Source organism: Cibotium barometz, chromosome 13, assembly GCF_041138505.1.
Source record: "Cibotium barometz isolate CiBa-2024 chromosome 13, ASM4113850v1, whole genome shotgun sequence".
NCBI classification, from domain to species: Eukaryota; Viridiplantae; Streptophyta; class Polypodiopsida; order Cyatheales; family Cibotiaceae; genus Cibotium; species Cibotium barometz.
Genome location: NC_141058.1, coordinates 18513988 through 18586076, shown reverse-complemented (window position 1 = coordinate 18586076; position 72089 = coordinate 18513988). Strand labels below are relative to the sequence as shown.

At 40.5% G+C, this 72089-nt stretch overlaps 1 protein-coding gene across 1 annotated transcript; it reads left to right on the top strand.

Moving 5' to 3' along the window:
• Nucleotides 1-30945: 30945 nt before the first annotated feature.
• Nucleotides 30946-46179, top strand: LOC147632448 (seipin-3-like). The gene is made up of 2 exons (XM_086807275.1): nt 30946-32681; nt 45007-46179. The coding sequence occupies exons 1-2, from the start codon at nt 31035-31037 to the stop codon at nt 45649-45651; spliced, it is 2292 nt and encodes a 763-aa protein (XP_086663401.1). The 5' UTR covers nt 30946-31034; the 3' UTR covers nt 45652-46179.
• The last annotated feature ends 25910 nt before the right edge of the window (nt 46180-72089 follow it).

Here is a 72089-nt window from a genome sequence, read left to right as displayed (position 1 = left end):
TTAACAGTGGTATCAGAGCAATCTCTAGTTAATTGTTGTTATTTTTTCTTTCTTATTGTAATTTTTGGCATTTTTGAAGTAAATTTTAATATTCACTAAATAAAAAATATTATTTTATTGATTTGTGTTGATGATTTGCACGTGGATCATCAATATGGCAATTGGAAGGTGTGTTACTACTATTCAATGGATGAATCAACGTTGCGGGGGAAAATTTTCTGAGTTTAATGCTATTTTTTGTGGTTTAAAATAAGCATTAATGAAACTTTTTACAAAAATACCACATATTTTACTATGATATTTTTGGTAGAATGAATTCCCTAAATTTCTAGAATTTTTAAGAATTTTTTCCTAATTTTTTAAAAAAGTTTGAGCATTTTTATGGTTAAAATATATTTTTTATACATTTTTGTGGGTTTTTCCGCAGGTATGCGATCAAATTTCTGCCCATTTTTGCTGAAATGCAGCAGGGGGCAGCATGTTGATGCATTGAATGCTCTCTTGTGTGCGTGGGACCCTCTTCGTCTCTCAATTTTGAATTTTTCTTCTATTTTCCTCTCGCGTGTATAAACACCTCTTAAAAAAGCACTTTTTTTTATTAATGTTAATCATAATTAGTATTTAATTATGATTCAAAAGATTAATCAAATATTAATCTCTCTATTAACAGAGAAGGAGGGAGTGAGAAGGAGGGAGTGACAAGAGTGGAAGAGAGGAGAGAGGAGAGGGCTCCTCCCTCTCCATGGTGGGTGAAAATCGCCACCCCCCAAATCGTTTTTTTTAAGGTTTTTTTTTAAACCTTAGATAAAAGGTTTTTTTTACTTTTAGCTTCAAAATATATTTTTTTAAAAAAGAGTTTATTTCAAAAAAATCTTCTCAATGCTTTTCTAAAAAAAAGGGAAAAAAGAAAAAACACAAAGCAACGTAAATTTACAAATATTAAAGCTCACCTTTCGTCGGCCAATCTTGATGCTTGCTTCTTGGACATCTTGAAATCCCAGAATGAGAAAATGCTCCCGAACATCTCCTAAGCTCCATTCATTGCTTGCATTCACCACCTCAATTGAACCATCAGGAAGAGTCAGACGAGTCTTCAAGTATCGAAAGGTCACACTTGAAGGCACCACTTTACACGAGTAGATGTCACCTTTGTGAAACCCCTCCACAATATTCCATCCAATACCCAAGACATTGTCAATTTATTCAATTTGCAATTTCTTGTTGTTGCAAATGAACATTATTGGGGTGGGTTGTACAGAAAGCCTAGAGAACATAAATACAAATAGATGGATTGGGTTAAACCATCCAAGCCCCACAGACTTAGAGGCCTTAGAGAATTTTAAGGAGGCATGTATGTCAGAATACATCTTGTTTTTGAAAGCATTAACACTCCACCTATCTAGAGCTAGCCACTCTACACTATGTAAAGAGTCCCACACTCCACCTATCTAGAACTAGCCACTCTACACTATGTAAAGAGTCCCACACTCCACCTATCTAGAACTAGCCACTCTACACTATGTAAAGAGTCCACATGGATCTCCTCAAGGCTACCATATTATGTAGGCCGAGAAGGGACTTTGTAAGAGTGTGTGTAAAAGAATATATTTTTGTTGAAGAGGGGTAAACACACCAGTGAGGCTTCTCAAAGGTTATTCTTCAATATAGCTTGATGAGAAAATGTCTACAACCCACATACCATAATTAGTAAAACAAAACAAGCCATTTCCAAATAAAATTACAGCCACATACTTACAGTTGCAAGGGAGCATATTCCTCTCCATGGAAGGAGGAAGATACGTGTCTATAGCCATGTAGACATGTATTATTGCCTTGATTTCTCCATTCTTATCCTTCTTGAAATGAAGAACCCTTCCCTTCCATGGTGTTCCAAAACACCATGGTTAAGAACTCGATGTGGACCTGTGGCACTTGGTTGCATATAAACCCAATCTTTTGCCCTAAATGGATGTCCGATCCACTCACCTTTATCATCTGTAGTGTCGTAGAGAAGGTACTCAAAGATGGAATCACTTGGTCTCTTACTAGAGGTAGGCATAATGAGATGTATGGGTGAAGAAGAGTGAGGAAAAGAGAGGGCACAATAGCTTAAGACATGATTAAAGAAATAGAAGATTATGAAGAAATAGAAGATTAAAGTTTGGTATGGGTGAGCAAGAGAGAGCAAGATGAGATTAGGGAGGGTACAGTAGCGTTAGAGATGATTATGCAATAATAGAATATTAAAGAAGATTGTAGAAGAAGAGGATTAGAGATGAGATTAAGAGCTTAGAGAGCTGAAATGAGCTTGAAAAATGGGTTTTCCACCATAGAATATGATTAGGTAGCCTTTTTTAAGGTAAAAACACCTTTTTGGAGGGAAAACCAAAATTTTAAATTTTTAGGTTGCACTTTTTATTTAAAAATGTTGGCCCATGTCATCTCAAAAAGTAGATAACTTTGGTGTGAACTCTAGAGAGAGGTGGAAGATAGGGGGACAAAGCTAAGAAATGTAAAAACTACCTATATTTTATAACTAATAGAATGTGCACTCAGCTTCCCTTCCCATTGGTGGATATCTTGATTAGCACTAATTTTTTATTAGTAAAGGGCCCATTTTATAGTCCATTTTCTCCCTAATCGTGCATAACTATCCATGCAGAGTATCACCCCATCGTCTGTTGCCACCATGACAACTATAGGTAGTATCCTTATCTAGTTTATCATCTGCAATGCTTGGTCTCATGGCTGAGCACAATAGCTCTGTAGAAAAAGCAACAACAAAGGCAACTCAAAGCCAGTTGTGTGGAGGCTAGTTTTAAACTTGGATGGAAGAGCCCCTCCATTTTTGGGCGCAACGGGAAAACTAGGGGTTGCATATTAAAATAGGACTTAGGTCCGCTGTAGAGAAAATTAAAGCTGCATATTTGGGCAAGGGCCTCCTTTGGAGAAGGGGGGGAGTTCTACACTCAAAACGAAGCTTTCTATGTTGACAATTATTGGGGATTTTATAGTGAGCGCAACCTCAAAGGTCTAAAACATTCCGAACCAAAGAGGATGTTGAAACAGTAGTAGCAGCCATGTGGCGAGCTATTAATGTAATGAAAGAAGAAGTTGAGATTCGTGCTCAACAAAGGCTAGCAGTTCAACCCTCCCAAGCTGACGCCATAGCTCTCGCATCACCAACACAAACTCAACCACAGGTCAATCACCAATCTCATTAGACTAGACTGTTGGCAAGAAATCTCATTGTTTATTGGTGTCTGTAGGTAATGAGATTGGTCTGTTGGCAAGAAATTTTATTGTTTATTGGTGTCTTCTAAAAAAAGCACTTGCCACAGGTTGCCAATCACCTCATGACCATAGTACAAAGTGAGTAGCAATGATTGGCATGCCTTATGCCTACTCAAGAAACTACACCAGCCAACTCTACCCTCTCCCCAGTGGATCCAACACCCCAACTAGTTGAACCAAGCCAAATCTCATTAGACTTTACAAATCAAGAGTCACATAACACCTAGTCTAACACAACCCTCAAAATTAGCACTTAAAAAACAAATGAATGTCATAGTGCCAAACTTTATAATGAATCTAGAACCTCAAGAGGCCAACAATGACCAAACAGAGCCATTAGTGGCACTTACTCAAGCAATTCCAATACAACTTACCTCCGAGGCTACAAAGAACTCGACAAATGTTGCTCCATCTTCTAGAGGATATCTGAGCACATGGACGAATGGAGTACTCAAAAGTGTACATTGGGAATACAACATTGAGACCCAACTACTCAAGGACTTGTCCACGCACCAAATCTATGAAGTCCTTTGGGAAGAAATTGTGCAAGCTATATCTGGTACCATGAAAAGAGCTGAGCATCTTTGAGAGGTTACCAATTGCATTGCTAAGGTAGTTTAGAATGAGCGACTGCCCTACCTACAAATGTGCCCAGACCCCCATAAGCTCAAGAAAATAAGGTAGGAACTGGAGTGCCAGAACTAGTGGGAATGTCACTTCAAAATCCATCATATGCTACTCCTATCATGCCACCACCAGGCTTTCATAAAAAACAAGCTCCAAATATGAAACATAGGGCGATAACAACAACAAGATTCTCACTACCAATGTGGCTATGGTAGCCAAGGAGAGTGATTTTCCTAACTCAAGCTCACAAGCTATGAATGATATGCCTAGCTTAACTAAGAACTCCACCATGGACCCACAAAAAGAGGAGACAGATTGCTAGTGCTACATGCTCAAATGCTAGTTCTATTGGCTCTTTGGACTCTTTAGTGGACATAACAACAACTTCCCCTAAAGATAGCCCAAAATCTCCTCAATCACCTACTTCAAAATCTAGGGTTATTCAAAAAGGGACAATTGGTACAATAGAATGAGAAGACATCTCAAAGACCCTTAAGCACATGGAGGGAAGGAATTCTAAAGGGAAAAGATTGGGAGTATAACATAGCAACAAACATGCTTATGGATCTTGTCACCAAGAAATGCTATCCTTTGGATTAGCAAAGCACTTATACAAGTAGCTATTGAGGACCTTGGAATCGAGCCAAGTCTTCATTTGATGATGATGGAGCTGAATCACTCCTTGGAAGAAATGAGAAAAGAGAAAAACATTGCAAATCATTCCAAGAAATATTAAGAGCTACTAAAGATAGATGCACCTATAGTTTCCCAAGCCTCTAAGCAAGAGGACAAGCCATTAGCCAATTCTCAAATTTTATCTAGCATAACATCCCTAGGATTTTTGATAAAGCCATCAACTACTCCACAAAAGCAAGAAAAGGTTCAACAACCATCACAACCATCTAACACAAGCATGAAGAGAATACCATATGAAATCCTAGCTAATGACCCATATGTTCCTCTAGCTAGTCAAACCATGGTCATGACTACATCTTTGGAAAACTACCGCAATGTTGCCACATCTTGGCACTCTAAGCACATGGGTGAGATTATTCCCAAAGCTACTACTTCATGTGTAGAAGCACGTATGGTTTCAGCTACAACAGCTCTAGAACTAAAAAGAAAATGCATTGAACTGGCTAGTCCGTATGGAAAGTGCTATTTAGTGCTTTGATTGATGGGGAAACCATGCACAACTTGATCTCTTTTGTTACTTGGTGCCAACTAGGAAAACCCAAGCTTGTACTAAGTGAAGCTAGAGTGAGGGATGGCAAGAAGAAAAATAAAAAAGTGCTTGGTTTTTTAAAAATTGTCACCAATCAGCACCTGATTGGTGACTTCCTAGTCTTGCCTAAAGGTAACTTCAAAGGGCCAATCACCCTTGGTTACAATTGGTTAACAAATGCAAAAGGTAAAAGTGACTCTGCAAAAGAAATTTAACATATGGTAGAACATCCGAACCACAAAACTCTGGTGTTTATGCAACCTCCAGTGAAGTTGCTAGCTCTCAAGGATGATGATCACAACAAGGAGGAAGCTTTGCCTTCAAATGGATTTGAAGCTAGTTGCTCAAAAACCCTCTACACCATTTTCAATGGAAGATACTTCAACCTCAACTAGCTTCAAATGGATTTGAAGCTAGTTGCTCAAAACCCTCTACACCATTTTCAATGGAAGATACTTCAACCTCAACTTCTCCATCGACTACTCAAAAAAAGAAGAATCAAAGAGCTTATAAACAAAAACCATAATGTGTTGTAGAGTCCACATATGAATATTCTAGGGAGCAGACTTCCCAAGAAGCTCCAACAGTTTGTCTAACCATTACATCCTCTCCACCAAAACCAAAGCTTACAAAAGAAGTAGGAGAAACAACAATAGCAAATGGAGGGCTACAAACTACTCCTTGATGAATCCAAAAGGAGCTTCTACATGCACAAGACTTTTATATAGGAAATTCTTGGATTTAGGTCCCTAAGCAAAAGCAAACTACCATCTTCCCCCAGCCCAGGTACATCAAGGTTTTTTCATCAATAACAATGACCAATGTGCCCCAATGTGTCTAAATCACACTTGGGAGAGGAAACCTATCCAAACAGAGATTGTGACAACTCCACCACTAGTAGAAATATCTTCACTGAGAGTAGACAAGGGCAAGGCACTTATGGATGTGTCTACAACAAACCCACCTCTCCAAACTTGGCTACCTAAAAATATTTTGTTGAGGGTACAACATAGCTCAAGAAGGGGAGTCGAACCATGCTTCAACATAAAAAATCCATAGACCTCCTTTCTAAGAGGCTTCTTCACCCATTAAAGCATCAACTGATGCTACTGAACTCCAACTCTTCAGTGCAACACTCCCTTAAGAGGAACTAAACATGCCAGTACATCATGAAGAGTACCTAAGCCAAATTCACTCTTATAAAAGCACATTTTCACATCTTCAATTGGATGTAAGAACTTCTCAAGCACTAACACATGTACCAATTCTCAACATAGCATTTGGAAAGGATGGTTACATCAAGCTTACACCAAAGTGAGTAAAGGAAAAACTTGAGGTGGTGACCCAAGGAGATAGTCACATCTTCCTTCAAACCCTATACAGCACCTTTCTCCCTTACATTTCACCATGTTCACATTGAGAGGGAGCTTGTTGGAAAATTTAATACCGTAAAAATTGGTATTGACCCAACATGTATAGCATTAATACTTTGTATATAGCTTTAAAAAATTTTATTTCTTTCATAATCACAAAAATAAAAATAAAAATCAGTAAGAGAAGAGAGAACTAATCAAAATGACAAACAAGTAGGTATATGCTTCATAATCTTGGTTAATCAACATGTGGAGAGATTTCCTTAAGGATGTTGTTTTCAGGTATGGTGCAACAACAAAGTCTTCTACAACAACAAAAACCTGCACAAAAGTCTTCATTCTTGACAAGTAGCTGCAAAGTCCTTCACCAAGATCAAAAGCAAAAGAATAAGCAATGACTTCACAAGCTTCAAATTAAATAGGTGTATTCAAAATTGGCTCTTTATACATCTCTCTTTTGCAATTCTATACTTCAATTGTTCCCTTACAGAGTATAATTGCATTGCACTTGACTGGTTTGTCTTTAGCTTCCAAGATGAATATTAATGCTAGCATCTTTTCTTTTAAATCGTCTTAATCTTATGATTCTATATCTAAAGATAAAGTATGCTAAAGGATTATGCCAAGTACTCCATTTTACATTTATTAAACCATCTTTAGCTATATTCTAGTCCTCTAGGTAATGTGTGAGTGAAAATATGGTTGTTACATTATAAAAAAACACAAAAACAAAAAACAAACATGACTAAGAAGATAGCCATTGCCATGTGGAATCTTGGTAGGTCTTTGGAAAACTAGCAATAGTACCATAAGATCAATGCCTTGATTTCTCATAGGGTGGAACCTTGTGTCTTTGCTTCACTAACAAACCATCGTCTCGTTGAAGGCTCTTAGCAGTTCTTAATATCCTTGGCGGGAGTCAAGGATGCCATTGCTTTGGTCTCTATGGGGCGGTAGCTATCATTGTTCATTTCACAAAAGAAGCAAAAGAGAGAGAGAGAGAGAGAGAGAGAGAGAGAGAGAGAAAATAAAACACTTTTGTTATGTAAGTGATTGTCTAATCACGTGCACTTTTACTTCCAAAGCTAACATATAGCTTTAGATGGTTTGTATGTGCATTATTGTGTTTGAGAGTGTGGTCATAACCATAGGCATATTTTTTAAACTCAGTTCATGAATCACAGACTTGTACATATTTCTAAGTTAGATCCACATTAATCTTGATCTTCATAGCATCTTTGGGAAGCTTAACTAGTCTTATCCTTGATTTCATAATTTCTTGTTCAACTATTTCCTTGTCAACGTCTGCTTGTTACCTCAAAGCACATCTTACTTGTTATTATTGTTTCCATGCAGATCATCCAAAGACTTGCGTCTGCTTGTTACCTCAAAGGACATCTTACTTGTTATTACTGTTTCCATGCAGATCATCCAAAGACTTGCGTCTGCTTGTTACCTCAAAGGACATCTTACTTGTTATTATTACTGTTTCCATGCAGATCATCCCAAGACTTGCGTTGCTTTCCTCCTGTGACCTCAAATCTTCTTCAACCACATCTTCCGATGATGGAATCTGCTTCAGGAAGGGGGGGCATGTTAAGACTCTGTCAAAGACTTCTATAACACCACGGTCGGCCACCACATATTTTGACTAGCCTAGGCACTAGAGAATTCATATTTTGACTAGCCTAGGCACTAGAGAATTCATATTTCTCTTGTAATGGATTGTTTTACATGTGCGATTTCCACTTGTATATGAAAGGTGTACCATGGGATAATAAGGTTAGAGTTACTAGCTAGGACAAGGTGTTTGCACTAGGACCTCATTTTTAACATTGGTCGGCCAAGTGTGAATACTATGAGCCAAGTATAAAGGTCAAATTGTAACTCTAAATCCTCATTCTTGTATGCACTCTTGTATGCTCTCAAGTGAATATAGTGCTCTATTCTTCTCTCAAACCTTGCCTATCTCTTGCCTTCAATGCTTGGGCGAGTGTGAGTGTGTGGGGGGGGGGAGGGAGTGAGAGAGAGCAGTGGCTACACGTGAGGTGTGGTGGTGGCAGCTTTGTTAAGCCACTTCGGCATGTTCCATTGACGTGAGGAGTCCCTGATTCAAGAAAACACATAGAGGTTAGTAACAGTTGCCTCACTAATGCATTGCATGTTTCCCATGGCATATTGGGTTTGGGTTGGAGTCTAGGCTCCCCAAGGCATGAGATAAGAGTCCCATTGAGTGGCTGAAAGGCCCAACACACAGTCACCCAGGTTTGACATGCCTAGTTCATAAAAGAAAGTGTGCAGACTCCGAAAGGCATTGTACATTAAAACAGCCCCTCGGGTATATGCTTTCTTTGTAAGTATTGGTCTTTTTAAATGCCCATTAGATGTAAATTTATATATTTTCTTTGAGTAGGGTAGGTACATAAGCATTGTCCTATATGTGGACAACCTTATTATTATAATGGGAATCCATGAGAAGATCCGATAGTAGCAGATATAGGAGATGTTGAGTTCAGAGTTTGATGTGATAGATCTTAGGCTTATACATTTCTATTTGGGGATAGAGGTCTGGTAAGAGTCAGATGGAATCTTAATTTCTTTACAAAATTATGTAAGAGAAATTGGCATGGTTGAGTGCAAGTCAGTGGTTACACCGATGGAGGTTGATGCAAAGCTTTCTCTTAGATATGCTTCTCCACTAGTGGATATGGAGTACATGAAGTTGGTGGTGGGGAGTTTAAACTTCCTATGCAATACACACAGCTTGACATTGGCTTTGTAGTTAGTGTCCTTACCATTCTCTCAAATTAGCCTAGAGAGAACCATTAGAAGGCAAGGATATCGGTGTTGAAATACATCAAAGGTACAATTAGATATGGCATGACTTACAAATTGGGTGATTCCTTGATTGGATTTTGTAACAAATTGGTCAAGAGATTATGATGCAAGAAATCAATTTTTGGTTAGTGTTTTCTTATTAGGTATAGAATTACATCTTGGATCACCAAGAATCAGCCTCCTACGGTGGCACTTTCTTCTACAGAGACTGCCTACAGAGACTGAGTACAGGGCCGCATGCTTTGCTTCATGTGAAGCAATTTGGTTGAGGAGGATCTTATGAGTGACAGTGTTGCTATGCAACAATCAGAGTTGCAATGCTATCTCACGAACTTGGTATTTTATGCTCACACAAAGCACATTGAGGTTATCATTGTGTGCATGAGCTTATCATGGATGGATGGAGAGCTAGAACTAGTCTACTGCTCAATGATAGAGAATTAAGTGTATCTTCACAAAGGTTCTTGGGAGAGATTTAGTGAAGTGCCATCGTCATCAACTCAGCATTGGACTGAGAAGAGGTAGTTCACCTATGGGGGTGGACACATTAAGAGGGGTGCTGGAAAAGGTTCTTGGGAAAGATTTAGTGAAGTGCTATCTTCATCGACTCGGCATTGGACTGAGAAGAGGTAGTTCACCTATGGGGGTGGACACATTAAGAGGGTGTTGGAAAAGCATTTACTCAATGCTCCACCCTCGTGATGTTTCTATGGGTGATGGATAGTGTAAGAATGTATGTTCATGTGTTAATTTCTAAAGCTTAGTTTATGTTGAATTTGTAGCAATAGCTTAAGTTAAATGGTTGAATAATTATTATTTTTAAGATATTATCTTCTATAATTCCTAGATGGGGATCCTTGTGTCACTGGTATTCAGAGCATGAGCTAGGTCAATTTGTGGAAGAAATTGAAAAGGATGATTGAAGAAATTGAAAGCTAAAGGCGAAGGTTGAAGAGTAGAGATTTTTGTGACCATAACCAAAGGGAAAAGGAAGGTGGAAAACCATCTTGTAAATTCAAAACCACCCAAAATTTTAAAAACGCTTTTTTAATTACTTAACCCTCTTCTTAATCAAAAGATATGTTTGTGATTAGCAAAGCTTGAGGGCTTTAAAACCGCTTCAATCTTATCACAATAAGCTATTTCTTCTCCTCAACAATTCAAGGGCTATAGGCGACTTCCATCATTCCTTCAAAATGTTCAGCTAAGGATGTTTTGATTAAATATGATTAAGCTTAGAAAGTGCCTACTTTTACCCAAGGAGGTTTTGATTAAATATGATTAAGCTCCATAATCTCAAAAGCCCAAAAAAGCTTAAAAAGGGCTCAAATCAATAATTTTTGGTGATCAAATGAGTTGTTGTAAATTTCTAGTGGGTACTCAAAGCTTTAGCCAACAATTTCATAATTTTCAAAAAAAAATATGATTTTTAAGTAATTTTTCGGGGATCGAAACTCAAATTTTTGCTTATTTTGAGCATTAAAAGGCCTTAAAATAGCCCAAAAATATTTTAAAAACCAAATAAATCTATTTTTTGAAAAACTTCCTTCAGCTTTGGGAACCAAAATTAAAGTTTTCAAGCAGTGAGCAAAGTGCAAATATTAATTTTGACCATATTTGACCTACGGCTCAAGCTCGTATACCCGCACAAACTCCATCGAAATTATTATGTGAAGCAAGACCCGAGTTTGACCTTTGACAAAAAGTTTTAGTTTAGCTTCAACATGAATTCAAGCCATCTTGGGATTATTGAGTTAAATCAATTTGTGTGCTTTATTTAATTAACTGTAAATTATTTATTTCACTTTCTTTATTCATTTATCTTTGTTTGCACAAAATGGCCAACTTACTTGCACAATCCACAATGCAAGAACAACTTGTTGCACTTAAAGAGAAAATAGCAAATGAGCATGGTCATAGGCATGAATTAGAGCAATGTATTATGCATTTTAAGCATGAATGTGATTTTTTTAATTCTAATAACGTTTTTGGTTCGAGCATTAAGAGCGGAATATGATAGGATCTATGTAAGGCAGACAAGTCACCAATACCTTGTTTTCTTGTGTGTGTGTGTGTGTGTGTGTGTGTGTGTGAGAGAGAGAGAGAGAGAGAGAGAGAGAGAGAGAGAGAGAGAGAAAGAGACAGAGATCATGTTACCGTATGATATCACCAAATACAACCTATGAGACCTATTTGATGAGGCTAAATATGGCCTCTATGTGTGTGTATATGTGCATGTGCGTGTGCATGTGCATGAGAGAGAGAGAGAGAGAGAGTCAACATTTGGCCACCCAATTGGTCCACCCTTTCTTTCTCACTATATATATACATTGGACTAGCATCATCCATAGCAGTTATATAGGGGATTGATGCCAGTCATGTGATACTGCGGATTTGGCTTTTTGTTTTGGGACTTGTGCTTGTGTGTACATGCCCATAAATCCTTAGAGGATTGGTGTTCCATTGGGTCTACTACCACGTGTACTTGCCTAGAATACGTCTATTTCGATATGGTCTCATGAATGGGGATTGTCCATACCAATGTTGCATTGCATAGCATCCTTATGTGCTTGACTACAAATTGAATTTTCATGCTATTTTCATGCTTGCTTGACCAATGTGTAGTTCTAAGGGGGGGGAGGGAGGGGAGGGAGGGAGGGGGGGTTGGCGAGCATTTTTGAGCAAGCACCTTTTGGAATTAGGCGAGCGGATTCCAAAAAAGATACCCCCTCCATGAAGAAAGAGAGGGGCGAAGCAAGTTGGAGAGAGCAATAGTGAGCCAGAGGGAGAGGGTGATAGTGAGCCAGAGGGAGTGAACATAGAAAAACATGTCAACATCACATCCTCTACATTGAGGTTATTGGTTCAAACTAAAAATAAAACCAAGTTCATTCATGTACAACTTCTAAATACAGAAATGTGAAATCCCCCTCCATGAAGAGAGAGAGGGGTGAAATCCCCCTCCATGAAATCCCCCTCCATGAAGAGAGAGAGGGGTGAAGCAAGTTGGAGAGAGCAACATGACATAATTATTTGAGAGGGAGAGGGTGATAATGAGCCAAAGGGAGTGAACACAGAAAAACATGACAACATCACATCCTCTACATTGAGATTATTTGCTCAAACTAAAAATAAAACCAAGTTCATTCATGTACACCTTCCAAATACAAAAATGTGAAAACCGTCATCTTTACTACTCTGGGCCTTGCTTGTTCTCTGGGGTGTAGGCACAAAGTAAGCGAATGGTTTTCGTACCCTTCCGCACTTCCTCTAGCAAGACACGCTCAGACGATTCATCAATAAAACCATGGACTCGCCATATCTCAATTAAGCCTAGCACTTTGTCCTTAACTTGAGAAATAGCATCATCATTTCCAAGAAGTGAAAAGGATGTGAGACCTTTCCATGCTTGTGCACCACCTATGGTCTTCTACTTGACCTCCACATTGGTGGCCTCCCTCTAGATACGTGTGCAACAACAACTTCAATGCTATCTTTTTTAATGTTAATAATAAAGGCATCTTTCTTGGAATTTCTATAGTACAATAATAAAGGCATCTTTTGAACTTGTTTGGAAAAGAGCGAGTATGTATTGGAGCACCTTCACCCTCTCTCTTCTCTCCTCTTATAAGATTTCAAACCCATGAATGCTCCTAATGTGAATACCATTCATCAATACATGACAGCATTCTACAATATCGGACCTACTTGAAAATGTACAACCCATAGCGAGAGGGGGAAGAGGGAGGGAGGGGGGGAGATAGACATTGCACAATTGAACCCTCTACAATGGGGTTGCTTCCATGAAGGTTACATAGGTACCAAAATACTAGAGGTCAATTGATTATCCATGCATTCAATTATCTAAATTAGGATACGTTCTCATTCTAAAGCTCACGGTCAGATTGGATAGGTTGGTGGATAAACATATTCTCACTCTGGCTTGAGCCTAGCACATGTAAATAAATGAAGTACAAGTGCTTGCATGCAATATACGGCTTCTTCTTGGATTCTCTATCTACAAAATTTGGACATGTACCACACGATTTGTCTTTCACATGCACATCATATTTTCCCACGTGTGCATCATCCTCGTGCGATTCGATCTTGAAAACTTCATACTTGTGCGCCACTCTCTACACTTCTTCTACCACCATAGCTGTCATTTTCAAAGCGGCCTTTATTTATTGGCCACTTCCTCTGATATTGACATGCGGTACTTGACTCTTATGCCATTTTGTATACCTGAGCCATATGGTGGATCTTTTGAAGTTACAGTTGTAAAGAACCTTGAGTAGTGGACCCATATGGTGGATCTTTTGAAGTTACAGTTGTAAAGAACCTTGAAGCCCCCATTGCTACGCAATGGGGTGGGCATAACACCTTCTGCATTCTTGCTCTCCACTTGGTATCCACCTTCCCATAATGAATATACCTTCTGCATTCTTGCTCTCCACTTGGTATCCACCTTCCATAATGAATATACCTCCTCATCTGTGAGGTTAATTCCTATAGCAACTTGCCATATCTTGGGTGGTGGATTGGGCTTTGGGTCTATGTTAGTGTCCACAATATAGAAATGAAGCACATGGTCAACGTAGAACCATATCCATTATCTAATGAGACCATTAGGGTGCTTGCGATAGCCTTCAAAGGAAGATGCAGACACACCCTTAGCAGATCCAACTATGTGTTACCCACACCTCTTATCCCCGTGGTGAGGTGTTCTGTTACATGTGAACTTGCTGCCAATGCATGTCCTTCAGATTGCCCACATTTCTTCATTCACCTTGCGCCCTCAATGACATTTTCCTATGTGACTTTCGTTGTTCTTTCTAGAGTACTGCTTGTATCATGTTCCTTGAAATTGATCTTCCATGGCCTCCCAACATACTTGCGGTCTCTTACATACGTGTTGTACTCTGGTTGATATTTGTGGCCTCATCACATCAATATCAATGACCACAGCAACGGTCTCTTGTAACGTGCACTTTCTTTGTCCTAGGTGAGAGGGGTAGGCACCTTATACATGGGTGTGCCTTCAGTTTCCTAATTAACTATTCTCGGACTACTTGGGTTAGGGTTGTAGAGCACCGTTCTTTTAGTTTCTCCAAAAGCTCAAACCTCTCCCTATGTGCTTGCCTTGAGAGTAAGAGACTGACTTTGTGTAAGATGGCTATTGGTTATGGCTTTGAGTTCAATGAAGCATCAACTATTGCCGAGTAATTGGATGAAAGAGAGTCCTCAAGTATATAGAACTCCTCCCCCTCATGAGATTAGAGGTTGAGGGATATGCAACTCTTGGGACCCAATCTTTACTATGGCGGCTTGCAATCCATAAAATGAGTGGGGAGCTACTTGTTCAAGTAAAAACTTTACACTCACCAAAACTCATCCGTTGTTGAAACTTAGATTCTTCTTAGAAGATGGGAATGTGATTTTATAGCTCATGGTAAAGAGGAACCAAAAAAAGTACACAAGAACAAGAAAGAATGGCACAATAGGTAGGGGTACACAAGTATTGAATGGTGATTAACACCCTTAAATAAGTTGGCTATTTTTAATTCATCCATTTTAAATTAATTATTATTTTTTAAATAATTTTTAAAAAATATCCTATAATATAAATATTATATATATATATATATATATTCAAAAATCAGCATCCCTACATTCTCTCCCCTCTTCTCTCTCCATCACTCCTCTATCTTTCTCCCCTCTTCTCTCTCCCTCATCTCTCTCCTCGTTCTCTCCTCTCTCTCCCTCATCATGGTTTACAAGATGAACATCAAAAAAACATAATCATCATTAAGCTATAAAAAACTCGACAAATACATTAAAGAAGCTAGCATTATGAAGTAGTGCCAACATTATTACTACATCGAAGAAGTTGGCATTATATGAAGTAGCACCAGAATTATTACTATGTTCAAACTTAGGAAATACAATCATTAGGCTCTACGATGCACAACCATTGATTAGGCCGAAAATTAGTTGCTAATTGTCATCGTTGATAACTATGTATGTTCTCCAGTAAGCAATTGCACTTAATATTCTGAGCTCGAACATATCTATCGTTGCAAGGTCGTTCTCCTTTGCTTTGATTATTTGCTTTAATTCCCATAATAAGCTCCGTGAAATCTCTTTAGCTTGGTATAAGTCTGGATTGTTTGAGTCCTTGTACATCTCATCAAGCGCCATGTATCCTTGCAAAATGATACACTCCATGGTTAGCTCCTCTAATGATGGTGTGGCCATGATGCATAGAAGGAAAAAAGGAGGACATGTTGATAAAAGAGAGGTGGGCATCTACACGCTAATGGAGAATAGGGGGCGAGTTGGTGGAAGCGAGGTGGGGTGCGAGGCTTTAATTGAGGAGCGATGGGGCATGAAGCCTTGACAGAGGATAGCGAGCCATGATAGAGGATAGGGAGGGGAGGGGGCACTTGGGCGGAGGGCTTTTATGGGTCCTCCACAAGCCATGCAGCATGGCATATATGCCACCGACCACGCGTGGCACAATGCCACATTGTGCCACGCCGCGTGCCACACACGCCACACGTGACTAGCCACGTCATGTAATGCCTGCACTCAGGCATTACATGTAATGCTCTAGTGCAGGCATTACACATGGAAACCACGTGGACACTACAGATCTGTGTCTCAGCAAGGACGACGTTGTGGTTCCTCGATGGAATGTTTTTAGGGAGGTACTTGTGTAGTTGACTTTTGTGCTTGCTGCAAAGTTCTTATAGGCCGATGGCACTATGGTGTGCACTCTACATTGGGGGTTGTTGTGCAGGAGGCAAGAACTTGGAGCTTCACATTGCGAAGGACTTTATTCTTGTGCTTCCCCGCGATATCTGTATTTCATGTCAGAAGATGGACAAGAAGAGGTGAGTGCAGGATTCTCTAGTTTTTATCAAAGTGAAGCTTAATGATTTCCCTCCCTAACATACTTACTAGTGTGCACATAGGTCTCTATTTTTGTCATTGCTATCTTCATGCACTAGTGAGAGTATGTCCAGTCGTCCAAAGTATGGCAGGCAGGGAGGCGAGGTAGCTGCAAATTGTTCAGGTTTCGAGGTGGGTGACGATATCTTCTTGGACCTAGAACCGTAGGAGGAAACCTCACCATACCAGTTGGATACGGATGGGAATCCCATCCGATATACTATTGAGCGTAGTGAGCCTTTCACAAGGTAATTACAGCACGATTTAAGTAGTGAATTCGTTATATAGTTATTGTCTGAAACACTGTCATCCATTTGTATATATGCCAATTGTGAGCTTGTACTATGGCAGTGGTTACTCGGGACATTCATCGAACGTCATGGGTATGTAGTCCTAGATTACTTTGCTAGTACTGGGACCATGGCTAGAGCATGTAGGACACTGCAATGACATTGCATCAGCATGGATAGCAACAATGAGGTGTGCCTTAGTTCATGTCTATCACCACTTGCCTCTGTGCATAAAGATTTGGGTAACCAATTTTTAAGGGGTTAGGTCAGTGAGTATGCTTGATGGGAGCAGCAGATGGACATGGGGGCACCATATCCTCCACTTCTCCCAGTACCCATGAGACCAACACAGTCTAGTGCCTCGTCTCATGACCACCTGGTGTCCCAATGGAGCCCCAATATTAACATGTCATGCCACATACATCCCCCATGGGTTCTTTTGCAGTTCCCTCATCATGGGCACCATGGCCTGATCTTGCAAGGCCACTTTCCCACCCGCACCTGCACCATTAGTAGAGCTCCCTACCCCATACCACCTTCCTTCTTCCACCAATACGTGCGACATTCATACTGATGTATTTCACTAGCTTGTAAATGAAAGAAATATAATGGTTTTAGACATTATTGTTGTTCACTCATATTATATCAATGGCATTGTTTTTTGAGAGAGATGGAGCAACTAGTGTGAGATCTCAACAACACGAGAGAGAGAGAGAGTGAGTGAAAGAGTGTTTATCGAGACATTAAAATAATAACATTTGTGCTTAAAGTAGTTATTCGTATGCTTAGAGTAAGAATTCTAGTGCTCAAAAAAGTATTTTTTATTCCTTTAAAAGTTATAAATACAATAGAGATTGCCATGTTCCAATACTCTTCTTCTAGACACATCCCACACCACCCTCCCCTTATATCTTCATATTGCAATAGGCTCTTTGTAAACTCCTTTGTCATGGCTTCACCTAGAAATCCCTGTAATACTACTACATTTGCAACCATCTTAAGTAAGCTCTTCAATATTTCATGCACCTCAAAGAAAAGAAACCTAGATCGGATGCCGTTATAGAACACCCACCCATGAACCGTGGGTGTGAAACTATCTGCTAACAAGGTTATGTGGCATGTGACATGTAAGTATTGGTCATAAGTGAGTCTTAGGGTATAGCATTAATTTATAAGTGAGTGTACACACTTTATTAAGTTTTGAGCAACCAAAACTCACTTATAAATTATGACTAGCCCTGTGTTTGCACACACTGATGTCCCGAGGTGGATAAACCTCAATGTCCACCACCTAGACCTTATCCCCTTTATTCAAAGAGAGCAACTAGCCATGTGTCAACCCTAGCTTGGACCCCAACTCAATTTCCCTCTCTACTTGACACCCACGGTGGACACCTCATCATCTCTCTCTTCTTCCCTCTCTACTTGACACCCAGGGTTGACACCTCATCATCTCTCTCTTCTTCCCTCTCTGGAAGTTGGCACCCACTCTAAGAGGCCTTATGGCTGTATTTTCTACACTTTCTCCATCCCTTCACCATTGATGAAAATTGTCGCCATCCTTCCTCCTGGCTGTGTTATAAGGCTAATTCATCGACCTCAACTGTGCCAAGAGTGTAAGTTAATCGGTAGGAGCCATCTACCTTGATTGTGCCAAAAGCACATTTTGATCGAGTCTCCTGCCGGTGTTGTCACTCCTCCCAAAGGCCCTTGTACAGTGCATAATCTACATGCAGTGAAGCAAAAAGCCCATCCTTTGGTTTATATATGTTGCAACTTGGGAGTTCATAAATTTTTTTGTGCATGCTTTGACATCATTTGATGACTCTTTCCCTTCTATGCTTTGACATTGTCTGATGAGTCATTTCCTTATACGTGTTGTTGCTGAATCGTCGTAGTTTGATATACAAAAGGTAAAGAACCTGTGAGAAGAATGCCAACTTAGAGCCCCTTGTGCATAAGATACCTCACTTTTTGCCAGAGAAGAAGACAAAACCATTCAAAGTGTCAATAAAATAGTAGACCATCGAAAATGCATACATCAATCTCTCATGCTAGGAACCGCCGAACGCCGAAAGAGTTTGTAAGAATGGAGTGCTTGAAGGGCTTGTTTGCACTGGAGAAAGGGGGCACTCTTAACCATTTACACTTTTAGATGGTGGTAACTCTTATGGCTCCATCACTCATAAGCACTGTGGCAAAGCCATCAAACGGTATTTGGACTGGGAGTTCTTCAAACCAGAGGGCGGTATGGTAATGTGTAGAGGTATAAGGGAAATAAAAATGCATATGTTTGAAGATATGGTAGGGTACTGCTTGAAAGACTTGTAGACTTGCACAAGCCGCATTTTAAGTTCTTCTCGCATAATATCTCCAATAAGGAGATAACAACAGGATATCAACTGAATGCTCTTATGGATAGGCTGATTTGAAGAACAAAGTGTGTTTGTCGCCTGTTAATCTATTTGAGTGGGCTTATGTATTCATGGATAATTACATAGCTAACAAGCTTGGTGCATCACTCTAGAGCACGCTCCTGAGAATGGTATGTATAGAAAAAGATTACCCAGCGGCATCATGAATGATTACAAAGACTAGAAATGGCATGATTAGGATGAGATCTTCCGCAATTTGGAAAGTCATGAACCTTCCTCACCTCACCCAGTGCATAGACATAGAAGAAATCTTCTTCGTGGAGGCTCCCACTGTGAGATACTTTAATCCAGTGTATGCACAATCCAACATACAAGAAGACAAAGATGACAGAAGTGAAGATGGTGATCGAGCATGGAGTCATGAAAAAGTGCTTGATAACCATATTGCACAACTCGAGAGTCATGCCAACCCTATTGTCACTGACGATTCTCACGATAGAGCTTCAATTCTTCTTCTTCTGCATAAATAAGAGCTTACATACCTATAAGTTAAGCCTTTAAGGCTATGGACTATCCTTCTTGCATTTTCTCTCTATCACGGGATGACTATAGATAAAGAAGAGCCTACATATGGGTAATGTTGGCAAATCATAGGATGCTCAACCATGGAGCTATGGAGGATGAAATCTCTCCATGGTTGTGGAGTGTCACGAAGAGAGATAAGAGGCAGCTTGAGCACATAAAAGAGAGCAAGTTGGGCAAAACATAAGGTGATTGTATTATGAATGAGATGATAATGAAGCACCAAATACAACACCCTTTTTATAGGCATCAAATCTATCTTTTGACTCTAACTAAGAGGTTGTTTACACTCAGTTGGCTATAGACCTAATGATCGGATGCCCATATCCCCAATGTCACATGGTATTTTGGTGTATTTCTAACACTCTTCCTCAAGAAAATATCCATGGCTACTATGATGTCAATGCTAGCTCTAGTTACTATTTACATCATTGTTTATGATGGCCATCCAAGTGCCCATCGATCTTACTCATGGTGGTTTATAACGATGACAAATGTTAGACTTCTAATTATGATTACAATTCACTCAGGATAGATGGGTGACCATAGGCGGGTTGGCCCTTGGTTGGTTTAGGAAGCCACCTATGCCTTTTATAACATCAAGGCTTTTCAACAAACCCAAAATGTCCAAAAAGATTCAAATTTTGGGGGGACGACCCGGGCAGAGAACCCTTGGCTCAACATAAAATATAATTTAGAAATAAAAGGAGAGTCCCTTTAGAAATAAAAGGAGAGTCCCTTTATTTTTTCTATTTTGAAATCCATGTAGGTAATAATAAATACTTCTTGAAGATGAAGATCTTCTGAATGTAGCTCTTAATCTTATTTATGTCGATGTAGATCTTTATGTAGATGTAGCACTTGGTCTGCTTCATCCTTGATTTCATTGTGTAATGAAATCCATGTAGGCAAAGATGGATCATATTCTCAGTGTGTTCATAAAGCCTTATCAACACCCAGTGTCTTTCCCTTGTACAATTGATTTGTGAGCATGATAGATGATTAACATATAGTATTCAAACTCAAAATTCCCATTATCCCAAACAATGCTAATATAGATTTATACCCGGTTTTGGATTAAAAAATTGATCACTTAAGGGGAAAATGTGATGTGATGATTTACAGAGGTTTAGCAACACTTGAATTTGAGATATGAACCAATAATGGCCCTAAAAACCTTAGATGATCAGTACTAATCAAGTCATTAGTAAAAGTAATTTTTTGTTAATTGAGCATGTGAAGAAGAGAGAGCAGAGGAAGATTGAGCACACAAAAGAGAGCAAGTTGGGCACAACACAAGGTTATTGTATTATGAATGAGATGATAATGAAGCACTAAGTACAATACCCTTTTATAGGCATCAAACCCTATCTTTTGACTCTAACTAAGATGTTGTTCACACCTAGAATGTTCACACCAAGTTGGTTATAGACCTAATGACCGGATGCCCATATCCCCAATGTCCATGGTATTTTGGTGTATTTCTAATAGGTAAGTTCAGTCCTTCAGGCTATGGATACTGGCGGTAGAGCTTCAATTCTTCTTCTTGTGCATAAAGAAGAATATGCATATGGGTAAGTTCAACCGTTAAAGCTATGGACTGTCCTTTCTGCATTTTCTCTCTACCACAGGCCCACATGTTTCTATTTCCTAGTATGTACCACATGAGTATGTTCTTCTTATAAAGCATTGGAAGAATGGGTATGTACCACATGAGTATGTTCTTCTTATAAAGCATTGGAAGAATGCATATCTTCAATATTCACTATACGAATGTCCATAGTGTTCTATGTGTAGAGATATATAGTGTTCGTGGCATCTTCAATATTCATCATATACGGATGTCCATAGTGTTCTATGTGTAGAGATATCTAGTGTTCGTGTGGCTAGCTGTATGCTCTGATATACCAATGAAATTCCACTCGTCAGTGTATGCTAATCAATACAATTAAATACACTAAGATTTAATGGACAACAAACACAATGCAAGATGTAATTTGCTGAATTGACAAGAAGTGCACAATGAGCCAGAACGACTGGCCCCTCAAATAGTGTATATTTATCTTGGGAGAATCAAGTACATAGTGTCATGGGAATTTTTGACCAGATTTCCATACCAATGCATTTGAATACAGTATTATAAACAATATGGTTATCGATGAAGATCATTAACTCACACTACTCTCTCAAGTGTCCATGTTTCCTACCATCTACTCTCTATTGTTCCAGCCACACATGATAGACACAATCATTAAGAAAAAGCACGTGGGACAAGAGAACACTATACAGGGTATGTGAACATGGAGTCCTGCTCCTCCCTCCTACTACTTGCTTTCATAATTAAGCATTAAATCTTACTAATTGCAAGTAGAGTTGATGTCAATGGAAGTCTTTGCGAGATGGAAGTTGAAATCTTCAATTTGTCACAATCCTTCATGTGACAAAAGTCTTGAAGTGGTTGCAACAGTGAACCTTGCGAAAGCTTTCCCTATAGTTCAACTTGACAAAGGAAGGTTAAAATCAGGGTTTTTAGCTAAAAGACCAAAAATTACAATAGCAAAAAGGATTGTTTTGCTAAATTTCAACCATTGGGAGTGTGTAGAGAGTGAATATAGCTTGGAAACATTCTCGAAAGCTTGATTGAGGGCTTTCCTCCTAGGAGCCATAACAGATAGTAGTAACAGAGGTCACATATCAAAGACATCATGAACTCTCATTATATAAGCAACACATAGTCCAAAAAAAGACAGGTATGGCAAACGTGACAATCCATAACCTGCCATGGCATAGAAATGCTCCAAAAGCACAAATTGTCTAGAAAGACAATGTTCATAAGTACTTCACGTAAAGAGAACTCAAGAAACAGCATAATCTCAGAAGCATACAAAAAAACCAATGAGGAAATGACATGTAGAGACATGGAGAAGCTGCAATATCCAAAAAAAACTAAAGAGCACATCAAACACAATCGTGTCACGAGAATCCCAAAGAAGAAAGAAACAACACACAATACCTACAGGGGAACACACATGACAATCTAGGTTCCAGAGGACGTAAATTAAGATCCATGCTGAGTAAACGTGCCAAGTTACCATTGATAAAGAGCAGCAAACCAAGAGCATGCAAATCGGCAAATGATAATGACCACGGACATGTGAAATTGTAGGAACGTCCAAAAAAAGAAAACGATGCCACCACCACCAACGGTGCCACCACTAGGAGCATGTGAATTAGGAAGAAACACATCTGAGTCCAACTTCAATTGGAGGAAGAACAACGAAATCACAATAACAACAATGGTGCCACCACCAAGAGAAGCATGCAAATGGCAAAGATACACGTGTCATTGCCTCCACATGTGTCAACACTTGCAAACTGAAGCCATCATGAACTTGAGAGAAAGTGAATCTTAGACCTAATTAATTAATGCGAAAAAACATTGGGGGTGCTTATTGAAAGCCCTATCAAGGGCACTATAATTGCTCGTGAGAGAGAATATTGGTTGAAAGTAATATTAAAACTAAAAGCCCATATTTACAGCACTGGATTGACTTACAAAAGCTCCACAAAAAGTACTTGTATCCCAAGACTACTCCAAATCATACTTATTACAATTCAGTAGTTTGCAAAGAAAATCCCATCTTTCATCCTCCCAAACAAATGAAGATTGACTGTAGGAGACATGGTAACTCAACTGCATACAAGCTATCATCATGGGCTCAGTGGATAAAACCTTTAGAGGGGGGGGGAGCCTTTCCTATACATACTTACTTGTCCAAACCTTAATCAAAGGTCTAGTTCCCAAAGGATTTTCCACGAAGGTCACAAATGTATATACAGGGTGTTTTTCCATCTTTTGGTCTTGGGTCCAAAACTTGGGAAGCTTGGTCTTCACATGTTCAGCTAGGCAAACCTGCGAAATATCATAAGTTAGGAATTCCTAGTATGTACCAAAGTCTATTGCATTGCAAATCATTTGATCCCATCTTGTAGGGATTGTATTGCCTGAAGTGTGTTAGCATCATTCAACTTGTTAACACTAGTTTGGTACCAAAATAAGATACTTGAGTGTCCTTTTTTGGGGGTTGCGAAAAAAAATCAAACTCCTAATGTAGGCTTTAAAAACCAAAATGCTTCATTGGGCATGTAGAACATAATCCTATGCTTATGTAAAAAATGCTAAACATATAAAATGCCTTTTTATTTGAAAGTACATAAGCAACAAAGTAGCATATGTCTTGAAAATGAACATTTTTCAGGATTTTTCCAAATATGCAAGCATCATTCTCTCAAAAAACAAATCCAATGATATCAATAGCATTTTTCCCAAGATATTTTGATAGCATACATCAGTCCAAGGAGGTAGACGTTCACCAAAAAAATCATTTTCCTTTCCTAGAATTTTTTCCAAAAAAGTTGCATAAAATCAGCAAAAGTAACGCGTATTATCAAAACTCAATCACGCCACTAAAAAATAATGTAGCCCTATCAATGAGAATGTTGATTATTGGTTTTCATGCTTGAGATGAGATAAATAAGCCATAATTTGATGTGTATGACACTAACTTAGCCTCCACTTAAGTAGGTTCTTATCGCCCAGTCCTAAAAAATTTATAAAAAATAAAAATATAAAATTTGATCATCTTTTATCAAAAACTAATCATAACTATGCTTGCACAAGTAGTCTACACCTATATTTACAACAAATAATGCACTTACACAACTTTCTTCTTTGATGAAAATCAAAATTAGGTTCATAATTAGACATTTTATGTATTAAAAACAGGTTGCGCAAAAGGCCATGTATGAGAAGAGGTCCAAAAAGTGGCTCTAAAGTTTTGGAAAATTCAAAACAAAGTAGTATTTACCCTATATTACATGGGTGCACCTCAAGTTTTACATTATTAGCTTGCATATGGAAGGAGAAAAATTTATGCTCCACCTGTATATAAAAAACGTCATTTCAATATTAGCGAGTCAAAAATTTATCCAATAATTGTCGTTTGATGATTCCAGGATTTAGTTTACATCATGGGCTTTCCATCAAGCCAAGTTTCATGATCAAACTATGTCCCTTCTAAAAGTTATGTCCAAATTACTACTATTTTGAAAACAGCAAAAATCATGCGTTTTATCAGCACGTGTCTAAGAAAATTAAAATGTTGCCTTGCAAAAGCTAAGAAAAGTGCAATTAAAAAAATCTCAAGGATTTTTTGGGTCTTGAGGAACATCTGTGGATGTTAAGCATTTCAAAACTCTTAATAGATTGCTCACAAAAATTCAAGAAAAATGCTAACTTTTCAGGACACTTTAGTGTCCTCAGGACACTTAAGTGTCCAATTACAGAACTAGTGTTAATATAGTATACATACCTGCACATATTGTTTTAGTGACATTCAGACCAGTTCCCCCCCCTTTGGAACACTAAGCTATTCCTAGATATCAATATCTCCCATAAACAACCATATCAGATAATACTAACTAGCAAGTTAGTAACTTCTTCTAATTCCACCCCCCTTTCCAAGACCCAATCCCCCCATAACCCTTGAACTCCCAAGCACCTAGCCACCCATTTCCCCATCCTAGCCCAAAATCCCCTAATAGCAAGACACTCCCAGAAAGTATGCTTCCCATCTTCCAAGGCTGATCTACACCTTGGGCAATAGCTTGAAGTAAAGTTTGAAGGAGTTTGGATCCAAATAGTAGCGCTAACAAGCATACTCTGCATAAGAATACTTGAAATTTCAAAGGCATGTTAGTTCCCATATAAGTTTCCATCTCTTCCTCCAAGTTCTAGCTCTCCAATTTACTTTCCAAGTTTTATTGTAGTATTCTATATTTAGATCTATATTCCTCAATTCTAAGTACAAGGCTTTAGCTGATCCAGCTTAACCCCATTGAACCACATCCAATCTTTAAGTCAGCAGGAATCATAAAATGCAGTAGATACCCAAACTTTTTGGATTTTCCGCAACACCTGATTAACCAAAAGTCTTTCTTTGAACTCTTTCTGTGGCTAACTGATCAAGCTCTTTCCAACCTGTCCCAACAATCTGCAAGTCTTCTCAATCCTTTGTTATTCAATTTCTTGGCCATATTAATATTTAACAGAGCCAAAGGAGGGTTGAAGTTGTGGGACCACCAAATCCCAAGATTAAAGAAAGAGTTTCCAATGGCTCTTGAGCAATCATCCCAATGTGACAAAGTCAGCATTTCCTTCCACTTGCCACATAAAAAGCTACAAAATGAGGAGTTTGTGATATTAAGGGGGGCAAAAGAAAAAAAGCTTGTTTCTCCAGTTGAGTCCCATCCACATACCCTTCTAAAGGACATGAGAATCTTCAACCACCTCTCTAAGAATTCTAGCCCATATTTCTTCTTGAGATAAACATTTGGGGAGAAGGAGAGTAATCCTGGAAGAAGCATGAGTGAGAAGATGCAGAATCCCCAAACCTCCATCCACTTTAGACATGTGTATTTTGTCCTAGGCTAACCAAGTACTTACTCTTTTATCATTGGCTTTATTCCTCCACAGAAAGTCCCTAATAGGGCTTATAATCCTGTTCCACTGGGCTTTACCAAAATTAATCGCTAGAGCCAAGAACATAATGTATGCATCAATACTGTGTTGCAAATAGCAAGCCTGTCATGGAATGGCACTCACTCCTTCCCATTTCTTAAGTTTTTGTAGGAATCCTAACAACCCTACCTTTCTCACTGGCTTCTTCCAAAGCTACAATCAAAGGGTGAGAGGCTATTGCAAAGAGAAGAGGAGCTAAAGGGCATCCTTGCCTGATAGACCTTTGATTTCAAATCTCCCTACTATCTTACCATTTAAGAGGAGGCAGAAACAACCCCCCCCGCCCCCCCCTAGAGATAGAGTGAAGATGCAAGAAGTTAACCTGAGACCAAATCCCAATTTTTACATGACTCTTGCCACAAAGGACCAGTGAATCCTATCATAAGCTTTTTCTAGATCTAATTGAAGCATCAATGTCCCATATTATATCCTTGAGAGAGGGCCAAAATGAGATGAAGAACTCTACAGAAAGACATCCCACCTTGGAGACTTTTCCTTGTCCAAATTGATAAGAGCTACCCAACATTCATCAAACTTAACATTTCTCTCAAGCCAATTGGCTTCTCCAATATCAATACTTTGTTTAACCAGTTTAAACATGTTATTTTCTACAATGAACCTTAATCTGGAGCCATCTTCTTTTTGAGACTCAAAGTAGCCCCTAAATTATCCACCCATCTCCTAGCCACTACCTCTATATCATCCTCACTTAGCCATTCTCATCTCCTAGCCACCACTACCTCTACATCATCCTGAATCCCTTAGCCATTCTCATCCCTAATGTATCCAACTATCTCCCTATTACCTTTCCCTTGAGCTAATTTAAATAGATATCTATCAAGTTTCTTTTTAGAGGAAAAGGCACTCATTTTGAGGACACCCAGTCTTAAAACTACCAGTTTGTCATCTTCCTCTTTGAGGCCCAGTTGGCATTTTGTGTAGAGGTTGATCTCCTCCTCTGTGAGCTTCTCCAATTGCCTTCCTTTTTCTTTGTAATAAATTGGTCACTCTACCTTTTCCTTCTCTCTTTCCTCTCATAAGCTCTCAACTTTCCTACCCTTTTAATGAATCCTTGTGTCTAATTAGCAAAGGACCTCTAGGCTCCTTCCCCGACGCATCTTTTCCTTAATCTACTGAAAGCTTCTTCTGTATATTTTATGAACAATTCATCTTTCAACAAAGAGTTATTTACCCTTAATTTCCTAGTAGGAAAGTGGCTCAGTTTCTCCTCCTCCCAATCATTAACATGCCACTCCCAGTTTAAGGGCATATGATCTAAGAGAGCAGAAGAGTTCTCAATCTTAATCTTAAGGGTGTGAGGAACCCAAGAAGCTTGGTGGCTAAAGAAAACCCTATCAAGTCTAGAGGAAGAGCCAAAGTATTGTAGGCTGAAGTATGTGTGGCCAGGGTCAGATCCCCACTCCCCTAAATTCCATCCCTCCACTAGTCCCAACTTACCTCTAAGCTCACTCGATTTCTTTTTTTCCTGCACCATCAAGATGGTGCTTCCTCCACATTTGTCAGATGGTTTCTCCATCATGTTAAAATCACCCAATAAAATCCAGGGGAATTGCATATTAAGACTAAAGAGCCAGTCCCATAAGCCCCCCCTTTCTTTGTAATTATGAGCTTCATAAATGTTAAAAACCCAAATTCTCTCCCCTCAACTTGGCATTCTACTACTAGAGCTCTACCGCTAACCACTGGGGTGGTTAGCAATAAGGCAGGGGTTTATGGAATGATTTATAATGGTCATCACCCCACTGTCAGTTACCCCATAATACACTACCCAATCCTTATACCACTCCCTTCTAGCCACTTTTCCCCCAAAAAGATTGTGTTCTTGAATTGCCAGCATAGACAGTTTCCACTCTTTCACTAAGCTCCAAAAGGTTGCATTTTTCTTTTTGTCTTTAATGCCTTTTACATTCCATGTACATCCCCTCATCTCTACCTTGTTATTCATTGAAGAGCAATTTTAGGGACCATCTCAACCTCTTGACTACCTTCCTCATTAGGAGCAGGGTTCTGGGCCATCTTCCAAGCTGTCTCCACTTGCCAATCGAATTTCTCCATGGAAGAAGTCTCACTATCCATCATCAGGAGCAGTGTTCTGGGCCTTCTTCCAAGACGTCTCCACTTGCCAATTGAATTTCTCCATGGAAGAAGTCTCACTATACATTTCCCCCAAAGGACTGAAAGGATTAGAGTAAATCAAGGGGGTGTGGCACTAGGAGTACTCATAGAGCCCTTCTCCTTCTCAAGAAATTTATTCTGTGATTTTCTAGCTTCTTCCTTGGCAGTCCTTAGGCTGGATTTACCTTTGGATTTTTTTGTAACCTTAGCACACTTTCGTGAAGATCTAATAGACCTTTTCCCTTATCCTCTTTGCCCTCGTTGGCTATAGTTTTTGAACTACCTAATCCCTTCTCCCCCCCCCCCCCCGCAAATCCATGGCTTCCTTTCTTTCTTCACTCTCTTTTCCTTGGGGCTGATTACCATAGAATCTAGCTATATGACCAAGATCACCACATTTGAAACATGCCCCTGGGAAAGGGCCGAAATTTAGGGATAATTCGATTTTCCCCAATTCCCCAAGATCCACCTCCAAGGTTTTCGGGGTTTTGATCATAGTATTCCAAGATATGCAAACATTATTCACTTGATGACTAGAATCCTCAACTTTAGGAATGAACGAAGGTGGACCCAATGATTTTGCCAAATCATCAAGAGCTGGCCAAAGATAGGGAGGAAGGCCTACCAACTCCACCCATTCTGGACATGCATTTTTCAAGCTTTGGTTCACATCAAAGAGTGGATCAAATGGTACAACATACACAAGTTTAGGACCCATAAACATAGGAGCTTTGGAGAGCAAGTCAAAGACAGCCTGCCCTTTAGAGAAAAGGACATTAAAAAACCCTTTCCCAAGATAAAAGGTTTGAAGAACCACCTTTTCATGCAAAACTTCTTCTTGAAGCCATCTACCGAGTTCAGCTTTAGAGGGGGGTCTACTAGAGCAGAACAATATAATGTTATAGAACGAGAACAGATTCACCTACTTCCTTACTAGGTCGATAGAGACCTTGGTACATACCTTGGATATAGAAGAGTGCACATAAGAAGTATTGGTGTATAATTTGCTTGCTGCCCAATTTGGATTGAGCCTTTTCTTCTCTTGAGTCTCGTCTTCATCGCGAGACTGCTTATTTTGTTACTATCGTCTGTACCCCAGTCGCCCCAGCTTTGGGCATCTTAATCCCCTAGCTTCCCAACATCTTACATCTAATCTGATCCCATGCCTACGTACAACAAGTCTGCATGTGCGATGTAACTGCCCATGCATCCCACTGACCTTACTCAAGTGTCGTCGACCACGTTCCCACTATTCCTTACCATGCAATGATGCATGTCTCCGCTCATAGACCTTATAAATATATTTAAAAAAAAGATTGGTTGAAAGTATGCAAGAACATTTATCCTTGAACACTAAATAGAGATAAGCAAAGGTCCCATTTCCCAATCTTAACCCAGGCTCCTCTAATAGCAGGGCAGTCCCAAAATGTATGCTTTCCATCTTCCAAGGTAGTCTTACATCTAGGGCAGCATCCACTTGTGAAATTCATCTGAACTAGCTTAGAACCAATGGGCAGGGCTCCCATACACACTCTTCATAGAAATTGGTTTAGAGCTGTTTAGGGGTGTAAGGTCAGTGGGGGGATTGGTTGTTTGGCAGATGGGCAACTAATGGTGAACATGTTGATTTGATCTTTAATATTATCAGATTTTATTGCTTATGGAAGATCTGGAACTCTAGAAGCTGCATTGTGTTTTAGAAAGCTTGTGATACTGGAATTGATGTTAGTAGATTGATGTATAAATGTATATGTATGTGCTGGTCTATATGCTTGGTTAATAAGTTGAGTGAGATTGAACTGTTTCAGTTGATTGACACTTTGCAATCTGCTATCATCTGATCCTGTTCCTTTAGGGGTTGCTTGTAGACATACATGGCTGTGCCTAATGATGTGCTGTGACAATTTGCAGGGTCTTAGAAAGCAGAAGGTAAATGTTAAGCCAGTCAAATATGGATCTAAAACAAAGAGATGGTACAAGAAGGTCAAGCAAGCAAGTTACATCTTTGTTGCCTTTATTGAGAATCTAGTAGGGACTAGACCAATAGTCAAAATCTGGTTTCAGAAAGGGGAGATGTACTGGAAAAACAAGCTCCTAGGGGCTGCTCAACTGAAGCTTTGGTTGAAACTTGTATTCTGCTAAGAGTTATCTTGGGATGAATCTTCTTTTGTCTATGAGGATGATAGATGTGATTTAGTGAGTAGCTTGCTTAATGAAGGCCGATTTATTTGTTGTCGATGGCTGACTCTGGGGTTGGAATGATACTATGTAAAGTTTCTTTTTCTAAATAATAATCTATTAATATTAACCATGGACAACCAAGGCACAAGGAGAGGAGAGAAAAAGAAATTCTGAATTTTTAAAAAATAAAAGGAAAAAATCCCTTTGATTGACCCTTTGTATTCCGATTAACTCTCTGTATTGCAATTGACCCTTTGTATTCCGACTTTCATTCTTGTGTTTCGCTGGGTTGAGTACTAGTAAATATATATTATTGGTCAAAAAAAGAAAAAAAGAAAAGCAAAGGCTCCTAAATATTCACGTGTGCTACTCGTAACGAGACAACGTGATGGTGAGTACTAGTAAATATATATTATTGGTCAAAGAAAAAGAAGAAAAGATAAGCAAAGGTTCAAGTGTGCTACTAGACGCTGACACGTAACGAGACAACGTGATGGTGAGCGCGTACCGTACTCGCGGTAACCGATAAAAACCTTCTTCTCCGGTAGTGGAAGAGCTTGCGGAGCCGGAGGGTAAGCTATGGAGAAGAACAGCCGCGTTGATCTATGTTGCGAAGAAAGCTCTGATGGCGAAGAGGATTACCATTCTGCAAGCGAGAGCTCCTCCTTCGGTGGTGATGGTGTCCCTGTCCTCGCTGCTCTCCTCGCTATTCAAATTGCGGTAGCCTGCACTGTTTTCAAGCACATCGGAAGTTCGAAAAACCGCCTTCCGGCCGTCCTCGGACTACCATGGCTCGCTGTGAAGAAGAAAGGGTTCAGGAAGAAGGAGATTTCATGTCCTCAACACGCAGGAGCCATCCCGGAAGGTAAACTGCGGGAGGAAACTGCTGGCGATGGGGGAACTTCGCCGGCAAGAAGACAGGAGCAGCTATGGAGTGATCCAGGTATGGAAAATATATCCTCTGTTGAAAGCTTGGTGCTCAAAAGCCCCATACAAGATAGCTTCCCACAGAACCCTCCCATTTTGAGGAGGAGCAGTAAGCCTGGCCTTTCTGTAGATCATGCTTCCGATAGCTTCATCCTGCGTGATGAAGAAGGCTCTCTGTGTCTACCAAAGAGAATGTCTATGGATGTGAATCTCGACTTAGTGCGTTATGAAGAAGGCCCTCTTCGCCAGTCAAAGAGAAGGTCCATGAAAATGGATATCGACACAGTGCAGGATGAAGAAGGTTCTTTTTGCATGCCAAAGAGGAGACCTGCGGATATGGATGTTACTGTTGTTGAAGAAGGCTTTGCTGGCCTACGGATTAGAAGGTCTATGGATAGGGATCTTGACATAGCCCAGGAGCTGTCCGAAGAGTGTCCTCAGGAGAGCAGCATTTCATCAGAGCGCAACAGAAGCTCTCCTATGAACAGAGGTCCATCACCATTGCTTCAGCGTGGGAAGAGACATTATAGGTCTTCTGTTTATGAGACTAATGCAGCTGAAGAGGGACAGGTAGGAGAACAGAGAGAGGTAGATGACAACTTCGACAATTTTTGCACAGATACTGTCTCTGAGGATGAATCTGAATTGCAAGCTAGCAGATTATACATGCAGAAAAAGGACTCCGAAGGCTCACTTGCATACAGAATGCCTGAGGATAATCAGTCCAATAGTCTCTTCTTGTGGCCGATCGGACTGACTGTAGAGGCTATTGGATTCCAGGTTCGGCTAATTGCACAAGCTTTCTCATTGATTGGATTGTTTTTCAACTGGTGTAACTCATTTGCTTCCAATCGAGTTCGTGAGACACTGCAAGTTAAAGACAGGGCAACAGAAGCTTTAAGTCAGAAAGTCTCTATGATCACACATGTCCCACCGAAAGTCACTGAAAGTGGAAGCATTTTCTTAAAAAGAGCTGCTTGGGGATGCTTAGCAGCAACTTATGTCTGCATTTTGCTAAGCATGCTCTTGTTTCCAGCACTGCTTCTGGATTACATTTTCTTGAGCAAGATTGTGGAGGAGCCAGTGAGTGTTAGAGAGCCGCTACATTTTGATTATACACTACCTCACCCAACTGCAGTCATCTCCCTGCATCCTTCACGAGGAGTCCACAGTTCAACTGGCAAACTATTGCGCCACCCTGAGTATGTTAGAGCGATTCCAATATCACACAAGGTTCACATCACTGTTATGTTGACTTTACCAGAGTCGGACTACAACAGAAATCTTGGGATGTTTCAGGTACTCTAGAACCTGAGTTAAACTCCTCATACATGAGTGTTACTTTTAGTGATATTTTATGCAAGAAAAACCATCTAGGGGTAAGGATTTTGAACTTTTGTGATCGTTTTGGGACCAAACACTTGAATGAGCTAGTTTGTTTTCAATGGTTGAAATTACTTGTTTGATACTCAATTTTTAATAAGAAATGATTTTATTTAATGTATCCATTTTTAAAAGTGTGGAACACCCACCCATATGCATACATGCCTACCAACACACCTCCCACCCATGTGCGCCTGCATACTACATACAGTTTGCCACATCATGAGCTTCACTTGTTTCATGAGGAGGTGTGTAGCATCTTGAGACGGGTTTGCCAAAATGGGACCATTACAATGTCGGCAGCAGTAATTGGCCCACCACTTTGATTGTATCGGGTATGAGTCATCGGGTATGAGTCATAGTCACAAGAAATATTTTGAGGTTTTTGGAGTGTGTTTTTGAAAGGTTTCATTCCTCACTAGAAAAACAACAGGTCTCAAAAAATCAATAATTAATCAAATATATATATATATATATATATATTCACACACACACACACACATATATATAGCTATATGTATTCATGTATACACATATATAATCCCAAATTCACATAATTATAATCCCATAATTCTAGTCGTTTATACATACATACATACATACATACATACATACATACATACATACATATATATATATATATATATATATATATATATATATATATATATATATATATATATATATATATATATATATATATGATTAATTATTGATTTTTTGAGACCTGTTGTTTTTCTAGTGAGGGATGAATGTATGTATATTGTATGTATGTATGTATGTGTGTGCACACACACACACACACGCACACACATGTTTCTTTCAGAACCCACTAGAATTATGGGATTAAGTAACTATGGGTTTTTTGGTGGGATTAGGAAGAAAAAGCGATGGGAGAGGTGTCAAATCCCCATAGGATCTCCTCGTAGAACGCTCTTGGTACAAGACTCGAAACCTGCAAACAAACCAAACAAACATGACGGGGGTGCAGGCCTGACTCATCTCCCAACCTTGACAGTCGTGGGCAAGCCCACAAGTCTTTGCTGTCCCCACCGAGCCACGAGCTGAGCTAACTAGATGGACGTACTGACCAATCTCTACCTCGTGACGTCCCATACCGCCACGAAGCTATTCTTGTGGGCCTCGAGACTGCTGTCGGCCTCGATTGCATAAAGCAAGTGCACGTCTGCACTAGATCCAGGTTCCTGACCATAGAGCTCTCACAAAGACACACGAGACTCTATATCACTAATGACTAACCTTGGCCACCCTTTTATAGGCTCTTGGCCGGTCATCGGGCGTCCACACTTGGGTGCTCGCCCGTCCATACTTGGGTGCCCGCCCGTTAGTCTATCCCTAACTCAGCTCGTCAATCAGTCTGCCTAGCTCCAAGCTTCCCCAAACCTTGAAGCTAGTCTTGTGTGCGTGTAGCACACGGTAGATACACACTGTGCACATGACATACTTCCCTTCCTCGAAGAGCTCACTAAAAAGCCAGGGTAATCTCTCTAAAGAGTAGTCAATGTCTCCCATGTAGCGTCCTCCTCAACAAACTCGCCGTCGCTTGAATCGTGGAGATCCCAAGGTTCGCTCAGGTTATTCATCCGCCATCATGTTCAGCCGACTCTTAACGCCACAACTCTCCCTTTCTCACGCTGTTCACACAGCCCTTAACTCTTTGCCTATTCTCTCTCTTTTTCATGCTGTTTACACAGCCAACTTAATCCATGCTTTTCTCTTTCATGACTGAATTCACAGCCTTTACCCTATGTTTCTCTCCTTGCCAATCACTCTTCTTCTTGATTAACATGACAACCCTTTACAAGACCAAAATCCCTAACATGGGTTTAAACGATGCAAAAAATAACATGTTGAATCTGAGAAAACAGTAGTATGCATGGAAATACAGCAATTTTCTCGAACTCATACCTTTTCTTTGACCTCTTCTTCTCTACCTACCGACTTGCTCGTTCACGAGGCTTGCTCTGATACCACTGTCACATCCCCATAGGATCTCTTTGTAGAACGCTCCTGGTACAAGACTCGAAACCTGCAAACAAACATGACGGGGGTGCAGGCCTGACTCACCTCCCAACCTTGACACCCGTGGGCAAGCCCACAAGTCTTGGTTGTCCCCACCGAGCCACGAGCTGAGCTAACTAGATGGACGTATCGACCAATCTCTATCTCGTGATGTCCCATACTGCCACGAAGCTACCGTTGCGGGCCTCGGTTGCATAAAGCAGGTGCACGTCTGCACTAGATCGAGGCTCCTGACCATAGAGCTCTCACAAAGACACGCGAGACTCTATATCACTAATGACTAACCTTGGCCACTCTTTTATAGGCTCTTGGCCGGTCATCGGGCGTCCACACTTGGGTGCCCGCCCGTCCATACTTGGGTGCCCGCCCGTTAGTCTATCCCTAACTCAGCTCGTCAATCAGCCTGCCTAGCTCCAAGCTTCCCCAAACCTTGAAGCTAGTCTTGTGTGCCTATAGCACACGATAGATACACACTGTGCACATGACAAGAGGAAAGGTGAAAAGAAAAGTAGAGGAGGAGGAAAAGGACAAGAAGTGCAAGAAGGGAGGAAGGAGAAAGACAGGGGAACGAGGAGGAGGAAGGGAGAAAGGAGAAAGAGAGGGGAATGAGGAGGAGGAGGAAAAGGATAGGAAGTGAAAGAAGGGAGGAAGGAGAAAGAGAGGGGAATGAGGAGGAGGAAGGAGAGGAAGAGGAGGAGCAGAGGAGAGGAAGAGGAAGGAGCAGAGGAGATAAAGGCGCAAGCTGTAGCTTGAAACGATGGGCTCGGCATCATGAAATAGGCGGAGGAGAAATGCAAACAAGGTTGAAAAACTGACTCTCAAATTTGGGCGAAATGTCACCGGCAAGGAGGTTTCGACGTTTTTTAGAAATGTTTCAAGCATTTCCAAATAACAAAACATGTTTTTTGTGACTATGGTGAGGCAAATGAGCATAGACTTGGGGTGGAGGATTTGTGGAGCCATTTGATACAGGGGTACGCGAGGCCCCAAATTTACGGTCAAGCTCAATGAATATCGCCGTGAATTTCATGAAAAGGGTATAAACCATTCTATATTTGGGTGAAGCTCTAGTGTTTAAGTGAGAGTAAGACCATCAAGGTTTGGCCTAGTTGAAACTACACAAACCATGTCAGATGCCACAACTTTTCCAAACTTTTGGCATTCATATTGAGTTGGGAAAGCCCCAAGCAACTGCCCGAAAATTCAATGGAGAGAAGTTGACAGAAATCCTAATCCATGGAGATGCATGTCACATCACTAAAGCATATTTATCAAATCTTCATTGTTGCTTATACACCCTAGCTTGCTTTGATACCAATGAAATCTATGCATCTGTTCCATCCAGTCCCCAATCCGTTCCTGCCTTGATTCTGAACACTGTCTTGGTCTTCATTCCTGAGAAATGAGTCTGGCACTCTCACTCCACTCCTTGGAGGATAATCCTCCCTTGGGACCGTTGCCTGAGAACCTATCTGGCTCATAGGACTGCCATCCCCTCTGGCTTTGTAGAACACCACCAACAAACCTCGTGGGAGCTCTTCCTAATCTTGTATTCCTTGCCTTGGGCTTCGTATCCGTGCACTTTCTTGTACCTTGGACCTGTACACCATCATATGGGAGTGAAACAGCTGAGCCTGATGCTCTGATACCAATGTAACACGTGGAAGCTCTAAGAGTCTTCTCTCAGTCCTAAACACCACTTAGAACATGCTGATGCAAAAAACGCAGATAGAAGGGAGAGCAGAGAGAGAGAGAGAGAGAGAGAGCTGGAAATTCAGTATATTCATATGGTACAAAAAGTTACCCTAAGTCTACAGCCATAGGTTGCCTTCTTGAAAAGGTGGAAAACACCAAAACAGTCCTACTATTGGACCCACTCCATAAGGGAGTGAATGACTAACTCAATGAGCACATGCGCCTTTTATAGCCTCTTGAATCATTGGAGGGTTGGCCGACTGTTGGTTGGCCAGCTGACTGGCATGTTTCTCCATAAATGCTGAAGCGCCTGCAGCCGCCTTCCTCTGGTACAGCCGACTCCCCTGTGTGCAGCCGACAGCCCGTCATGCAGCCAACTACATCCTTCCTTGTCTTCCATGCCCTGCTCGAAGTCCAACACTGCCACTTGTGCACTTTATGCTCCAAGTCCTGGTTCTAATCATCTTTTCCTTGGCTGCCCCTTCTGGACTAGCTCTAGAGAATGTCCATGGCAATTCTTGCACATGACATCCCCCTCTGCTAAACTTGATGACGGGATTCCAACCTGTTCTTGGATGACTGTCATCATCCCATTCTATTTCCGAAGTCCCTTTGTCATCCATACGTGTCATCCATACATGTCATCCATACGTCTCTGGCAAACCTTTTTCACTGAAAACCCGGCCCGGTCTCCAAAACCACTTTGACTCTGAATAAAATCTATGCATCTGTTCCATCCGGTCCCAATCCGTTCCTGCCTTGACTCTGAACACTGTCTTGGTCTTCATTCTTGAGAAATGAGTCTGGCACTCTCACTCCATCCCTTGGAGGATAATCCTCCCTTGGGACCGTTGCCTGAGAGCCTATCTGGCTCACACGACTGCCATACCCTTGGGCTTTGTGGAACACCACCAACAAACTTGATGACGGCATTCCAACCTGTTCTTGGATGACTGTCATCATCCCATTCTATTCCCGAAGTCCCTCTGTCATCCATCCGTCTCTGGCAAACTCTTTTCACTGAAAACCCGGCCCAGTCTTCAAAACCACTCTGACTCTGAATAAAATCTATGCATCTGTTCCATCCAGTCCCCAATCCGTTCTGCCTTGACTTTGAACACTGTCTTGGTCTTCATTCCTGAGAAATGAGTCTGGCACTCTCACTCCACCCCTTGGAGGATAATCCTCCCTTGGGACCGTTGCCCGAGAACCTATCTGGCTCACAGGACTGCCATCCCCTCTGGCTTTGTAGAACACCACCAACAAACCTCGTGGGAGCTCTTCCTGATCTTGTGTTCCTTGCCTTGGGCTTCGTATCCGTGCACTTTCCTGTACCTTGGACCTGTACACCATCATATGGGACTGAAACAGCGTTTAGCCTTGCTGAGCCTGATGCTCTGATACCAATGTAACACGTGGAAGCTCTGAGAGTCTTCTTTCAGCCCTAAACACCACTTAGAACATGCTGATGCAAAAAACGCAGATAGAAGGGAGAGGAGAGAGAGAGAGATAGCTGGAAATTCAGTATATTCATACGGTACAAAAAGTTACCCTAAGTCTACAGCCATAGGCTGCCTTCTTGAAAAGGTGGAAAACACCAAAACAGTCCTACTACTGGACCCACTCCATAAGGGAGTGAATGACTAACTCAATGAGCACATGCGCCTTTTATAGCCTCTTGAATCATTGGAGGGCTGGCCAACTGCTGGTTGGCCAGCTGACTGGCATGTTTCTTCATAAATGCTGAAGCGCCTGCAGCCACCTTCCTCTGGTACAGCCGACTCCCCTGAGTGCAGCCGACAGCCCGTCATGCAGCCAACAGCACCCTTCCTTGTCTTCCATGCCCTGCTCCAAGTCCAACACTGCCACTTGTGCACTTTATGCTCCAAGTCCTGGTTCTAATCATCTTTTCCTTGGCTGCCCCTTCTGGACTAGCTCTAGAGAATGTCCATGGCAATTCTTGTACATGACAAAGCTAGAACCGAAGCTGCAGTTTGGGGGGGGGGGATTCCATTGCCCTCTCGATAACACCATCTATCAGGGGGGGAGGAAGGGAAGATATTGCTTCTTGAGGCTAGGAAAGAAAACTATCATAGGGAGGAGGGGGAAATATTCCTTCTTGAGGCCTATAAGAAAATTGTCACAAGAAAACCTGAGATGCTAGCGAGAGGGTTGGAGGCTGGGTCGAAGCCATGTTGCTACCTCGCAAAGAAGGCCTAAGCTGTACACAGTGCGATGGGGCTCAATTGCATGACTCCGTCTGATGCTGCAAGCGAATCAAACTCGACCTGGTAGTATCCATGCCCCAAAGGATGAATATCAACGATCTTTCCAGGCTCGTCGATAAGGCTAGCCTGCAAAAAATCCTTGAGGTGTCCACACGCTAGGAGGCTACCCACAATCTTGCAAACCAAGGTGGGGGCATCTAGGGAGGTGACTGTTGAAGCGAGGAGCTGGAGGTCCGCTTTAGAAAAGGGAAGGCAAGGGATGTCCGCCTCAGTCGAGGGGCTGCCATGGAGTCCTCTTGGAGGCGTGAAGACCAAAAGATGCCAACACTCGCTAAAGAGAAAAACTGTACGAAAGCTGAAAACACCCGACAAAGGAGAGGTTGAAGAGGATAGGGCTTGGGTGATGGGTAGAAGAGGCGGTCGGAAGGCTCAGCGGGCTGAGATGGCGTAGAGGGCTGGAAGGCTAAGGCGGGAGCAAGGGCTCAAAAGGGCAGCACGAAGGAGGAGGAAGGCAAGGGGAGCTATAAGGCGGGGGGGCGCACGCAGTCAACGAAGAGGAGGCGGGTGGCAACACTCGCCAAAGAGAAAAACTGCACGAAAGCTGAAAACATCTGACGAAGGAGAGGTTGAAGAGGATAGGGCTCAGGTGATGGGTAGAAGAGGCAGTCGGAAGGCTCAGCGGGCTGAGATGGCGCAGAGGGCTGGAAGGCTAAGGCGGGAGCAAGGGCTCAAAAGGGCAGCACGAAGGAGGAGGAAGGTGAGGGGAGCTAGAGGGCGGGGGGGTGGTGTGCACAGTCAGCGAGGAAGGAGGCAGTGAAGAGGAGGCGGGTGACAACGAAGGGGTGGATGTGTCAAGAAGGTGGAGGGCAGCACGGAGAAGGAGGTGATGGTGAGGGATGGCAGGTGCGTAGACGGGGGGGGGGGGGGGGGGGGGAGCTCCAGCTCGTTGCTTGACTTCTTCATTTCCTTGTAGAAAGGATGGTGCTTGCATGTGAAGGTCCTCGACTCTCTTGATAACTGAAATCTAATAGAGACCCTTTTCGGAAGCTAGGGCACTTTGGTCACTTGAATTTTGGCAGTTTGTTGCGTCTTAGAAGGCAAGAGATGTTGTCAGAATTGCCACAGCTTGAGGCCCCTGTCAAACACAGGTCAGTTGAGCTGAATTGCGTTGTTGCTGTGAAAGTTAGGTGCTACAAGGGATGCTGGACTGCTTGGAGTTGCACCAGACTTGATATTACAGTAGAGATGTTGGTTGTCGTCGCCTAAAGATGCATGGGATCCAAGACTCCTACTTGCGTGAAGTGGGTGCTCCACTTGAGCTACAAAATGGGGCTGATATTGTTGCAAATCAAGGATGAGCTCCGGCTGCTAGATGTTGTTTAGTTCTTCACCATGATTTCTTAGAAGTCGCCTTTGAATCACCTTTGAGCCGTTTGAGATGTTCACAATAAAAGGATGAGTGTGTCTCTCCCTATTTTTGTTGGGTAGGAGGGCAACTAGCCTGCACACACACACACACACACACACACACACACACACACACACACAAGCTCAAGCACAAAGAAACGTGAGAGCGCTGGAAAAGATGTACTCAATAATAATGAAATGAAAGTATAAGTGAGTACTAAAAAGCCTAGGGCTAAGTGCCCAACACACAAGAGTTGTTCACACGGGGAAAAAACCTGTGTCCAGCCACCACAGGGAAAAAGTGCTTGTGAGTAAGCTGGGTGCACACTTGAACTAGCCAGGAGTGGCCGGGTGGACATGACCAACAAACCTCCCTCAAGTGAACGGTGTGAACGGGTAGTAGGGTGATAAAGCTGTGAATGCTGCCGTGCACTATGCTCCACAGTAAGAGTGATCACGATGGCAAAGATGAACTGCAATAAGTAAGCACTATATGACAGGGAAATGAGAAACCCCAATGTCATAGTGCTAATGCTAGAGCACAGTAGTACATAAACGCATCACCTGAAATGCATGTAAAGATCATGTGGACATCAACTGCATCAAATCAAGAGGCATCGCATAATGCCCCCGTGAAGGCAAGCATCCAAATGCCCCAATCACTTCACCTTCTGTTGGAGCATGTGCGAGAGGACGCTCCTCAGTGCCATCCACATATAGCCATACATTCCTGGCAACCAATACATGACGCATCATATAAGCCCACATAGGGTAGTTATTCCCATTGAGCTTGTCCTCTTGAGACAGCATGCCAAAGAGGTCATTGTTACTCTTGGCCATGACAACAGAGCAAATTTGCCACAAGTCACCACAAGAGTAGGCAATGCCTAGCAAAACTGTAAGAATGCGGGAGATAAATAGCAGGATAATCAATGGACTGAAAGGGAACTCCTTCACCACAAGAAATACATATGCATGTCCCAAATCTGTAAGTGTATTGCACGAGAAGGCAAATTTGTTAAACTTCAAAGTGTCCACAATGACATACATATACTGCACAAACCACAAATGTATACATGTGCCGTGAAAAACACGATCAGTTGACACCTATAAGAGCTGCAAGTGCTCAAATCCCGGCAAAATCAAAGATAAATGGGTCGAATGTTGCAAAAATGGGCTCAATGTAGAAAAGCCCTAATTTTTAGGCAACCAATTAGACCAAATTTGAACCGGCACCTGTAAATCTGCTAAAGTGTCCAAATGTGCAATTATCACTTGCACCAAATGTTGTAATGCCCAAAAAATTGGGGAAAATGTTCCAATGCCAAGTAAATGGGCCTGTAACACCCAAAATGCTTGCAAATGTCTATAATAGACCTGCAAATAGTGCCAATTTCTACAAAATCCCTAATTTTTGCATACATAAATGCGAAAATCTCATGGAAATTGATGCCAGGTAGGAACAATGTCGCAAATGTGAGCTTAATTTTGAAAAGCCCCAAATTTGGCTGATGCAAATCTGCTTAATGTTGTGATTTCTGTTGGAGAAAATGCCCAAATGTTGGGGTAGACTTGTAAAGCACCTGTACCTGTAAATCCGTTAGACAAACTTATAAATCTGGCCAATTTCTGCAAAACCCCCAAATTTCAAGTGCAAATGTGCACGAAATCTAATCCGAATTGGACGAATGTCACGAATTTAGGGTTTAATGTGAAAATCCCTAAATTTAATGTAAAACAGAGCGGGAAGTTTAGTGCAAAAGGCAAGAGGAGGTTCTACTGAAGAGGCAAGTATTGCTCTAAAAAAGGCTGTTGAAGTAGATTAGCCCGTAGCAAAGGTGCAAACGGCAATAGCAGCAACGACAGCGCTCACAACAACTGCAGCAGTGATTTAGACCAGTAGCGCACAGGTAGGTCGACAGCGCATAGTAGGGCAGGTACAATCGGCGCTTCAAAAGGGGTTCTTGACGGGTGTCAACAACTGCAGTCGGCGATTTTTTTTTGGAGGTCAACGATTTAATAAGTTTTTTAAAACCTTACGAAAGGGCTATTAAAAGGCTTCTTAGTAAGCCTTTTACATTAGACTCTTGCGAATGAAAATAGGCGGTGCAAGCTATTCGGCGGCGCATAGCAACTGGTCGCAGGTACAGTCGCTTCAAGGAGGGAGCACATCAAGTACAATCGGCAGGCTTCAAAGGGGTGGCACACAGCAGTTCGTGCAGAGCAGTGTTCAATTCTCAGTACAGTAGGCAGCAAGAATCCTAACCCTAACCCTAACCCTAACCCTAACAAGGCTCTGGTACCAATGTTGGGAACACACACACACACTTTTTTTTAAAAAAGTGGAATCATAAGTATATTAGATTTACAAGTTGACTATCCAAAGTAGATAGTCCCAAAGTACATCAACTGAAGATGTCAATATAAGCCATATATACATCATGATCTATTTGGTCAACCTGCATGCAATCGAAGAAAGATTGATGCAAGGAGTACCGAAAAAAAGAAAAAGCAGAAAAAACCGCATCATCGAAAACTGCATGGTTGCGGACTTTCCATAGTGTCCATAAAGCCAAGTAGCGCACCCATGAGAAGAAAAGAGAGAACTCTGGTTTGGGCAAATGAAGACCAAATAGCCAGAAAAACTTTCCAAATATCATATTTGGAAATCTAGCCCGCAGAAGCTGGATGAGAGGAAGAAAAAACTGACGAGAGAAGAAGGACAGCTCCAAAAAATATGAATGACTGTCTCCCTGGAAGCAGAGCATCTATGGCAAGTGGATGAGGATATATGTCTGCGTGCCAAAAACTGTCCCGAGGGAATATGCACACACACACACACACACACACACACACACACACACACACACAAGCTCAAGCACTGAGAAACGTGAGTGCTGGAAAAGATGTACTCAATAATAATGAAATGAAAGTACAAGTGAGTACTAAAAAGCCTAGGGCTAAGTGCCCAACACACAAGAGTGTGGTCACACGGGGAAAAATCTTGTGTCCAACCACAAGGAAAAAGTGCCCGTGAGTAAACTGGGCTCACACCTGAACTAGCTCGGAGTGGCCGGGTGGACATGACCAACAATTTCATACAAAGAGACAACAATCTCTTTTTGTTTTTGTCTGCCTGCAGCTGAAAGTAGAAGAATCAATGAATAATCTAACACAAAGAAAGCCTAATATCAATGCTGATGATATGATCATTACTTTGCTTAGTATCCTACACCTGCTTGCATCAAGTTACAAAGAGCCAAAGAGGATCATAATTTAGCAACAAAAGTAATAAGCATTAATTAAAAATAAGAATAACAATCGCACAAAACCACACGTAATGACAAGCTTAACAAGTAATTTCTACTGCGTGCAATTGTAGGTGGTTGCTTTCTACGTTCAGAGTTCTTGGAGATTGTATCATTAATCTGTCCGTTGGATATGGTGGATTGGGTAAACAAAGATGTCGTTGCATGTGCATAGAAAAGGATGAGGCATTGTACGACCCTTGCCTTAATGACATTCGATGTGCACTGAATGTGAGGGAAGACTGGACTCACTTGGTTTAGGGTTTCTTTCACTATTGCAATAGTACACTTATGTTGGATGATTGCTACTCTTACCAATTATTACGACACCTTGTTTGCTTATGTTTTTAGCTGAAAATGTTGGAAAAAAGCTTAATTGACTAGGAAAGAGATTATGGAGAACAAAAATTAAATGAAGATGTTCTCTTGAATGGTTAAGCACCCTTTATTTTGCCTATCCTTGGAAGGGTCTCTGAGTTCCTCAGAGGGTTGACCGAAAGTGGTATACAAAGTGTGACTGATAAAGCTAACGGGTGAACAGGATATAGAGATAGCAAGCGAAGTTGCAGTTTCCGTTGCCATGTAACCCAAGAAATATTAGTTCTTATCCCGATATAATAGTATACAAAGTCAGCAAATTTCAATCAATTGAATAGGCTCTATGGCTACAAAAGTTATGTTGAACATGCTCCTTTATTTGGTAGTGATTTCATACGGCTTGGAGCTTGTGAATTTTGTCATGGAGAAAATTTGTCTGAGATTTGGTATTTAAAAGCTGCATATTGGATGTAAATAAACTAGCAAGCTACTGAAGGATCATTGTTATGATCATATTGCATAATGCCACTTGGTAGTAATCGTTAGTACTTACAAACTTGCATATACCAATGATATTGTTGCTTGATATTAATCATTGGTACAACAGTATTAGTGCTTGAAAACTAATGTGGCATATAATACTCGTAATTCGAATGAGGTTCATACCTATCTTTGATGTGAAGGTTTAGTACATGTAATAATAGTACATGCATCTGTTGATTATGAAATCTTGGTCAAAATGCTCATTCAAAACTTCAAGGAATGTCATTTCATTCATAATCACACTTGTACTGACCTGGATCTAGACACTGGTTGGACACTTCCTAGTGCGAAAAAGTTACTATGCAGGGTGTTCTCCAGCTTGCAGGGAATGCCCTTTTGATGATTCTCAACTTGCCTCTTACTGATCCCGACTTGGGACTGCAGATCTTACACTATGGATGCCTTGCATCCTTCATCTCATCTGACCTCTCAGCTGCCTATTTTATAGTTTCCTGTTCGGGCTGGTTGGTTGATTGCTAAGTGTGCCAATTGTGCCAACTGGGTTCACACTTGGGATGCCTGGTTAACAGATGGTTATATATAGTCAAGCTGTTGCAAAAACTTTGCACTTCATTGGTTTGCTTTCTTTCCTTTGTATAGAAAGGATTTTTCTTTTCTACCTTGACTGCCAATTTATGTATTAAAAGGATCATTAGTTTTTTTTGTTGGGTATGCTAATATATTTTAAAAATGTTGCAGTTAACTGCTCAGCTTCTTTCAGAGAGTGGTCAACCTATTAAATCATCCAGCCGACCATGCATGCTACGATTTCACAGTGCCCCCATTCGTTGGCTGAAGACCTTTCTAGTAAGCTTGCCATCGTTGGTGGGCATGTTCAGTGAAACACAAAAGCTAGTGATACGCTTGATGGAGTTTGAGGAGCAGCATGTACCAACAAGTGCTTTGAGGATCCTGTTACAGCCCAAAGCAGGCATGCCTTTAGGTCAAGGAATACCAGAGATTTATTTTGCTGATGTCTATATTGAATCACATCTTCCTTGGTTAAAGGATCTGGTGCGCAACTGGAAGTGGACATTCTACATTTGGACTGGGTTGATGCTTTTCATTGTGGAGGTCATCATGGTTTTGTGTTGCTGCAGACAGGCTCTTGTGCCAAAAACATGGGTGGGTCAAACTGATGAGGTTAACACTGAACAAGTTGAAGGGGGAAACTCCACCTCAATGAAGGTGAATGAAGGTGGTTTTCTGGGACACCAACCGCCCAAAAAACAAGCCCCAAGCAGGCACCGAGTATCCTTTGATGAACAGATACCCATAGCCAGGGCAACAACAGGTTTAGGAGAACGTAAATCAAAGCAGGGTGGACCACATGTCAATTGCTGATTCATCTGACATAAATGTCCTTTGATCGATGAGTACCCATAGCGTGTATTAACATAGAAACAGCAGTAAGGAGTGGCGATGCAAAAGCCTGTAAACTGTAAAAATGATATCAACAGATGGTTTCTACAGGAAAAGGATTTTCAAAGCTATGTTGGGCACTTATTCAAAATATCTTTGTCCAAGTAAGTTGCTCAATCACATATGGCTGGCTGGGAGATGTCAGCAGGTAATGGTCAAAGGCCGGTGATGACGCTGAAAGGGCAGATCCCTTCCATCCTCGTGCAGATTTTGCAACACCAACAAGATCAAACAACACCAGAGGGTTGTCACTTTCACTGTGTACAATCTGGTACCCTTATTTGTAAATCATGAAATTTTAGAGAGACCCTTTGTACAAAGTTGCAGGAGTTACCCATTTGTTCTCTTAAAATGAGCTTTTTGTGCTTGGAGAGGGAGGCACATATGAGAACTAACAGTAAGAATAAATTTGTTGCCCATAGTTGCTTTACAATAATAATTTCTTATGAATTTGATTTTTAGAGAGAGAGAGAGAGAGAGAGAGAGAGAGAGAGAGAGAGATGCCCTTTCTGTTTATGCAGGCTAATAGAGATTGTTTCCCTTGTAGAAGCAATGGGTCTAGCATATATAAGAGAATCTGAGACTGCTTATGACATTCAAAATGGGTAGTAAATGAGAACACATGTAATTGCTAGTGTAGCTCTGAATCGGTTTTGGATTTAACATGCCATAACTTCAGATGAGAAATTTTTTCACATGCTTTACATGAGGGCTAATATAAATGTTGCAGCCATCAACATTCCCACATAAGACATAGATGTCCTTCAGGCATAAGAAAGGTTATTTAATGCATTTTCCAGGCTGTCTTCAATGCTCCCATATGATTCATAGGAGGAAAGAGGAGGTAGGGAAAATATTTCATGGCACCTGGTTGATAGCAAAGCGAAGCTACTTGTCAAAATGATGGCAGACCAAACTGTAAATTGCAAATGTACTTCATTGTCAAATGCATCTCCCTTAAGGTTGTCTGAGAGTTCAATGTGTTACCTTTCTTTAGTTGATAAGCTATGTGATGTTGAGAGAATTATACACTAGGCACTCATCTTGAAAGTTAGGCCTTGTGGGCCCTTGAGCATTGAGCGACAATTCAAAGAGAAGTTAGCATGTGTCAAGGGTTTGTTGTGATCAAAGCCTCTCTAAGATTCCCTAAACACAAGATGGAAGTGTTGTCAATCCAAATTCGGTTCTACAGGCTTGAGCTCACCACCTAACTATAGATCCAACCGTAGATCCGGGACATTGGTTCACCCCCAAGCATAGGTTCACGGCTCTTGTCCATAGGCTTGCACGATTTAGCCCTCGTGTCCCATACCACTAGGACTTGTTCTAAGGGCCATGGATAGATTGTCTCCATCATTGTGGATTGGAAGGAGGGGAGTTATACTCATCTTTCCAAGGTATACAATGCCACAGTACCTTTCTCACCACATTACTCCCACTTTATGTAGCTTTTTCCAATTAAACCTATACTTGTGTGAACCCATTTCTAAGGTCAACAAGAGCTATTGCCATTATCTTACATCAAGGAGTCAAGGTAGACACACCAAAAGGTCATACATTTAAGATATGAAGCAACGGTGTCTAAATCTATAACTTCGACGGGCGTTCGTAATGGTTCGACAGAATACTTATGGTAATTTTTGCTTTAAGAGCATGTGGTAGCAAGTTAGGATGAAGTTCCAAGTGATGTAGCTCTTGTTAACCCTAGAAATGGTCCGACGGAATATTTATGGTAATTTTTTCTTCAAGAGCGTGTGGTAGCAAGTTAGGATGAAGTGCCAAGTGATGTACTTAATGGATATATTATGAGAGTAGTCATTGTAATAGCATTAGGTCTCTTATGAGTCTAAAGTGCTCGATCGGTTACAGTTTAAGTTAGTGTAAACACTTATGGCCATGTATATAAGTGAAAGTCTCTCATAATATAAAGAACTCTCCCATTGTTGAATGAAGTGTGGCTCTTGCTAATCGCTCTCTAATGCATGCTAGTGAGTGTGAGTGAATTGAGGTGAGAGGAGGGATGAGTACACGTAGTGCAACACGACGATGTGACAACACACGCGGGAGGCTATGTCGGAATTGCTACTCAAGGAGTGGTGGAGCTTGGAGACCTCAAGGGTTACGAGCTCAGCCATCGGAAATATTCTCACAACAGTTGCGGTTTGTTAGGTGCTCTTCTTGTTGGATGTATTTCGATGAGGGTTTGGGCGAGCCATAACATTTTTTGGCGTCACTATCAAGGAGCCATCTCTTTGCTTTTTCCGTTGTAGTTCTCTAATCTACGCATTATCCATTGCCTATTGTCTTTAGTAATGGTTTATCATGAAAAAGATATAGTTTTGATGGTGATTTGTGTGTGATTTGGTGAGGAATAGCGCTCTTTTTTTGTTTTGTAAAGAATGTTTTTTTTCTTAATTTTTAGCTTAAATAATTATTTTGTTGTTAATTTGATTTTTAATGTTCCTAGGGTTTGCACATAGTGTGTATTAGACTTTGTTTGTTTCCATTGCATCAAACAATGCAATGGATTGTAATTTTGTGATTTTTAGCTCTATTTAGAGTTAAACATAGAGCTAGAATAATTAAATTTTGCTTCATTTGCGTGTTTTTTTGTTTGATTTGTATGCATTAGAGTATTAGCAAGTATTAGGCGTAGTTTAATCATTTGAAAAATTTCATAAAAACTTTTAAGAACTCTTGAAATTGATAATTTTTTTTAATTGACTAGTTTTTGTCATTAAGGGGTGATTAATCCAGTTCAAGAGGAAAAAAACTAGAAAATGTATTTTTCGAGGTCAAAATCAATCATATTTACATAACTCATTAGTGGCTAATGAGCATTTAATGTAATGATGCCAATGAGTTGTCAAGTTATCCATTTTGGGAGTCATTTAAGAGGGTGCCATAAATGTGTTAAACTTTTTTTATTCCCACTTACCTTTTTGAAAAAATGTCCATATCTCTCTAATTTAAAATTAAAAAAATATTCCCTCCACATAAGAAAACTCGAATTTTCCTCTAGACTAAAAAAAAATAAATCCTCACGATGTGAGATCCATTTCATGGCGTGAGATCCTTTGCATTTCACGGCATGAAATAGGTCCATGAAGCAATAGAAAAAGAGTATAAAAAACAACCCTGTTTGGAGGCCTGTATCTCCTAAATCGTGAGATCGATGAATACGTTCTAGTGCTCATCAACAAGTCCTAATCAAGCTCTTTGAAAATGGTCTTTAGTGTTTGAGGGTAAAATCCATTGTTTTGGCCTCCGACTAGTAGCCTCGAAATATGAGGCAAAAAACGAGCTTAAAAGCACTAAAAATCACCCAAAACAGCCTCAAAAAGGCTGCGTACTATATTTAGGCTACTTTTTGAGTGTCTAAACAACAAATTTACGAAAAAGTCAAAGATTAAGTTGTAGTACTCCAAAAATACTACAACTCTCTCATACAACTTTTTCCAAATTCTTTTGGGAACATGTTAAAAGAGCTTTGAAAAAGAAAAAATCTTTTCGAAAAAGAATTTCATCTTGAGCCAATGATGGAAAATAGGTTTTGGGACCTTCTCTACTATCTGGGATGCTACTAGCATGCACTTTTTTTTTGTGTGGAAAAGTTCATCCTAAGAGGGTGTTCACATGCGCTTTTGAGACCTCGTCTTTCATTTGGGACACCAGTGGCACACACTTTTTTTAAAAAAATATCTCAAGGTTCATGTGCTTAGTGCCTAGGAAAATTAAGGCAAAAACAAACCCTCATTTGACCCAGAGAAAGGTGCGCCAGGTCTCTTGAGGTTGTAACGGGCTGTAAGAAAACCTAAAAAGTTAAAAAAAAACCATGTGTGCACTTGCTCATTAAGGAGCAATTGGCAACGTGAGTCCATATCGAAACTGAGCCCAATGGCTAAAATCTTTGAGCCATTGAGATCCATACTCCAAATGCACCTCCCAATACCATTTGCCATGCCGACAACAAGCGTGTCATTGGGTTTTATATTCCCTGTCACATCAATCCCTTCGGGATTTGGTCCTTTTCCTAGCACTACCACAAGTCCCAAACCTTTAGAAGTGCTAAATACCAACCCTTTGCAACCCCTATATGCCCAAACCTTGGACATACTGACTAATCTAGGAAGGGGGGTTGCCCAAGGACTAAATGAGATTCTAACCACAATAGCACCCACACACGGCCTCGGTGACATCCAAAAACATAGCTGTAGAGATTTCCAAAATCATGGGCAAATACGATGCAACGACTTATCCTGTTAAATTTATACAAATATTTGTGAACGGAGATGTGAAGCCTTTGGAAATCCAAACTGCCCCACCAAGGTACATGCGTTGAACCTTTGGAAAGGCTAGTCGATGGTTCATCACATTGATTCCCACGATTAAGGTAAATTTCATGACCTTGAAAACAACCTTTATCCACGGCTTTTCAAGACAAGGTGATAGGTGGAGTGCAGCAAGCGAATCGATGAGTGAAAATAAAATGAAACCATTAGAGATTTTATCCTTCGGATAAAAATCTTGCACTCACGATGTGAGCCATGGGAGAAACTAAACGATGCTCAATTGAAAAGATGTTTCATGATGGGCATAAAGAAAAATAGCTTACACAACTTGATCATTGTATCCAATCCGAAAATATTCAATCAATGTTGTAACGAAGCAATACATTTAGATGACAACATGATGGAGGATGATCACGATATGAGATGTTCCTCATCTAAACCCAGTGAAGCAAAGGCTAAAGAAAAAATGATCTCAGAATTTTCATTCCTTGAATTCTACACAGCCTTACTTAAAAACTTTGAATCGAAATCTTCTACAGAGAATGAGCTTCCTCAAGACCAAATATCCTTGATACCTCTCAAAGGGGTGGACCTAATGCCTTGTGTTCTTTGCCACCACTACCACCCCAATCCCCAATGTGCGTACCCTAAACTTGTCTTTCAATTTTGCAAACATTGCAAAGCTTTGGGTCACGACACATCTCAATGTCCTAATTTATCTACAGTTACATCAATACTACAATCGTCATTGTCTCAAACACAAGCTATCCAAAGGGTAGAAATTACTCATGAAGCAGTTAAGCAAACACAAATGTTTCTATTGTCGTGGATAGCACAAAGTGGCAAATTGCACAGTTTGGAATACTTCCATTCCCACAGGCACTGACACTTTACAACCCGTATGTGAATGATGTGGCATCGATCACATATTCCAAGATTGACCAAGGGTAAGTTGCTTCAATGCAACTTGTCTTGCAGAATACAACTCTTAACATCTAGAGTGTGCAAAACGGGCAATTATCCACGGTACCCTTGAATGTGCTTACATGCTTGCAACCTAAGGCATGAGACACAGTAAAAAAAAAATACAAAAGAACAAACTTCGAAATGGGTAGAAGAGCATGTTTTTAAATAGAAACCAAAAGAAGATACAAAACCTTCTAAACCCAAGAAAAACAAGGACCATCAAACTGTCAAAACCAAGATTGAAATAAAGAACAAGGTAAAGGAGCATGTGGAGGACCTAACCCCAAAAGATCCAGAAGCTACACATGATGCGAATGCATCCACCTCAAAGGCTACCCGTGAAACCACAAAACCCGCATGTGTGACACATGATACAAAAGCCCAAAAGAAAGTCCGTTCTCGTCCCATGGGTAAATATAATGAAAATCTGACGATCCAAGGAAAGTCAAAAGATGAAAAAAGTTATAGTACGTTACTTAGTGAGGACGAAACAAGTTCTGCCTCGTCACTCAGTGCACCTCACAATCCAATCAAGAAACTCGAACCCGCCCAACCATCCCAAATTGGAAATCATGATCATATGATATATGAGGAACGTAAAAAGCAAGCTCAAGAGAGCATGCTGAGCATTGTTGAGTGTCAAACAGGATCACTGGCTGTAATTGAACCTCATACTGTCAAACCTTAAAAAGTAACCAAAATACAAAAACCAGAGGAGTATCGCTTCCTCCCCTTACAAGAGGAAGACGTACTCTCTACAAAAATAAATTCATCAAGCCAAGAAGAGAAGAGTCATTAGAGGAAGATTGCATGAAAGATACATTTGAAAAAGCACGTGAGGAATTCGATGAATCCCTTACAAAATTTAAGCAGTCTCTCAAATCCTCAATTGGAGGAGTTCTCTTCTCTCGTATAAGTGAGGCTAGCATAGCTTCAACCCTTGCACCTTTAAAGGCTAACTGTGAGTTGTACCAAGATCTCAAGAATAGGACTGTAAGGACTCGCAAGTTTCCAAACAGACCTCAGTTAAAGTGGTCAGTGGACCCACGGTACCATTGTACACATCAAGCACTCTTGAAAAAGCCGAGAGCCAAGATGAGGATGAAAGTGAATGGGAATATGAAACCGAAACAAGAACTATAGTTGAAACAAAAACTAAAACTTCCATGGTTCCGCTCGAGGATTCTATCATGGTATGGGTAGATTTCCCTGTGGAAAATAAGGTTAAGCACAAACACACATTGATTAGCCCTGGAGCAAGCCATAACCTTGTGGCAATCAACACTTGGGTATCATTGGACCAACTTGAAATCATCCCTAAAGGAAATTCTCTTGTGATAGGTGCCAATGGAGAAACCCTTGAAGTTCCAGGTTGCTTTAGCTATGCTACTTAAACAATCCATCAAATTGTGGAATTTGAATTCCATACAACCCCAAGTTCCCTTGAATATGATGTCATCCTTGGTGGAACTTGGACACGTGACTCATGGTATTCAATTGATGAATCCATGCAAAGAGTCACCTTGAACACTCCTGGAGGCATTGTGACATTGCTTCTACATGAGGAAGAGACCTTGGAGGAGCTGGAACTCCCAACATATCTTACTCAAAATATACCAAGGATTATGGTTGGATTTGAACTTTACAGTAAAATCAACACAATCCAAGTACAACTTTATCCACAACAACGAGGACACAATCTCATGACCCTCGAGTTATGGGATTTGTTAGGTCAACCAACACTCAAGGCTCATCCTGAAACAATTTCATTCACACAAGATATGAACATGTCATGTTTGGGGTAATTTGAGCATATAATATATATTGAAACTAACCCCCTTACGTGTAAGTTTTTTGTGGTTGCGTATGTGTTGGAAGCAAATGTGATCTTGGGGCGTAAATGGAATACTACTACCCAAGCACCATTGTGCTTTGCTAGCGCGACAAGGTCATCTTCCTGGTCAACGACATAAAGCAAACAATACTATACTGCAAGGAAGAGGATCCAACCCTAAGGTATTTCCATGATTCTGAATGTAAAGGCTACAAGCTCCTTTCTCGGAAGCCCCTGTACATGAAAACATAACTTCTACATAAACCAGCCAACTCCGATTTACCATCTGCTTCTCCAACTCCATCTTCACTAACAAGAGAAAGCGCTTCTATTTCCAATGTTAAAACCTCTCCATCGACAAACACTCTTGAAGAATTTTCTCAAGTATTCCACTTTTACTTTGACAAGAAACTCAAGGGAAAAGCCTTGGAGCCAACGCCTCTTCATCAACCAACCTCGCCTAAAGAGCATGCTGAATGACCAAAAGCCTCAATGTCAGCAACCACCACTCCACAAGAGACTCAAGCCTCATTGTCAACAACAATGCCCTTGAGTCTTAAACCCACAACCTTAACGCCAACTAATGTGAAGGAGGGCCCCAAACCTTTCGCTTCAGTCAAAAAGAAAACTCTGCTACGACAGCCAAAATCAAGGTATCTTAATGGTATCAAAATGTGGGTGGAAAAGATGCTACTTGTAGCTCAAGGCTACTACGAAGGTGCCAATCCAACTTGGGGCCTCGACAATCACAACCTCTTCCTTAACGCAACACTCAAAGGCTAATGGAGAATAAAAGTACTCCATGATGTCACAAAAGCCTATGCAAGTTCCTCAAAGAACTCCAGCCACTCAGCAAGTGTGGGTACCAAGAAGATTACTGCAAGCTTAAGGGTACTACCAAGGTAATACCAAATTTTGGATTCCCAAGCACATCAAGAAGTCACCTAAGCTTGAACAAAGAAAGAAACATCACCACCAAAAGCATTAGCCACAAATTCATAATGTTCATCAAAGATGGGTGCCTATGCACATGCTTCAAGAACAAGGATATTATGATGGAAATCCCATCATATGGTTGCTAAGATCGAACAAAGCGAAGAAAGCCTCACCATCGACTTCAATTCCAAGAAATTCACCTAAATTTTGACAAGAGTGGAGGCCCAAGAAATACCAAGCAAGCCATTCAACCCCTCTCGTGCATACAACACATACACAAGAAGAGCTTGTGTGTTCAGTCAACACCAATGGAAACCAACCAGAAAAGCTGTACCTACCATCTCGACAACACTTAAGCCACAACTTCAAGAATCAATCCCTACGTCTGCACCAGAGACTTATGAGTGCATCAAGGACAAACTCATAATGCTCTTTTCACCCCTCTAGATGAGAAACATGAGTGCAGAAGCTACATGGTAGACATAAGAACCTATTCTCTCATAAAGGAGAGTAGCCACAAGAATCTGTTTCTCGCAAGGTGGTAACAAAAAGATTAGAGAAAAAAAAAGATAAAGATAAAAACACAAGGGAGTCACACAAATGGCCTACCTAAAATGGTAGACTATCACAAGAAACTCCCAACTATCTTCAATAGCCAATACATTTTTGTTAAGCTTATAGCTTACTATTATTTTGGCTAAGTTAATGTAGCAGTTGCTCCATGAGTACATATCCATACTCATGCACTGGAGGACATTGGCACCAAAGCCTCATCATCATCGACAACTTTCCAGGTACATCTCTGGATCGGGGGGCCATGGTGGTGGACAGAAGCCTGGTCAATGGTACAACCCATCGCATGGAATTTTCCTTCAAATTGCAAACCTCTCCAAACGAAAACTAGAGTCTTCACAAAACGTTGATCTCTATTCCTTAGTGAAGATGCCTATGTTAAACTTGCAAGTCGATGTAATTCTTTCATGCCTCGCCAACAACTGGCTGCTTCAACAAGAGTAGCTCAATAAGAGTCTATATGACTCATTTCATGTAATTCTTATATATCTACTTCATAAAACACTTCAATATACATAAAAGTATAAAAATCACATGGGAAGAAGCATGCACGAACATGTCCTAATCAACAACATTTGACAAGGCAATTGTCGAAAACAAAATGAGCAAAAAATATACTCACAAAAAAAAAGCTACACACCCAATTAGGAATTCTCTCGCTAATCTCTAGCCTTTTCATTTAATAACTAGCCTTTCTCATTCCTTCTAGAGGAACAAGGACCATTTAACATCACTCAACATCAAAATCCATCAACAATGCTTGTCAATTCTCCCCACACAAAGGTCTTCAACACGATCATGAGGACGCAATCGACATCAGAAGGGGGGCATGTTAACCCATTTCTAGGGTTAATAAGAGCTAATGCCATTATCTTACATCAAGGAGTCAAGATAGACACACCAAAAGGTCATACCTTCAAGATATGAAGCAACGGTGTCCAAATCTATAACTTGGATGGGCGCTCGTAATGGTCCGATGGAATACTTATGGCATTTTTGCTTCAAGAGCATGTGGTAGCAAGTTAGGATGAAGTCCCAAGTGATATGTGGATATATTATGAGAGTAGTCATTGCAATAGCATTAGGCCTCTTATGAGCCTAAAGTACTCGACCAGCCACAGTTTAAGTGAGTGTGAACACTCATGGGGGCCATGTATATAAGTGAAAATCTCTCATAATATAAAGAACTTTCCCATTGTGGAATTGAGTGTGGCTCTTGCTAATCCTCTTACTAATCTATCTCTAATGCATGCTAGTGAGTGTGTGTGAGAAGGGACGAGTGCACGTAGTGCAACGCGGCGGTGTGACAACACATGTAGAATTGCTACTCAAGGAGTGGTGGAGTTTGGAGACCTCAAGGGTTACGAGCTCAGCCATTGGAAAGATCCCCAAGCCTTGACCCTTATAATCATCTTGATTTTCATAATCATTGGATCCCAACCCGCATTTTAGGTTGCCTAACCCTACGTTAAGAATTAGATACATTATATACTTCCTCTCCTCAAACATTTACGTTCTCAAAAATGAAGTTGGGGAATCTATGCTTCAAACTAGTCACTATCTCCCAAGTTATTCTTCCCTCCTTTGTCCTATCTTTTCACTTAATCTTTTATTCAGGACTCAACTTATTTCTAAGCTTCCTTTCCTTGAATTCTACTATGAACCGAGGTTCATGTGGAACAAAGGACAAGTTCCTAACCTCAACAAGTTTTTGAGTTGACACAATGCTATCCTCGTTGCATAGTTTCTCTTTAAATCTACTCATGTAAAAAGCTAGATAAACTTGCACTCATGGAGGCAATTCAGGATTTTGTAAGATCCATATTACCTAGGGGTAATTTTGGATACTTCTATATCTTGAAAGTCTTAGAAACTCTTGGATACTTGCAAAAAACTCATGACGTCTAAGTTTCCTCATGTAAAAAGGTGGATGAACTTGCACTTGTGGAGGTAATTTAGGACTTTGTAAGGTCCACAGTGCCTAGGGGATAATTTGGACTTTTATGTCCTGAAAGTCTTAGAAACTCTTGGGGGTACTTACTCTCAAACATATATGCGTTCCCTCGAAGAAAACTCTCTATCAACATAAAATTGTGCTGAGATGAGCACTCCTAATAGTCTCCTTGGCATAAGCTAGCATCTCCTACTTATCCATCATCAAGAAATCTTTAGCTACATCTAGCTTCAATTTCATATAAGTCTATGGTCACAAGGTATTGGGGTTGATATCGATACATAAGTATAAACAAAATGTAGTCCTATCCTTAGCAGTGTTATAGGAAATCTCAACCATTAGGATGTACCTCTCCCAATCTGATGGTCTTTTGGAAACATACATATAAAGCATATCCTTCAAAAATTGATTCACCCTCTATGTTCACCCATTAGACTAAGGATGATGAGAGGACTCATACTCAACATAGTCTCCAATTTTGGAAAACTAATTGCCAGTACTATCCGCTAAATTTTGGAGTCACTATCAGTCACAATATTGAAAGGCAACCCATAAAGTGTGGAAAGCTGATCAACAAACAGTTGCACATTTAGGAATATTTATGGTGTACCTAGTAGGTAAGAATCTAGACATCTTGGTAAGTCGATCAACAATTACCCAAATATCATTATGTCCTCTGTTGGATTGAGGTAATCCCACATCAAAAAAGTCCTTGGAAATACTTTCCCATTTACCACTTGGGGTTTTCAAAGGATGTAACAATCCTCCAATCTTAACGCATTTTTCCTTATTCACTTGACTTTTGGGAGTCTTTACCACATGCTTGGACACACGCCTTCATCTTAGAAGGAAAATAAAACTTTTAGGAGAGTTTACCACGTAGTCTTGGACATATGCCTTCATCTTAGAAGGCAAGTAAGACTTGTGATTTACTGAATCCTAGGCCCATTATACTCTAGGATAGAAGCGTCATGACATTCAAAAGATCCTATTTTTTAACTCTGCAACATCTAGTATACAAACCTTGACATTTTGGGGTAATAATACATTTCAAATAAGATTGAGGCAAGCAGAGGACAGCCTTCATAATGGTGGTTCTCTCTCGTGCAACAGGTGGGTGGAGAAGAAGCTCATGAGAGAGGGAGAAGCCTACACTCAATTATTCATGCAAGCAAACCATCAAGCATGTAAGAATCCAACAAAACACAAGCAAAAAAACCACCAAGCATGGCAAGAATCCAACAAAACATAAGCAAATGAGAGAGGAGAGAAGAGGGAGATGTCACAAGTTCTCTATTTCAAGGGAATGAATGGGTTTACTTAATGTAAAAAATGACTTATATAAATAACGAGCTTTCACACTAGATTGAAAAAAAATAAAAAATTTCCTTTGGCACTAGTCCTACTCTTAAGCAAAAATGTACATGAAGTTTGTGACTTTCCTATTTGGCATTAACCACAAGGTAAGGCTGCTTTTCATGGATTCTAGTGATGTCTTACAAGGAATGGGCTTCTATTACATGCATGATGGCAAAGTGCCTAGAAAAACCATGTTAACCAATGAAGTGGTTAGCAGTACATAGCTACTATAGCATCTCGCCCAGCTCCGCAAGCACGCACCACTGAGAAGAGCAACAAGATGGACAATTCCAAGGTGCTGCAAAAGCAGGCGAGTGCTCTAAAGCTCAGCCCCATAACAGTAGGCACGTGTGACGATCAGCATCTTCAGTGGTGGCACAATCAACATGTTGTGGAGTGCTTCTTCACACCCGGTTCTTCACTTCTTTCCTTTATAGATAACCTTTAGCAATCCTTGGTGATTGTGTTGACACCAGCACAATCACCAAGATTGTAGAGAAGATTGTCTTTCCTTTATAGATGACAAGTAACACATCATTAATTTCATCTCTTTTGAAATAGTGCCCCAAATTTTTCATGGGTACTTTCGGCTCTCCTTTGGTCTTGGGTATGGAAGAAGAGTGCTTCAATGATTTATCCTCCTTCTCCTGAAATTCTGCTATGTGGGCTCTTAGATTCCCATTTATCAAGTTGGATAAGCCTCTCCAAAGTTGATATTTTCCTTGCAAAAGAGAAGTTAGACTCAGAATTCTTAGGATAAGAACGTTGTGAGGCCTACTATGTATTGTGGGCGGTGATATTCACACTCACTCAGAGGTGGGCTCGTAGGTGGTTGGCTAGGACCTGCCATCATGTAGGGGATGTCAATCACCTCAGAGAAAATATTATGATGACTTGTTGCAAGCTCCTTTTGAGTCCTCTTTCATTACATATAGTAATGCGAGGTCTGGTTGCATTGGTTCCAAATCCAAATGACCTTTTTGAGTCCTCTTTCACTACATATAATAATAATTCAAGGTCTGGTTGCATTAGTTCCAAAGACTAGATCTTTCTGAGAGCACTTGAGGATGGTGACATGTTTGGTTAAGGATTTTACAAGCTTTGAGGTTCTCTGATTGGCTTAGTGGATGTTGCTATTGTGCTCATAGCCCATTTCATCCTAGAGAGTTTGGAGGTTATCAAGTTCTTCTTTGGCTTAAGGGACACCAAAAGACTATAAAGTCATCAGAGTATATGCTACATAGTATGTGGGAGAAAGAAAGAAACCATAGTAGATGATTGTGCTCTTATGAGCTCTTCTGATGAGTAAGGCCAATAGGATCACCAAATGTGTTATTGTGTCGTTTGGTCAAGACTCACACCGACTACATTCGAGGGGACCTTTTGCTAGTTAATCTAGATAGCCAGAGTGTAGACCACCCTTCAAAAAGACTACTACTAGGATTTCTATACATGTAGACTTAAGTAAGTGAGCATAACAGAATTTCATAAACACAACACAACATAAACTAGAATAGACCATAGTATTGCATTCTAGACAATACATGTATGGCTTAAGACGATAGGAATATTCCATCCTTGATTGTTTCAATCCGCCTCTCCATGATTCCTCGTAGTGTCTTGTCTAAGCGCCTTTGGAGCTTTCAACAAAGCCAGTTTGTGGTAGTAGGCATAAACTTGAAAATTCCATACTTAGGCAAGAAAATCGTGCAATGCAGATTCCCTTATCACCAACAATTAGACGACCAATTTTTATGCTAAATTTACGTGTAGCCAAGAAGCTGAGCAAGGAAAAGCTAGCACTCCTCCTTGGTGTGCCCTTGATTTTAACACTTTGTACACTAGACATCCATACTTGCTTTGGGTCTATTTTTAGTTGTGTGTTGTTGAGAAATCTTGGCTAGGGCAGCTTTGAGTTCTTCATGAACATCCACTGCCTGATTCCTACATGTATTCTTCTGAGGTTTTTGCTCTCCTTCGATATCTAAATCTGAACTATAGTCTTAGTGAGAGGTGTCTTCATTAGATTTTGACACTGAGGATTTTTCTTCTTTCTCCTTAACTTTCTCATACTTCTTTTTCTTCTTTTTAGGTTCTTTCTTGTTTTTCTAGAGGATCCTTTGTGCTCTCATTCCTTCTACTACCACTTGTTCAAATGTTAGAGTTTCCAGATTAGATGACGCCATCATCGTTCTAGAGCACTGCTCACAAACCACACTCATGAACCATTGGCTTCGGGTAGCTAATGTTGTCTTGTCAGCTTGATCTAGTCCCATCAAGAGTGCTCTAACTCAACAACATAGTCTTTCATGGGTCTTTTCTTTTGAGTAAGTCTTGCAGCTTCACTAGCACTTATGTTATCATCTTTTCCTTTTGAAATCTCTGTGATCATCTTGTCCTTCTAAAATCTCTTCAGGAAGGCACTTTTGTAATCATCTAGGCCTTTTCTTTAGGAAGGCACTTTTGTGATCATCTTGTCCTTCTGAAATCTCTTCAGGAAGGCACTTTCGAGCTCTAGAAGTGGTCAAGACCATACTATACATACCAACTAGTAGTCTTTCCGCTTAGTATTGTTGTAAATAATTCTATTTTTTGGGCTATAAGAGCTCTCATGGCCAAAACTATGGTTTCAAATGAGAAGACATCGGCATCTCGATCTTCATTACTCTTTCCCTTGAACTTTGGGTATTGTAGTGCCATTGCTATTGATCAAAGTTGTATGTCTTCCCTTTGTTCTTCCTCCATTGCTCTAGTTGTTATCCACCATTGCCTTGTCCTTCTCAAACTTCTTGATTTGATTGAATTCCATGTTCTTTCTCCTCTTGATCTTGGAATTCAGCCTCCCTCACAACTTGTAGTTGATGTTGTAGATCCTAATGTTGGAATTCAGCCTCTCTCATAACTTCTTGTTGTTGCTACTACTCCTAATGTTGCAAGCCCTCCCTAGAGCTGATGAGCATGATGTGTCTCACCACTATTTCTACTTGGTCTTGGCTATGCCATTTCTCTAGAGATGAGTGTCCCTCATCCTTTTCATCCAGCTTCCATGTGCATAGCTTGTAATAGGACTACTTGTCGTTGCCACAAATCCTATTCAGACATAGTGAGATCGCTAAAAGAGACATCGTCTGGTTAAGACAACATTTCACTAGATCTAGACCACATAATTGACGTCACATAGCCAAGCTATCCAAATGTACCCATCAATAGGATAAGAGGGCTAAATACGTCAGCTGTTTTTCTAAAGATGGCCTTTACACTCCTAGGAAACAACAACCATTAACTAACTAAGCTCCTAGCCCAAGCCCTACACCCACAACACCTCCCTACATCTCCTCTCTCTTCACCACTTACAAAGCTCATATACTATCACTTAAAAAGGACTGGTCAAATTAGAAATTGATTCAGACATGTGTAGAGAGAAATTTATAAATTCAAGAAAGATGATATTCATATATAATTTGATTTATAAGCTTCAGATTCAATATCACCTTCATGTTCTGATCTACTGATCTGTTTACTAGATCTATTCCACTTGCTTGAGATTCAACCATCATGTTTCCTGAAATTCTTTGACCTTTATTTTTTGAAATTAGATCCTCTAGACTACTGAAACATGGTTTTGATCTTTCCTTTGATCTTTATTTTTTGAAATTAGATCCTCTAGATGAATTCTACTGAAGTATGGTTTCAGCCCCCATCCATTTACCCCAGTTTTATTCAACTTTCTTGCAAGGTCTTTTAACTGGTAAGATTCATTCTAATATTTGTTGACTATGAAAAATGGCTTCCATTTTCGCTAAAATTTTGTGTCATATCTCTGATTCAACATGTTATCATATCTCATTACAAGCATCCCTTCTTCTCAATATTCTTATCCTTAAGTGCTTGATCAGACTTCCTCTTTTCTTACATAGCTTATTGAGTGTAATGTTCCACTGCTTGTTCCCTATCGAACATGATTCTTTGTAGCCTTCTAGCCTTTGTGTGAATTGCTCTCCCTCTTGTGCCACCAACACCCTTAAACTTGGAATCTCCACTTCAATTGGAAGAAGTTCTTCTTGTCCATATACTAGATGAAAAGGAGTAAAATCCAATGAAGCTTTAAAGGTAGTTCTATATGCCCATAGTGCACTATTCAAATATTTGTTCTAGTCCTTTGGCTTGTTTTCAACCATTTTTGTGATGATTTTGCATAAGTTTCCATTCCCTTTTTCCACTAAACCATTACATTGAGGATAATAGGGTGTTGAATACCTATGCTATATATGAAGCTTGGCTAACAGTTCTTGAATTAAGTCCCATCTAAAACCTGGCCCATGATCTGAAATGATTTCTAGTGGTGTTCCAAACCGAACACATATATTATCATAGTTGAAGTTGGAAACTACCTAAGCAGTGAGTCTTTTAGTCCTAACAGCTTCAGCACATCTTGACATATAATCTATAGCTACCAAAATCTATATCTTGCTACTATATGGCCTTTGTAGGGGTCCTATGGCATCCACTCCCCATTTAGTACACAACCCTAATTCCGAATAAGAATCCTCAGTTTTGATATCAGTTTTCTTTTTCTAGCTTTTTGGCATCGCAAACATCCTTTGCACCACTGTTTCACATCTCCATGTAGACTTGGCCAAGATATTTTTAATTGTACTGTCAAATCCAAAATGTCCACGTGAATTGTCATCATGACATGCATGCATAATATGTGAAATTTCTTCAGATAATGGAACCCTTCTCAAAATCCGATCCTTCCCTTTTTGATATAACTGCTCTCCAATCATCTAAAATGATATAGCTTTGTTTGCAAACTTAATTTTTTGCCCTTTTGGCATTCTGATCAGACTTTCCCCATGTAACAAGAAGTAGATAATGTCATGTAAAGATTCAGCCCCTTGATGCATCTATAAAGTCACTTTTTGACAAATAAGATCATCTCTGAGCAAGAGCATCAGGTTCTTTATTGAAATCCCTAGGTATATGCCTAAGATTCACATTTCTGAATTGTTGAATTAGCTTCTTCACTTTCCTATTCCAACTTTTTAAGGAATCTGATCTGATCCCCCAAGTACTAAGTAATTGCTTGACTGTATAGAGCATCCCCCTTGACCTTCAATTTTTGAATTCCAAGTTCTTAACATTTCTGTAATCCTGCCTTGAAAGTGGCATATTCTGCCTCATTATTAGATCCTTGCATGATGAAGTGTTATATGCATTAGGTAAATCAGACATGAACCTCTCCTCTTTGACTTCAAACCCTCTCCAAGTACTAAGTAATTGCTTGACTATATAGAGCATCCCCCTTGACCTTCAATTTTTGAATTCCAAGTTCTTAACATTTCTGTAATCCTGCCTTGAAAGTGGCATATTCTGCCTCATTATTAGATCCTATCCTTACATGATGAAGTGTTATATGCATTAGGTAAATCAGACATGAACCTCTCCTCTTTGACTTCAAACCCTCTCCTTTTTGGTTCTTTATGATACCTATATATCTAAATGTCACCAAGACTAGCTCTTGTGTTGTCTTCCACCATCATGAAAGTATAATGCAATGCCTGAAGCTCTATGATCAATAGAGCTACTTTAGATGAAGTATTCATGTGTTGTGCCACATAAGGAAATGTAGATTCATATGTGATAACCACAAATTCTCTAGGAAGAAGATAAGTTCCAAAATTTTTTGTACTAAAATCACAGATAACATCCTCTGTTCCCCTTTAGAATACTTTCATTAGTATAAGGTACTCTACTTGCAAAGTAGATAGGTCTCATGTACCCTTGCTTTACATCCTTTTGCATCAATAGTGTACCTATTGATCCTATGCTTGGTCCTATGTAAAATATGGCATTCTAATCAGGCGGCATGATGGTAGGAAGAGTAGCTAATACCTCTTTCACCTGCTTACACTAATTTTCTTCATAATCTCCCCAATGAAAGCTTTCAAAATACACAATTTGCTGAAATTCAAAGACTAGTTGAGAGAGAAGATTTATGAACCTTGCCATATATTTTTTCTTTTGAAGAAAACTCACGAGCTGTTTGGTATTTGGTGGGAGAAGGCATATTAATTAGAGCTTTCACTTTTTTTGGATCAGGTTATATCCCTTGTTCAAAAATCACATGCCCTAAAAGAGTAACTTTCCTCTCTCCAACATGACATTTTTCAGGATTCAGCTGACCTCCTAACTGAAGATCCACACCCTGAATTTAGTTAAAACCCTGAATTCAATTGAAAACCAAAACTATCAATCATGTCCTGAAAACATGATTTGAAATGTTGATGACCAAGATGAAATCCAAATCATATAAGACTTTGCAAAGGTGTTTCCTACGAGTCTAATCTCCATTTGATAGATCAGATTCATGTTTGGACAAAAACCTAAAAATTGTTCTAAATCTGAATTCTAAATTATTCTTGAATTGTACCTGTTATGATTTCCTGAATTGTTCTTGACCTCCTTTTTGCTCTGCTCTCGGCATACTTATGGTGGAAACTTGAAGAAGAACTTCATATGTACAACCTACCTTGCCATGCATACTAGATGAGTGGGAAAAGACCCTTGGATTTATTCAGCAAACTCCATGTACATTTGTGTCTTTGGTACCTGGTTACCTGAAAAGAAAGGGCATATGTACACTATGCACAACATTCAAAGGGATAAAATTTTCTCATAAATCTCAACATTGACTCCCTTCTAGGGGAAATTTTACTAATTAATCTACATAGCCAAAGTGCAGAGACTACCCTCTAAAAAGACTACTACTAGCAAATCTATGCATGTAGACTTAACAAAGTGAGCATGACAACATTTTATAGACACATCACAACATACAACAAAATAGACCATAGTATTACATTCCAAACAGTACATGTATGGCTAAAGATGATAGGAATACTATGAATACATGAATACAAGAGTTCCTCCTGTAAGTTTTCTTCTACTCTTAGTTGTGTTAGCCCTTCCCTACCTAGAATTCCTCTTTTCTTCCCATACTACTCATGGTAAAAGTGGTTACAATCAAGATTGTGGGCTTCGGCTAGTAATGCTTTAGCTTTTAGTCAAGAATAGTTGGTAATCATTACGGTGGTGAGAGAGAACTATGGGGCCTATTCTCCCGCCAACATATTGCCTTGACAACATAGTACTGACAAGAACATAATGCATATGATTGCTTAACAACACAGTAGGTAGGTACTACCATCCTGGGTCATGGATTTTGGCATAATATTTATCATTAAAGTTCTTCATATAAAGCCATATATCTATTATTTTAGGTGGCTTGAGACTGTCAAAGTATAAAGGGGCCCTTGCCCTTCATGTGATAGAACTTGTGCCAAGATCACTTTTGCTTTATTGGCAAGAACATTGCATTGGTCGTTAAGATTTCTCTTAGCATAGCTATGTACTCTTCCCATATCGTGTAGTTGTTTAAGTGATAGGGCTTCCTCCACTCAAACTCAATTTGGATTCCCACATGATTTTCTTCTTAGTGATACCATGGATCTATTTAATGCTAGCCGCCTCTGGTGTTCTTTTTAGATTATTATGCTTCCACTTAGAATTAAGGCTTCTATATGTATTGATTCACTAAAGTAGAAGAGTGGAAGCTGAAGCTGACTTCAATTGTTAAGAGGGATTTCAAGAGTAAGGCAATTTTCCTATGGGATGAGGTCACAAGAGTTAGTAGTAGTAAGGCAATTTCCCTACAAGATGAGGTCACAAGAGTTAGGAGGATAGGTCATTTGTTACTCATGGATGAGCAAGGACAAGGCTGGTGTCCTTCCCATCATCCTTCATAGGTTCTTCTTATGGTGTTGTCCTTCTCATTGTGGTCAGGCCCTTTATCATATCAAAAGGTTTAATAGAGGGGATTGGTTTATCTCAATAATGAAGTTGTTAAGATAATGTAGAAGCCTCACAAAGTAGGAGATAGGCTTGAGCTCCAATTCACATATTGAGTTAGTCAAAAATTTGTTGAGATGCCAAGCACAACATGAGCTGACACTCACGAGGCACTTGCATGACCGTTTGACATTTACATCATTGGCGGGTTTGGTAGTAGCTGGCATTGACATATCTTCGCCAGAGATTCTATAGTTGGACTGCACCACCCCGACTGGGCCACATCTACCCACTCCTCTTAGCATGTTCACATTATGGACCGCTTGTATATACTCTATTATGTGTGTTAGTCACTTTATCTTCTTTGTAGTCCTCTTTTTGTTGTATGAAGAAGAAGAAGAATTTTCAGCCTCTCATCTTGTGTGTTCTCTTCTAGGGTTTGTGTGAGTGTGTGTGTGTGTGAGCTCAAGCTCTCTTCCCACCTACATCTTTTCATGGCATCAGAGCCTGGTTTATGCGAAGGGCTAAGCAGCAAGCAAGAGAAGCACCTGAAGCGGTATGAGGATAAGAGCTTCATCTATGCTTCCCCCTTTGTGTTGGCTACTACACCCTTGCTGGGAGCTCTTCGGAGGCACCGACAAACGAACTTTGATTGAGGATCTTTCTTCACAGGAGGAGAGATACAAGGCCACTATATTGTCCAACGGACATCTGCTGGTGGACAGATTTTTCAAGCTAAAAATGTGTTTCGGGCATGTCTGAACCTCCGTTTTTTCAGTTCTTTGCAGGCAGGCAGGCGTTCACGAGCACTACGGGTAAGTTTCGATTCTTTGCAGAACTCTGTTTTTGAAACTACAAGAAGGGCATTTGGTTGTGCAGACACTACGTGTACTGCAAAGAGGTCTCAAAGTTGCCATTGGGTGTATATATGCAAATTGAGGTCACTGGTTGTGAAAGTTTGGGTGCAGTATAGTACTGCTGCAGAGAATACAATAGTTTGTGTAGATCAAACAAGAGTGTTGTAAATTTGTGTTGCAGAAAAGATGTCAAATGATGGAATAAACTAGATTGTTGTAGAGAAGCTTGACCAGAATAACTTCCATGCTTGTAGGTTTAGATTGATAAATTTCCTGATGGGAAAAGGTTACTTGGACTACAATGAAGGTGAACATGAGGAGGCATTAGAGATACTGGAGATTAATCCAACTACTACAGATGTAAAAGAGTTTAAGGATTGGAATCAAGGAGCAAGGAAAGTCATGTATTGGCTTTTTATTAGTATACATGACACCATGATTAGGCATATACAGGGAGGCATGGCACACCTTAGTGAAGCTGTATGAAACTAACACCAAGGCACGAAAGATTTAGTTAAAGAATGAGCTTCATACTGTGGAGAAGAAGAATATGTCGGTGAATGATTATGCCTTGAAGATCAAGGGCATTGTGGAATCCCTTGCATTAATTGGTGTTTCTGTTGATGATGATGATAAGGTGGAAGTGTGTCTACGTGGTCTCGGGCCACAATACAAGGCATTCAAGATGTATATTTAGACTTGGGAGAACATTCCCAACTTCACAGATTTGGTGTCAATGCTAATCATTGAAGAGAAGAACTTGGGTTAAGATCAAAAGTCTTCACAAAACAAAAATAGTTCAGAGCAGCAAGCCTTCTACACAAGTACAGGTAGAGGACGAGGTAGAGGTCGTGGACATGGCCAAGGTAGTGGCCGAATAGGTAATCAGAATTATGGTCAGCAGTAACAATAGTTCCAGGATTCACAACAACACATAGGTGGAAGAGGCCAGTTTAGAGGCAGGGGGAGTCAAAGAGGTCGTGGTAATTGGCAAAGGAAGCATAATGATACACGACGTGTGTTTTTACTATGGTAAGCCTGGACATGTGCAGGCAGATTCTATAAGAAGCAAAGTGACATGTGAAATGGAAAAGTGCAACAAAACAACTATGCACCCTCTAGCAGAAATAATGAGGATAATGAGAGGTTGTTTGTTATGCAACATGTGGTTAATGTTGTGTCTAGAAATGATGAAGCAGCATGTAAAGATGATGTATGGTATGTTGATTCAGGTGCTTCGAACCACATGAAAAGTCATGGTGAGTGGTTCAAGGAAATGAAGAGTCTTGAAACACCAGGTTTTGAGGATACAAGTCACCCCCAGAGTATGTATGTAAGTTTCATAAGGCTTTGTATATGGGCTGAAGCAAGCTCCACGAGCATGGCATGACAAGATTGTTGAGTATCTTGTCACTATTGGTTTTCATATGGCAGATGTAGATCACTCTTTGTATGTGCACAAGAGCGATAAGGGTATTGTGATCATCACCATATATGTAGATAATCTTATTGTTGGAGGTGACAACTTGGATGAGATTGAGCATGTAAAAAGTCTTCTCAAAAGGAAGCGTGAGATGAAGGATTTGGGAGATCTACGCTATTTTTTGGGAATTGAGGTCATTCGCACACTTGAGGGTATTTGGTTGTCACATAGATAGTATGTATTGGACATGTTGTCCAAGTATGGGATGGCTGATTGTAAGCTAATCTCGGTGTGCCATTAGATCAAAATGGCAAGCTTAGTGCGGATGCAGGTTATGTGTTGGAGGATCCCACTATGTACGAGAAGATTATCGGGAGTTTGATCTATGTCACGATCAGCAGGCCAAATTTGAGTTACGTTGTTGGCTTAGAGAGCTAGTTTATGTAGGTTCCGCGTAAACCACATCTTGACAGTGTGCGACGCACGCTTCACATTTGAGGGCCATTGTTGTTTTTTCATTGCTTTATGCAGCAGGTGTACCATTGGAGCTATATGGGTACACAGATGTAGATTGGGCAGGTAGCATCTCAGACAGGAGATGTATCAATGGATTTATGTTTTCATTAGGGAGTGCTGTTGTGACATGGAGCAGCAAGAAGTAGCCCTATATTTGCCTTGTCGAGTACAGAAGTAGAGTATAGAGGAGCTGCGGTGGCAGCATGTGAGGTAGCTTGGTTACGCAAGATATTTGCTGATTTGGGGTTGCATGTGGAGAGAAAGGTTATCATATATTGTGACAAAATTAGTAGTATACAGTTGGCCAAGGACCTAGTTTTTTTTTTGCGCGGATGAAACACCTTGAGGTACATTACCACTTCATCAAGGGGGGAGAGAGTCTTGGTGGCAGGTGACATCGACTTGGCCTACGTCAGCACACTGGATCATGTCGCTAACATCTTCACAAAGGCCTTGAGAGCTGAGAAGCTCCAAAGATTTTGAGATATGCTTGGAGTTCATGAGCTAGAAGTGAGCTTGAGGGGGAGTGTTGAGATGTCAAGCTCAACATGAGCTGACACTCACGAGGCGCCTGCATGACCGTTCGACATTTATATCACTAGGGGGTTTGGTAGCTGGCACTGACATATCTTTGCCAGAGATTCTACAACTGGACTACACCAACTAGTCCACTTCTACACACTCCTCTTAGTGTGTCCACATTATGGACCGTTTGTATATACTCTATTATGTGTGTTAGTCACTTTATCTTCTCTGTAGACCTCTTTTTGTCGTGTGAAGAAGATGAAGAATTTTTAGCCTCTCACCTTGTGTGTTCTCTTCTAGGGTTTGTGTGAGTGTGTGTGTGCTTTGCTTTCTTCCCCCCTACATCTTTTCAAAATCTATCTACAAAAACCAGGATTTCATTTGAATCAACTTTTGTACAAAACTAGGTTGTGTATCAAGAGTAATTTACAGATTAGGAAATCTGTAAGATTTTGTAAAGGGGAAGAGATAGTAGCCATAATTCAATGTCTGGATGTACATGGTAGATCACAAATGAGATGCTCTATGATTTTCTTTTCTTCCTATGACAATTCCTCTTAACCTTCTTTCCCTTCTCATTTGTATGTATTCCCATTTGTGTAAGACTATTCAAGAGCCTTGAATAACTTTTTCCTCAAGGACCCATCTTTAAATAACCTTTTCTAATTTTGAGCCTTTACAAGCTTTTGTTTAGTTATCCAATGAAGTCGATATCCAAGTGATATCACACTTGTTACCAGAAGGATTCCATCTCTAATGTATATACCCTTCTTCTTTGAGACTTACTAGCTTTTTCTACAATTGATTAGAAAATTTCACGTGAGAGTTTGATTCACGTTCGTCTATGCCCAAGTCTTGCCTTGATTTGACTACCAGGTTGATCTTTATAGCTAGTTATAGAAAACAGGGTTGTTTTCTACCACCGATGGTGGTTGGGTAGATTTGATCTAGGAGTTTGAATGGAGGTTTCACAAGCCAAGGCTTAATACATAATTAATATGTTTTCCATGGATTAAGCTTGTATTAGTAGACTTCTTTTCATAGAATTGGCATGCAAATTTAATTAAGTCATTAATTAGAGAAATTAGGGTTTTGTGGATTTTTTTAACCAAACCCTAACCTTGATCCAAATCCCTAATTCTCTACACAAACCCTAATTTCTTGCTCTCTTCCACCTCTCTAGTAATGTAATTAGAGAAATTAGGATTTTGTGGATTTTTCAACCAAACCCTAACCCTAATCCAAATCCCTAATTCTCTACACAAACCCTAATTGTTTGCTCTCTTCCACCTCTCTAGTAATGTAAGCAGTGGGGTGGTGACATATTTAAAACGTAACGTAAGCGGGTAACATATCTAATGCTCTAATTCTTTCCATCTAAAAAGACTAAAGTTAGAAACCTTATGTTGTTCATATAAAATTTTGAATATGTCTTTCTAGAAGCTAGACGACCTTAGCCACCACAAGTATCAGTTCTCAAGTCCATGTAAAAAGACTATGTAAAAAGACTAATGTTAGAAATCCTACGTCTTTGTTTAGTCTTTTAAGTGGCCGAACAAGTGTGAACATAAGAGCTAGGTATAAAAGTGATCTTCGCTATTGTATGGACACAGTCTTATACACAATGAAATATACTCTTAGCTAACTTGAGAGAGAGAGAGAGAGAGAGATGTTGGAATTAGGGTTGCAGGAAAGCACACAAAGCTTGGAGAAGAAGAAGCAAGAATGCACACAACACAAAAAGTATATTAGATTGTGTCAATGTACAAAGATAAGTTAGCCCTAGAAGGATGGGCGTATATACAAGCCGGGGGAAAAAACCTCCTAAAGAGGGAAAAAGTGCCCCGGCGGTCCTAAGTGTGTTCACACACATCACTGCCTATATATATATGGCAACAAATCCCCCCTGGGAGTGATGGTGTGAACGAGAGCTGGCACTCATGTATAGGGGAGTGCCATGCCCGAAGTAGATCAGTCCACAAAGGGAAGCAAGCCCAAAGCTTTGCGGAAAGCTTCGAACTTCTCACGAGGAAGCGCCTTTGTGAAAAGATCGGCGAGGTTGTCCTGTGTTGGCACATAGGCCAAGCTGATCTCTCCTGCTGAGAGTCTCTCCCTGACATAGTGATAATGCACCTCAATGTGCTTTGTGCGAGCATGAAAAACGGGGTTTCTCGCAACTGCCAATGCACTCTGACTGTCAGTGAAGATAGAGGTGGCAGACTCCTGTCCAACACCCAAGTCAGCCATAAGCCGTCTGAGCCACACACACTCAACCGTAGCTGTGAAAGCTGCCCTGTACTCAGCTTCACAACTAGAAGTGGCCACAGTAGGTTGCTTCTTGCTCAACCAAGATATGCATGAGCTACCGAGCATGAAACAAAAACCACTTGTGGACACTCTTGTGTCATAGCAACCAGCCCAATCTGAGTCCGAAAAAGCATGTAAATCTGGCGGCAACGATCCCCCCTTGGGATAAAACAACCCAAGATGTATGGTGCCACTCAAGTAGCGAAAGATGCGTTTAACTGCCTTCCAATGCTGAGACCCTGGGCTATGCATAAACCTGCTCACCTGTGAGACTGCAAACTGAATGTCCGGCCTCGTAATGCATACATAAATGAGGCAACCAACAGCTGTCTGATAGAGTGTGACATCAAAGTGATCTCCAGCATCATGAAGACTCAACTTCAAACCTGTCTCCATTGGAGTAGCAATAGGCTTGCAGTCTTCAAGGCCAAATCTCCGCAACAATGTCTCAATATACTTTGTCTGACACAAAGCAATACCTCCATCACAGTGCTTAAATTGTATCCCCAAATAATGATGCAAATGCCCCAAATCTGACATCTCAAAAGAGGCATTCAAATCAGCCTTAAAATCAGCAATATGACTCTCATTTGGTCCTGTGAGCAGCATGTCATCGACATAGAGAGCAATGATTAGATGTACACCATCCACACGTTTAACATACAAAGTGCTTTCTGTTGGACTATTCTGAAACCCATGTGCAGTCAAATATGCATGTATTTTTTCATACCAAGCTCGTGGAGCTTGCTTTAAACCATATAAAGCCTTTTTTAACCTGCACACTTTGTTTTCCTGCCCTCTTTGAACAAAACCACGAGGCTGCGATACATACACTTCCTCATGCAAATCTCCATTCAAGAACGCAGTCTTTATGTCCAACTGATGTACATTCCAACCATTATGAGCTGCCAATGCACAAATGCTACGAATGGTAGTCATATGACAAGTGGGAGCAAAGGTCTCATCA

What these genes read in the sequence shown, in the direction of transcription:
- LOC147632448 (XM_086807275.1), top strand. Translation starts at nt 31,035, where the DNA reads ATGGAGAAGAACAGCCGCGTTGATCTATGTTGCGAAGAAAGCTCTGAT. An exon ending in GAAATCTTGGGATGTTTCAG is followed by an intron (nt 32,682 to 45,006) that starts GTACTCTAGAAC and finishes AAAATGTTGCAG; the next exon opens with TTAACTGCTCAGCTTCTTTC.